The sequence below is a fragment of the Manacus candei genome, unplaced genomic scaffold (genome assembly GCF_025592945.1).
Source record: "Manacus candei isolate 608988 ecotype Guabito, Panama unplaced genomic scaffold, ASM2559294v1 h1tg000018l, whole genome shotgun sequence".
NCBI lineage: Eukaryota > Metazoa > Chordata > Aves > Passeriformes > Pipridae > Manacus > Manacus candei.
The window spans coordinates 10,548,604-10,614,776 of record NW_026138066.1 but is presented as its reverse complement, the minus strand read 5'-3'; the positions used below and the strand labels follow the sequence as shown (position 1 = coordinate 10,614,776).

General features: G+C 41.6%; 1 protein-coding gene across 5 annotated transcripts; it reads left to right on the top strand.

Annotated features, from left to right (window-relative positions):
- The first annotated feature begins 14,863 nt into the window (after window positions 1-14,863).
- Window positions 14,864-41,105, top strand: CUNH12orf75 (chromosome unknown C12orf75 homolog). 5 transcript variants are annotated; one of them, XR_007904042.1, is made up of 7 exons: window positions 14,864-14,994; window positions 21,831-21,855; window positions 27,995-28,030; window positions 29,210-29,289; window positions 30,086-30,121; window positions 31,293-31,695; window positions 32,766-41,105. XR_007904042.1 is itself a non-coding variant. In XM_051784402.1 (6 exons), the coding sequence occupies exons 1-6, from the start codon at window positions 14,952-14,954 to the stop codon at window positions 31,298-31,300; spliced, it is 243 nt and encodes an 80-aa protein (XP_051640362.1). In that variant the 5' UTR covers window positions 14,864-14,951; the 3' UTR covers window positions 31,301-32,752. The 5 variants fall into 5 exon arrangements, 1 of the variants encoding a protein (XP_051640362.1); XR_007904044.1 differs by having other exon boundaries at window positions 30,081-30,121; XR_007904043.1 differs by having other exon boundaries at window positions 29,210-29,299.
- Window positions 41,106-66,173: the final 25,068 nt, after the last annotated feature.

Below are 66,173 nucleotides of genomic sequence, written 5' to 3'. Positions count from 1 at the left end.
CGTTCTTGTCCATGGACAACCGCACGTGAAACTGTGAGACCTCAGGGGGCTCCAGGCAGGCCAATCCCCACTCAGCCATAACCCTACACTTCAGGGAGGTAGAAGGGATGCATCTTAAGTTACTATTTCCTCATGTACTGAGGCATGTTTTTATGACTGTCTCGATGCTGTCTTAATTGTGTTGGATAACTTCAGCATTTGGACAAAAGTAATGTAAGCACAGTCTCGATCTGTATCTAATTATATTCACATGTTTGAAGGGTGACCACTGCTTTTAGATGCCTTAGCTTCTCTAAAAGTCCAGATCTTGTAGGTAAATTGCTCCATTCTTGTCAGCTGTACCTTTTGTTGCTCTAGTGTGCCTTGAGACAAAAATGGAGATAGTCAAAACCAGAGTCTCAGAAAAAAACCCCAAACATTTCTAGGGACTTCAGGAAGAATCCTGCCAATTAAACAGGATATGTAAACAAAAATACTGGCTGGAAGATGTTATTGTCTTTGGAGAAATGTCAGTCTTCAGATAACTCACATTGCCGCCCTCTTTTAAAAGAAGAAAAATAATTTTTAAAAAAGCTGCTTGAGTTGTAAAAGAACTCCAAGCATTAACATTGGCCTGCTTTTTGCGTCTAAATCCCAGTGGATTTTTCCACTTCGTCATTCTTAAACAATAGCAAACATTTTATATGACAAGGTGATTGCTAATAAAGATTTTTTTTTTGCTGATTAAAAGACTACACAAGCAGGTGGCCTTAAGAAAGTTTTGCAGATCAGCTGGATGATTGTTTGCTTTAATTATGTGTCAGAAATGACCATTGAACCCTGTAATTTTGGCTAAGAGATTTCTGTGTGTCTGACATTGATTGATATTGCTTCTGAAGCTTGTGATAGGACCTTTAACCCAATGTGCCAAGCCATAACGGTGTGACTGCTCCACGGGTCCTGAACTGGATTCCCTGTTCCAGGCCTTTGAGTCAGAACACAGTTCTCACGTTCAGTCCCTTTTCCTGCCTGAATAAAGACACTAAACCATAATAAAAATCTCTAGCTAATACCAAAAATACCAAGTATGGCAGTATGGATTTACATAAGGAGAAAACAAAAATAGATATGGCTTTATCATAATAGTGTTTCAGAGAATTTTAGAATGGTGAAAAGAGGTTAGCGAATCTTTTTTTTTTTTTTGAATACAGAATATGAAGTAAGGCACTAGTTAGGCATCAGACGTAAGAATCCATGACTACTTCTGTGCTGATTTGGTCAGTCTCTGTTAAGTCTCATTTTATTTTCTAAAGTGATTTTGAAAACATATTCGAAATTCATGGAGGATGAGAAGACCGTGCTTCTATATCTGTTAAAGTAGCTTCAGGGCATTTTTTAATATTTCCCAAATACTTCTGTTACATCTCTGCCCCTTTCTTTCCCGCTTTAATCTTGAAATAGTTGAGCAACAGCTCTTCCCTATTGGGTTGAAGTATTTCATTCAAGAAAGCATCAGAGTGATTTGTGGTTTTATTTCACATCATCTTCAGTCCCAAGACCTATAACCTTTAAGGTTTTATCTTGTTCCTTTTGATGGCTTTGTTTAGTCTGAGGTTCAAGTGTGGAAGCCTATTGTCATTCCAAACTTGAGGATAGCTATTTCCAGAACAGGTTCTACTAGTTTAATTTACATTAAACAAAAAGCATTTCAGTAACTTACTGAAGGGTGATGCTTTTAGTAGCTGTCACTCTTTGTTGCATCATTCCTCACACAGCTATGAAATTGGTGGATTGCCTATTTTTAGTGATCAAAACATTTTTATTGAACTTTCCCAATACAGTCCAGTTAGTTTTGAATAAAAAAAAAATTGTGCCAATTAGTAATTTACCTTTTCACTGAATTACTGAAAATTGCAATTAATTTCCCAGTCACCTGGCTTTATTAGGTCTCAAGAACTATTCTTCACTTTTGGAAACTCCAAATAATGTTTTAAAAATAATTAAAGTAACCTATAGTACTACCACCAAACATTTCAACAATTTATTTATACAACAGCACCGGTATTTAAAAAACAAAGTTAGGTACCTTGTGCACAGGCAGACCTTTGGGTAGGGGCTGTCTAAGCCTTTGACACAAGAAGATGCTGTTTCTGGGTTTCACAGGTTTCTGTGCATGGTACCAGTGCTGCAGTGCTGGGCTTCCAGGCCTCAGAAGCATGCTGGAAGCAGCCTGGCCAGTCTTACTCCAGGTGACACATGTCCAGGGCACTCTGCACTACCTGTGCTGCAACTGGTACCCAAAGAAGGTTCTTCAGAGCTGTCTCAGTAGCTTTACATTGCCCATCTGGAAGACAAGTGGCATGGCATTTGTTGTGTGGTCCAGGAGCTGCTCACTGCACTGGGCAGTGCAGTGGACTGAGCACTTCAGCTTCTGTGTCCTGTATCCAGGTTTTGAGTGCAATACTCAGATACTAGAAAAAATCTTGCTAGTGAAAAGCACTCCTACAGCCATTCTAGGAACACTGTACATATGGAAAGAGAACAGGGAAACAGCAGACACAGTACCCAGAATCAGTCACCTGAATGTTCAAAAAGCCTGTCACAGCAGTATGAACTGAGCTGGAGAACACTTCCAGTAAGCAGTCCAATTAATTTGTGTGTGTGTATTCTGTAACCTACAGATGACTTGATTATGTTAAGCAAAATGCCTCTTGGGATGTGAAAACTAGTAAGAAATCATAATATCAAGTAAAATCAATAAATAATTGAGCATTGAGTATGAAGTAATTAATTACATGAACTAATTGTACTGTTTCTAAGAAAAGATGATGCTTCCTGCAGGCAAAAGCCTGAATGTGGTCAAATCTCATAGTTGACCGAATGAGCAATTTTAAAGGAAAGAAGAAGAAAGTTTGAATTGATCTGTAAGTTTGAGATTTGTCTGCTAAATAAATCTCTTTGGCAAGGTGATGTAAAATCTTCCACAGAAATTGGTGCATCTTCAAACCTGAATTAGGGGTTTTACATGGGACAGTCTTGTTCCTGTCTGAGGATGGTCAGGAACATCCCTTGGTAATCAGCCAGTCAAGTCTGGTCCTGCCCAGACTGCCTTTGCACATGTGACAGAAGGGACCACAGTGTGAGATGGCAGCTGGGACTGTGCCTTCTGCAGGACAGGAGGGTCTCAGTGCCATGCTTCCAAGTTTGCCCAAGTGCTTTTCCACTTACCTGCCCAGCACCAACTCAGGGCTGGAAGCAGCAATGCCAAGCCTGGATGGTGCTGTACATGAGTTAATAGCCCTGCCAGCTTTAATTGGCCTGTTTGGAAACAAGGCAGCTGTTGTGCATCCTTAGCCTAATTTATTTCCAAATTTGATAATCCACCCAGTATTAATGGAGAGCTGACTATAATTATTTTTTTCTGGTTAGACTAGTTGCAGAGTAAGTCATACTGCATTGTGCTTTCTTTCTCATATGTTCCATTATAACTTTAAAGAACATATTGCATTATACTTCCTTTTTGGCTTCCTACCTTATACTTTACAAGAAATTTCTGAGCAGTGGTGTGCTAAGTCACATGTTTGCTAAGTCAGCTGAGTCTATTTATGTATTTAACACAGTGTCTAATATTCTTCTTCATACTCAGTAAGAAATCTTCGAACTACATATGACTTTTAGAGCTGTAATAATTTACCCTAAGTTGTGCAGCTGTCTTTGTATAAATATAAATATAAATATAGAGGATATGTTACATGATAGTAGCAATAAATTGCTTCAAATGAATACAAGTAAAAGATTTGAAAAAGACTCTTACTACTCTCACTAGCAGAAACATCCCAAATCAAATTTTTTAATAGTGTCTGAATAAATTACTACTTGAATTAATATTAGGGCATCTAATGTACAGGAGAATTCTTGGACAAAAGGAAAAAGAGTATCTTGTGATTTTATGTATGACCCACAAGATAATATTGGGCTGAAATAAAACTCCACTGAAATTATTAATTGCTATGTAACCAAGATATCATTTTGTTTTAATGTAAAACACATGGCTTTGTTTATTTCCATTAAACACATTAGTTATATGCCAAAATGGATATGCACAGATGTACTGGCTAGTGGGATGGATCAAATTATAATCTCATTGAAGGTGAAGGGTATAACTGCCATCTTTAATTTCATGTAATTTAAGGACAATTAAGTTCCCTTATGTAGCTGAGTACAGCAGCAACTTCCATCCAGATCCAGAATGAAAATATGATTTCAAAAGCTGGAGCCTCTGATTACGGTACCAGCTAGAGGTGTTGCCACCATTCCCTCACACTTTTCTCTGCCCCGTGGTACGTGGACTCAGGTAGTTTGGCACGACTTTTTGTTTGGGGGCCTGCCTGATGGAGGGCATCTGATTTAGCAGTTTGGATTTGCTTTGCAAGGAACAGGAAGAATGAGAGAATCTGTGGTTTGTTGGTAGGGAGAATTATTGGAACATTTGAAGCTAAAATTATTACCTTTTGTCCAGTTTTTGCAGTGCTTGTGGAAATGCTAAGGTACAGGCTCCTTTCTCCTTCTAGCTGTACTTTTTGTAATGTATGTAGCTCCCTAACCTAGGAGACACTTCTTCTTCTTCAGGTGGTGGTCCAATGAGTTTAGGGGTATCTGAGAAATGGTGAAAAATCTTTGGGTGAAATACAGTAAGGGGCAGAAAGAATAATACAGGTGCTTCATCAAAGAAATGCACGTGTTGTATGACTGTAGATTAAAATAAGAGACATCTAATGCCTGACATATGATTGTTTTATGAAATGCTAGTAAGTAACCTGCCAGGCATAAAGGTTACCAGAAGTCAGAATATCACATTCTAAATCTGCAGGCTGGATCTGCAGGTAGAACTGTCAATTTAGTGTCAGAGGCAACACTTGCTCAGAGCCCTGCTTTTGTAGTCTTTACACCATCAATACAAATATCAGTGGCAACTGCACTTAATGTTGTCACTGTGTCTAAAGCCAGCACTTAGTCTAATATTTTTATCATGAGGTCTCCAGAACCAGTCAGGCCCTGCACTCTTGTGTTTCCTTCTGAATAACAGAATTTAAAATTCCTACTGTCCTAACTCTGATCACTCCCTTTGATTCACCTTCCCTTTCATCTTTCTATGGCTGCTTGGGCTAAAACCACTGAATGATAAAGTCTAACATTTATATATAGCAGAACATACAATAAGTTCTACTAGAAGTCCACAAAAGTCTGCCAGAGTGATTATATCCTTTTGGACCTTCCTGTTTGCTGTTTGGGCTCTTTTTGTTCTGCATATACAGCACAGCACACAGGGGTCCTGGTCCATAACGAAGGCTACTGCAGACTACAGAGGCCCCAAACAGCTCTCCTGCTTGCTTCCCCCTTGAGCAGAGCCTGCCAACACTGCCCAAGGCAAAGACAGAGCAGGATGTGGTGGTGCAATAGGGCGTCATTTTGTATTTTTAGAAAAACAGCAGAAAACCCAGAGGATGATAAAGCAAGCAATAAGGAAACCAGGCAGCGCCCAAATGGGCACTGACACCACAATCTGTTTGTTTCCTGAAGGGGAGGGACTCCTCCTGGCAGGCTGCCAAGACAACGTGGTGAGCACACCTATAGGAGCAAGCGCTGGCATAGAAGCACTGCTGCCCAGGCAGAAGGTTTGGACACCCCCAGTCTAGCTCGGCAGGAACTATCTCACCAAGCTCTGTGCTCCTCCACAGTGCTCAGATGCTTCCAGTGTCGCAAGATCAGATGTTTCCAATTTTTCTTTCTGTGGTGGCTACTTAGAAGTTCTTCTGCTGACTGGAGAAAGCCAAATACTGGAAACCCTTTCCTGTCATATGACTGGACCTACTGCTGCAAATGAAGGGCTTGCCAGAAAGCTGGAATTCTGCAGCATGTGCAGTGTGACACTCCACCCAGCCTTGCTGCTGGAGGCAGGGTTGTTACCCTGGCATGCAGGTGACATTAGTAGCGACCAGTCAAGGGGAGCAGAGTTGAATCATTATAGGAGAGGTTGCAAGCCATGTATTGCTATTGCCTTTCATAGCATTGTAGCTCTTAGAGTGTCTTTTCAGAGGTGTTCTGGTCTTACAACATGGATGAGAACACAGCCCCTAGGAAGGCTGACACAGGGCTGACAATTATTTTGTTACGAAATAATTCTTCCAGATGGCAAACCTCTCTCAGTGTATTCCCAGGATAAAGACCACTGTGAGCCAAGGTACAAGCAAGGTGAACTATCTCAGCAGGCTGTGGGCAGCTTTCTGGCTATAAACTGCCCACCATATTTGACTGTTCAAGCACCTCAACTTCTGCAGAATTTGCCTTGCAGCAGACAAGCTGCCCTGCCCTTCTGCTTTCCACCATGTGATTTGCCATGCAGGCAGGGGTTTTGTAAGCCCTGTAGCAGTGCCCTATGTTACCTGTATGCTTGACAACCTAGCTCTAGTCCTGCAAACATGGAAACTTGTGTTTAGCCTGTCAAATTCCTGGAGATTAATCAGGCATATAGATGTTGGCTGGATCAGTAAATAGTTTTCCAGTTCTTTCAAATTCACTTATGGTAACACATTGCTTTTCTTTGTTTTTCTTTCACTTTTTAAAAACAGAACATTTAATCCAAGGGTCACATACAGTCATTATCTTTAAACACTCTGTAAACATAAATGCTGACAAGAGCCTAGGTCAGCAAGTATCTCTCAGTGAAAACCCCCAAGCATGCAGACAGCGTGTACTGCAAACAGAGTCAAGAGGACCTAATAATATGCATAAGTCTTTTCTTAGATGGGACCAATCATTCCTAATTAGTTTTTCACCCTGATCTCAAATCAAACTTGTATGAAATAACAAAAAAACCCCAAACAGAAGAGCAGTGTTGTATCTGTGACTGGGAGAACATGAATAATAATACAATTGAAAATGTTCTTGTCAGTGTTTAACTTAACTGCTTTGAAAGAAATCTGTGACAAAAGAAAAGTCACTAGAGCTTTTCATGCCTTGCCTGAACAGAACTGCTTGTGCATACGGAAATTCAGAGGTTTTGTTACATTTGATTTACACTACGTTTTGTAGCATTGCCAAATGGAGCAATGTTCAGTACTTTGAAAATTAAATCAAGAAACAGTGGCTTCATTTCAAATAAGCGCTCTGGTTATGGTTAGGTTTGAGTCCAGATCTCTTTTCATTTACACTGTTAGACATTTGGGTCTGTGAGGCCAGCACCTGTGGTTTCACCATATCACAGCCCTCTAGGGCAGGTTTGCTGTGAGGGGCTCTCAGGGCTGTCAGCTCCCCATCAGCACTTTCTTAAGTGACATGTGCTTCTTATTATGAGATGAGACAGATTTTGGGTTGGTTGGAAAAGAACTAGTCCTTCTCTTTGTGGTGGAAGGAGAGGTGCAAGTCCTCGAAACCTAAATGCTCACTAATCAGACACCAAAAAATTAAATCTCCGCAGCAATTATTTTAATCCAAGTTCATAATTTTTACACGATCCCATGCACAATTTTAGGAGCCCCAAGTCATGACTTTTGGACACATTTACAGATGCAGATACTAATAAACAAAATACCAGTGTTTTGGGAATAATTCCAGGGATACACTGAGGAACATCTGGTCTTGAGTTTTGGTGTGTTGCCTCCATTTTGCTGTTAAACATGGAATGAATGAAACTAGATAAAGTATTTAAGGTAGAAATTCCCAAACTCTCCATTTCAATGTCTCTGTTTAACCTTTGCCTCTATTTGTGGATCCAGAAGCTGACACCGCATTTAACAGGTGTGTTAAAGGGTGAATTGCTTCATTTTTCTTAACATAAATGAGAGAAGTTTGTCACCTCTATGTAGGTGCTAAAAAAATGTCTCCTATGAGGGCATCATGTAACTACTCTAATTGATTGTTTACAGTTTGTTTTATTTCATGGCTACAAATACTCTGCTCTTAAAATTATTTGACTTTATATAAGAGCCTTCTCCTCTAAGTGCTTAAAAATTTTATCTGTCAAAACCCACATTCTGATTAAAATTCTCTGTTAGAAATATATTTTTGCTCTTTATCAGTCAGTGCAAAATAATATAATTGATATGCATGTGTTTCTTTTTTGAATGATCTAACACACTGCTTCCATGTTGCTAACTGTATGAACTTCTGTTTACTGTATGCCTAATGTGACAGAAGTTTTGATTAATCGAAATTCTTAGCATCTTCTTGTATTAAATGCATATTTAGAGAAAGAGATGCTGTTTTGATGGACATAAAGTATTTATCTTTTTTAACCTGGCTGGAACTTGCTGAAATAGAATTCTATTTTTTCAATAAAATGTCACATGCAAGTTATGAAAGTCCCACCCAGTGTGAATTATATATAGGCACTGTAGAAATACTGCCAAATTTTAGCCTCCCTAAGTTTTCAGAAGCTGAAGTGTTAATTAAGCAGAGGTGGATAAATATGCAGATTTGATGAAGATATTTTTGTCATGAGAATGTGTCTCCTGTTTCTAAAATCTGCAGGCACACTGCAAACAAAAACAAGACAGTGACTGTGCTATTTGGTGTTGTTACCAATATAAAGCAAAAGCAATTATTATGTGTGGAAAACTGTAATGGAAATCTATATCAACAACAGAGATAGAAATTACATCTGAAAAAGAGCATAAAAATAATTAAAAAAAAAGCAGGGATGCCATCTTCCCACAATACTGAGCAAATAAGAGCTATGTGTGCAGACGGGCCTCTCTTGAAATAAAAGTGTGGGACTCCATACAAAAGACCAGTATACTGTGCAAGGAACATCTCCTGAGGCACATGCCTTTCTCATATACTTTCCTGAGGCAAAGAGAGTTTTCTCTTGTGAGTCTAGACCCAGTTGTCTTACACTACTCGAGTACTAATTTAGGCTTATCAAGTGGAGCAAGTGCGTGTTAGGTACATATATGCCTGAAGTGATGCTTTGTTTCAAAGGGGTGCAGGGCTGCACCGACATCTTAATGACAATTCACTATAAAAATCCTTTTTCTACATTTTGCCATTTTTTCATCCTTTCATTTTGTGATCTTGTCTTTGTAAAAGCTGATTTAGCTGCCTCTTGCAAATTAGTTTGAAAGTGAGAGATGGGGGAAAGAGATTACTTAGTCTGCATAGTATACTAAAATAAGAGAGTAAGATGCTTTTCTCCTCTGGAATAGGGCTTCAGGAGACTGTTATCAGAGATCGTAAAATGAAGCTTGAGTGATCTCAGAGATAAGAAACACTGTTTCTTATCTCTTGTATTTTTGTAAAACCTCTACTAGAAGGATCTAATACATCATATATATCAACCTTTTGAGCACAGAAAGGATTCCAAACTGTTTCTGAATATCCAGTGTAAGCATTTGGCCATTTGTTATTTTCAAGGGCACCTGAAAATAGCTCTGAAAGAAAAATCTATGTAGGGAGTGGATAACAGCTGAGCTCAGCAGCAAATTCTTCAGGTCTGTGTGCTAAAATCTAGAATTTTTAGGAACAGACATAGCGCTGATGTGAACATACTAGCGTTGAATTATGTCTTATTTCTTCCCAATGAACTTACCTTTGAAAATTTTAGTCTTGAACTCCATTTCTGTCTTGTGAATCAGCTAAGAATCATGTGCTGGACTGTTAGCTTTTAAAAACAAAGGGGATTTCATGACTATGGACAATAATCACATTCAGAAATAATTATTGCAAAATTAATTACTATTTATTTTGACAGACATTGGGGGGGGCGGGAGGGATTTTTTTGTAAAGCTGGCATACCCATAGATAGAATATTCACATTTCTTTGGCGCTTATTGGCCTTCTATATAGTGACATGATTGTATTTCTCCCTGGCTGACCAGTGGGTTCCTTGTTAATTTCTTATCAGGTCTTTTAGGAGATGTCATTGATTTTGTCGCAATTCATGTCTGATTTGGCCCAATAATGAGAGTTTTATTTGTGACTTCCATGAGGAAAGGAACAGATAGATAAACGAAAATCTTCTTGACTTAGGATGAAAAAACCCCTTCGTCTTGGCAAATACTCTTTTTTGCTTTAAACTGAGGTATTTAAATTATATTTTTAAGGCAGCATCACATTCTACTGTTTTTTGGTTTTTGGTTTTTTTTTATTTTTTCATTTAAAAGAAATATTCAAGTCAAATTTTCCACTATCACTGCTAGGAGGAAGACAAATTGCTTTTCCTCTTACGTTCTTGAAGTTGATTCTGTTCCTTGCTGTGTTGCCGTGATTAAATACTGTTATGTGGAACCAGCTCAGAGCTCAGAGGAGTTTGGGGTTTTGTGCTGAGAAGCTCCCACAGTAAGCATGGAGTTCCCAGGCAGCCAGAAAAAGGAAGAGGGGAATGGTATAGAAAGCTCTTTATCACGTTTTCTCATTGCTAACAAGGAGTGCAAGGAGGGACTCTCTGCATGAATTATGATAAGTCTCTAGTAGGAAAAGCATGCAAGGGTCCCTGCAGTGTTTCTTGCATAAACTTGGTATTACTAGCAGAATTTAGCCTGTAGAAAGGGGTTTCTAAATCCTTTTGCAGAAAATCTCTTCCAGAGTATTTTAACTACCTATTGATCAACTACCAGAAAATGACAACTCGCTATCACTGCTGCTAACTAAAGATTAGGATAGGGGACATGGCATATTGGTTCTTTGGTGTTTATTCTACTACGAAGAACAAAAATCATGAATGGTGTGAAGTGGGGAATTGATTCTTCAATGTTTATCCTGATACAAGGAACAAACCATCAACAGCTAGACTGGGCAAGAGCCAGGCTCAAAGCAAACAGAAGCAGGTTCTTCAAATCACATGTGGCTGAGAAGTGGAACACAGGATGCTTTGGGTGCCAGGGGCTTATGTGGGTTCAAAGGTGCATGGGACAGGTTTATAGAAGACAAATGTGTTAAGGATTGCAACCATGTCTGTCTCAGGCAGACTATGATCTGCAAGTGCTGGAAGGTGGGAGAGTTTGGGAGGGGGATTTACCATATGAGTTTCCTATGTTCTTTCAGCTGCTTTCAGAGACAGGATCCTGAACAAGGTGAATCTTTCCTTTGACCTGATACAGCTCTTTTTTTATGTTCTTGTTAGGCACATCCTTTTTTAAAATAGTAATGCTATCTCACTGCTTCCTACTTGGGCTTCTCTATTATCTCACCCATCAGCTATTTCTTGTCTTTCTGACTGCCAGCAAGGAAGAACATTCATTATACGTCCAGATGGTACCTTGCACAGTTGGGGTCAGACTGCTGTGATCAAGTGCTTTCACAATGTAAGTGTCACTAAGAAATACTGTAGAAGTAGGGGGGGTTGTAGGTTTTTTCTTTTTTTTTGGCTTCTGGGTTTTGTTATAATTGTCATTTGGCTTCTGTATCCCAAGTCAAATTTGTTAACCCTTTTTATTAAGAATAAAATGTTCCCAGCAATGTAGAGGTCTTCTCAGTGTTTCCCAGCGCCAAGTAGTGAGCAACTTTGAGAATTGTGAAATCATGATAGCTTTTACTAATAAATTCTTGATTCCCCCCCCAGTATCAATGAAAATAATTTAATATCTTGATATATCGGGCTTTGTTTCCTGATGTGTAAAACCAAACAACCTCCAGCTGACCCAAGAGTGCTTTTTTTTTTGTGTTAGACTGGGGCTTGGACTACTGAATTTTTAAGGCAGAATGATCCTTGCAGGTTTACTGGGAAATTGAGTTGTAACTCTCTGTCCTTAAATGATCACAACTGCTATCTATGCAGCACTATGACATTTGAGCAAGTCAGCGAAAACTACAAGCTGAGGTTGCTAGCTATAAAACAACAGTGCTGTAGCAAGACTGCAACAGTCCAGGGAGAAACATAATACAAGGTAACCTGAAAACACTGAAATTAGAACATGAAAACACTGGAATTGAGAATCTACCATGAACAAGGTGGTTGCATTGTTTAACCCTGACCACAGATTTGTAGTGAAGCTCTTAAAAAGGGCAGGTTTGGTCTACATGGAATTCCTGTAGTAAGTTTAATTAGGAAAAAAAATTATCTCAGGATGCTAACTACTGATGAAGAACTGACCATTTTTTCAGGACATCTGTGGTTTTGAGAACATCCATATGTAAAAGACACTCTTCAAAAGAAGTAATGGTAATTAGAATAATATAGAATCATAGAGTATCCTGAGATGGAAGGGACCCACAAGGATTATCAAAGTCCAGCTTTTATACTTACATGGGCTGAGATCCAAGCCTTTGGAAGCAAATGTTTTGTTAGAAAAAAATGATGAGTGAATAAAATTTCTATATGGATACTTAGATAAAAAAGGATTGGGAAAAGTATATATTATTGCGCAAATAAGGGCTGTTCCCTAATACCAGGAAGTAACTACGGGTTTTAAAAATTCCAGCTTGATGGACAGATTGTTTGGATTTCAAACACTCAGACTAGCAAAAATGTTCAAAACCAGAAAATCCCTGGAATTTCAGATTTGGATAATTCCATTAACCAATCTGTTTTCCAAGCCGGGTAAAGTTTAGGGAGACAATAACAATTCTCACTACACCTTCTGAAATACTTAGATCCATACATCTCCCAGTCTTCCTCAGAGGAGATGAATTACACAGAGTGTGTGATGGCAGACACTGAGAGTTTGCTGGTGCAGGGAACACACTGCTCCTTTCCTTTGATATAAAGTGTTCATTTAATTAACTTGCTTATGTGACTATATTTTGCTACCAGTTATTTTCAGTAATAAAGTGAAATGCTCTGTTTGTGTAAAACACAAGTAAAGTTGAAACTAAAGCATGTCTTCTCATTTGAAGTAGGAGGCACCTACAATAGAGCTGTCAAGAGAGGGGCTGACTCATTACAGTCCCAGACAGTATATAGAGGAATACATCACATTTCCTTTGTCTTAAATCTCCTGGAAGTGCTACTAACTTCAGCTTTGGATGGGTGTGCTGGAAGTGTCTTGCCTTATTGAACTTCATGCAGCCCTTCAAGCACACAGGGTGCTTGGCTTGTGCATGATGCACAAGAGGAGTGAGAGCACTTAGAAGTTACAGTATCTTTCTCTCATCCTTAATACTACTGCAGGTTCCTGAATCAGTCTTATATCTTATCCTTGTGGCCAGGGCAATGGCTTGGGGTCAAGGCATCTCCAGGGGATTTTTGCCTCCTAGCTGCCTCTTCTAATGTGTGAGGACATGGCTCAGTTTCTGTGCTCACCACAACTACTTCCTCCAAGGTTAATTATATATTAAAAACGTGTTTATAGATACTTCAAGATGTGGCAAGTCTATGGTCAGTGTGGGTTGCTGGGATTTTTTGTTTGTTTTTATATTAGAAAACCACATGTGATCTTAAGCAGCAGGTCTTTCAGCCTTGCTTTCAGAGCACCCTTTCTTCCTTCCTAACTCTGCCATTAAAAATTCACTTTGGGCTGATACTTGACACTTGAAAGCTTGTCCTGAGGGGTTTTTTTTCCATGTGCGAATTTCAGAAAACTGGCCATCAAAAAGAGGTCGCTGTGAACCTTTGTGTGCAAAATGCACACAATTGTTCTTGCTGTCTGCTTGGAGGCTGGAGGTGGTGAAGTTGTGTGGCCATGCCTATGTGCCTGTTAGTTCTGTCTTATTAAATTGTAAACTGATTGTTCAGATTCAGGCAATTTGTCAAAAAGGTATAGACAAAGACCCTGAAAATACTGACTTTCTACAAATGACATGAAAATAGGTGGCAAGCCAGAGGAGGGAGACCCTACAAATACCCACCCTATTCCAAGATGGACATCAGGGAGCCATATAGGTGTGCCTCCTCAGGGCAAAAATCCATAGGAGACTGGATGTTATTGACTCTGCTGCTTATGGAATTGCTTGGTTTTAACATGTGCTTTTTGGCAAGTCTGTAAGAGAATTATGATGTCTTTTTTCCCCTTCTCTGAATAGACTGCAAGATCAGGCAGCAACACTTTGTATCTGGTCCTTTTGTAGTGGACAATTATCAGTCATGTGCATCACTAAAACATCTTTGTAAACCGTTGAACAAATTCATTGTAGCAGTAATATCTATCCATCCAGAGTATTTGTAGTTGTATCTGAACGTATCTGTTGGGTTTCAGCTCACTGGTTATTTAAGAGGACAGAGTAAGAGTATGCAAACCATCAAGGCTTTGAAGTATTTTACTTCTATGTCTGAAAGACAAGTTTGGGTTAGCAGACAGTCAAAATCTTTTTGGTAAATTATGCAAATGTTCAATGAAAATGAACTTATATTGCACTTTTCTTGGTGCTGTTGATATTAATTGGGAAAAACAAATCTGCAGCCCCAACCCAGTGGGTCTCCAGTTTCACCATCCTGTTTCTTATAAGAAGAGAAATACTGAAACCAACCAACAAATATTTGCTTAAAATAGTGACTGGGATGTTATTGCTAGCAGAGGTAGGGTTCGCAGCCGGGACCTGTGGTTACACTGGTGTTTCTCGTGGTGAATGAGGGGTGTCTCAAAGCTCCCATGAAACGCGTGAGCCAAGGAGCATCTCCACTGCCCAGGGTGGGCTCTGGGCGGGGATCGTTAGAAGTCCTGCAGGCTTGTGCTGCAATGAGCCACATCTCCCGCTTAACAGCTCCAGGCCGGCCGGACGAGGGGAAAGCCGGGGAGGCGGGGGGTGGTCTTTCTCGGGGACGAACAGGGGGTGTGGTGAGGGGATGCGGTGAGGGGCCGGGGCTGGTGCCGGGCGGCGGCGCCCGGGGCCGGCGGTTTCCCGGGCGATGGGTGGGGAATGGAGGAGGAGGAGGAGGAGGAGGAGGAGGAGGAGGGTCCCCGCGGCTTTATCTCCCACCCGGCTCCGCCCGCCGCCGGCTGCCTCCCGTCGCCGCACCGCACCGGCAGCGCACCGCACCGGCAGCGCTCTGCTCCGCTCCCTGCGCACCGGCGGGCGCAGCGCCGGGCAGGGCAGCGCCCATGGGCTGCGGCAACTCCACAGCCGGCGGCGCGGGCGGGCGAGGTAGGGCGGCGGCGGCGGCGGCGGCGGCGGCGGTGGGAGGCGGGCGGGCGGCACCGGGCCGGGCAGGGCTGGGTGGGTGGGTGGGCAGCGGCGGGAGCCTTGGGCAGCCCTGCGGGTCGGGAGGCTGCGGGTCGGGGGGCCGCGGCGGGCGCACACCCACCCGCCGTGGGGCTGCAGACGCTGTTTTGGGGGATGCCCGTCCGAGCCGCGGGTATCGCTGCCCGCCCTCTTGCAAGAGCATCTTCCTTTCCCGAGCCTGATCCCTTTGCCCAGGGGACAGAGGATGATATGGCCTGCCGGGGGCACCGGCGGTTTTCTGGTGCCCAGTTGTCGCTAGAATCAGCACCTCCGACAGGAGCTGCCCAAGGCACAGAGAGCCCAGGCCGGGAACTGGACGTAAGGATCCCGCTGAGGGTGTAAGCTCCATCCTCTTTGCTTCCCTATAAGGCCACGAATGCCACTTCTGAAATGAATTTGTGCCGCATCTTCTCTTTGCTTGTCGGAGAAGTTGGAGGATATTCCATGATAGAGGTTTCATGCATATTAATATGTACGGCTGGCTGTTTCGTCCAGCCGGCCCCCTTATTTGTTCATTGTTGTTTTCAAAAGAGATAAGATCTGGGAAGATGGTGCTGTTGTGCTCTTCCTCCCCCCAGTCCCGGCAGAAAAGGAAAGTACATGGAAACTGATAAGTGGACCTTTGCCATGTAATTATAATATGAACATTTCTCAATCATTTTTCATCCTAAATGCACTTGACAAACACTGCCACCTGTTCCAGTATTCAAATACACAGCAAAACAGTGACCAGACCAGTTAGAATTACTGTATCTCCATCTCTTACTGCTTTGACTTACTTTATCCAGAGCTTCAGTGGTGCCTTGGGTGGTGCTAGTCTTGACTTGGTCATGCCTGTGAATGATGATACCTTCTCCAAGTTGTACATATGTATACCTGTTAAACTCTGCACTTCATGCTTACAGAAGAATGGCTTTTCTGCCTTTATTGCTTACTTGATTTCTATTAAACAATTGTAAATTAGGTTTTAGGTATCATGTGTATCTATCAGAGGCTTCTCTCATCCATAAAGAATGCACTATATGAATTTGCTTGAACTTTGTGTTCTTATTGGAGCTGTCCTGTTTGCACTCATGAATTATCTCCCATTAGTTGATTCCTGCATTGTGGTGAGTGGAAGTTCTTTCTGTATATGACAAGTCTACCTTCATACCACTGGGGTGATCCTTGTTCACATCCCATTTCTGCTTCCTTGGTGAAAGCACCAGTGCAAGCTTCAGAGAAGTTCAGAGGAAAATTTTGAGTTCATTATTAGTCCCTTTGTGATAGTTTCTAAATTAATGTTGATCTGGCCACCCTGTGGGACTTGTACCAGGATACAAATGGGTAAATGTCAAATAGACTTACTCTGACAGTGGTGTTATTTAGCAAAATATTTTGAACAAAAAGTTTGTTTAAATGTGTCCTGTTGCATTAAAGGCAGATATTTTCAGGTTTTGGCTTGTAGATTAATAAAGTGTTTTCACTGAAAGTACGACCCCTTCAATAGTTAAACTTACACTGTCATTCATAAAATATTTGAACTTGCATTTTTGGCAACCTTTTGCATGCTCTTTAGAAATAGCCCGCAGAACTCCAATGGCTTAGTGCACGTGAAAAAATAATGCCATGTAAAACACATCATTAGTATATTGGAATTATTACTGTTGCACTGGTAGACTTTTCCAAAGCAAATGCAGCTCTGAAAGGTCCAGTTCTCTTCTCACTTTCACCACTGCCAGTCAGAAAGTACTCCATGCAGTCTATGGTCTTAAAACAACAAACAACTGGTAATAAAAATAAGATGTCAGATGTCTACTATTTATTTGCTTTATTTAGCATTCCTTACAAAGTGTGTCTAATAAAAATTATTTTATGTAGGGGAAGGAGAAGATGTACCATTTTTATTTTGAATCCTTGAGCTTTTAATGAAAATGCAACTCAGTATGTTACCAAAAGGTATGAATACTGTGTAAATGCAAATTAATTTTGTGGCATGCACAGCATGACTACATCTTTAGTGCTAAAGTTATGACTATTCTACAGTCAGTAATGTCAAAGCTACAGGTACATAACATGTAATTAACCTGTAACACTCTGTCATATCATAAGACTAAGGATAATATTGTAGTGTACTTCGCAGAATACATTAAATGTGTTACGCCAGTCCCCATTTCTTACTTTGGTAAAATTCCTGTTGTAGCCTAGCTTGATTTTTCTTAAGTAGATGTATATAGTGATAGTTCATCTAATCATATTATCTTCTGTTGCATGGCTAGAATGACATCAGAGAAGCTATCAGCCCTATGGTCTGTAAGATCTAAACTAATAGACATGATCTAGAATAACATTTCTGTCTGTGGTGCAGTACTCCAGAACACCAACATAACTCAGAGTTTACATGTTCTTCCCAGAGCATCAGATAGTGGCGAAAAGCTCCTGAATTGAGAAATGGCAACTTCAGTTATCCAAGTAAACTGATGTATACACATCCTTCTTAAATCACCTGGCTAGTTTATGTGCTAACTATGGATTATGCTTAGGTTTTTTTTTAATTTTCCAACTTACTATTTTCATTATGTTTTGTTACCTCACTTTACATATCCTTCTTTCATGTTATTTCCTGGTGTTTTAGAAGCTCAAAAATAGCTTTCACACGAAGTTTAAACAGATTTATTAACTTCAAGTTTGGTGGAATGCCCAGGAAATTGTTCTGCCATTCTATTGATCAGGTCAAATCTGTGTACAGAACTCCCACCTGATGAGTTGAAGTAATCAATTTGAAGTAAATTGATATAATTCTGTCCTGAGTTAATGTGGGGTATAAATAGAATAAATTTATTGATGTTAGGACTTGATTCTGTATTGCTGACTTTTGGAACATATCAGAAAAGAGCCTACAGTAGAAAATTCATTTGTAATCTTAACAGTTGCATAGATGTACGTGTAATTTTTTTTTTGGGGGGGAGTTATTTGCTTTTTGTAACGATTTGAAAAAATAATGGGAAAATGTTTCATAATCTGCTCTAAAGTCAGATATTGGCATTTTCTTGTATCCATGTTTTTTTTCATATGAGTGGTTGCCTCTTATACTTTTTGTTTCTTCTGAAGCTTTTTTCTTTCACCTCCATTCATGATGCGTTTCTCAGCCCAGAGGAATATCGTCTGTGGCTGTCAATGTCTTTCAACCACCTTTTGCACTTGGCCTGCATTTACTGAAATCCCACAGTGTCACAAACAGCAGCTGCTGTTGTTCTGAAAGTTCAGAACTCTCTCTCACCAAATGGAAGATGCTTTGGAATACGTTCTTGTTCTTCTTGATTTGTGACTGTTTAAATACTGGGGGGTCTTTTGAGGGATCACAGCTCTACTACTCTAGGCAGAGTGTTTTTCTTCTGTAATCACTTGGGCTTAGAGCAATACGTGGCTGAATGGGCCTTGTTTATTCTGCAGGCTGTACTCCTCCTTCTGCAGCTCTAAAATTCCAAAATGCATCCACGGTCCTGCTGTGTAGATGGTGTGAGCAGAGAGGTCATTGAGGACAATTCAGTACTGCCTATTTTTTTGTAGATGCAGCTTCCTGGCTGCTCTTCAATCTGTTGCTGAGGTTAGGCAGGTTTTGGGAAACCAAATGAACAAAAGCCTATCAAGACAAGGTTTGTAGGGTCAAGCACTGCCTTTTTTTAGGCCAAGCTGATACAGTGGGAAAAAATGGACAGGCTTTCAAATATGTGAGGCTTTTCTCAAGTCATATATCTAAAACATGTCTCTGAGAGCACTGAGTCCTGCTGCTGTGGAACAGCTATACAGTGTTTGTGGATTGATAGTAAACAAGATTCTTTGGCTGAACTTCTGGCAGAAGGAACCTGAGTAGCTATAAAATTATGTGTTGCTCACTAAACATGCAAGAGTTAGACAAATATGTCAGTGAAGTAACGGGGTGAGGGCGAACAGATTGAACTTTATAAACAAACATGTCTGTATAAACTGAGATGTTATTGGTTCCTTGTGAAGTAATATCTGTGTATAAGTAGTGTTCAGGCTCCTTAGTGAAGAAAACCTTTAAGTTTTTACACAGATATTTTTTTATGGGCCGCCTCCATAAAATTATGTTCATTTGCAAGCTCAGAACTCTTGCAGGAAGAAAACTCTTTTCTGAACTGGAAATACTTTCAAATGTATAGTCAATCACTTCAGTGGTATTTGAGTGAATTTGAACCAAACACTTGTTTCACTTTTGCTAGTGAAAATGAGAAATAACACCTCTGAAATCAATGGAATCCCGTCAATGAAAGTGAGGATAACCTGTTTTGTTGTGCTTATAAAAAAGTAGAAAACAATGTATTTCTTATTATATGTAAAAGTGATCTCTTAAAAGTGGGTTTGTTTTTATTGTACTTGGTTCTCGGTGTTTTCGTGTGAAGTGCATTTCAAAATGCTGCAGTGATTGTTTTCAGCAGTGGTCCCCTCACTCACGTTCAAAGGAAGCAAATGCTGCCACGTGCGAATGCAAGTGGCACATTTCTGAATGCAGGTTCATAACTGTATAGGTCTATCCAAAGCCCAGCTTGATGGGTCTGAGTGACATCTGCTGTCCCCAGAGTGAGAATGTATGTTACTGTAATGCACTGAAGACAGGTATGGCACTGAACATGGGCATGGCACTGGGCATGGGCAGTGCGTGGTGGCTGACTGGAACTTGAGTATCGCCTCTGGGAAACGTAGCAGTACTGTAGGCACACAGTTCTTCTCACTCACCTTAAGGTTTCAGTTTGTGTATTGAACACTTTTGGTATACTTCCTGCAAGGAAAACATTAGTTTTTCAAGTGGGGATCTAAGTGCTGAGACTTTAGACTCGGAAAAGTCTTGGCAAAGGACTATGAACTTTTTTGGAGAAACTGAGTTTAATGCAGTGAGCTTAGATTAAGAAAATAAGAAAGTCATGGCTCTGGTGCAGAACAGGCACAGCACAGGAATAGCTTCTTCTGGAAAAAATTAAAAATCCTGCTAGCTCCAGCTATGGAGTTAGGCTTCTCAAAACCCATATTGTCTGAAGTGTTGCTGATGCCAAGGCTCTGTCTAGATGTGCAGAGGGGTGCCCTGAAGGTACATAGCTGAGCTGACTCTAGATGAAGTAGCCCTGGTAGCAGAAAATGCCTCCCTGCATCAGCTGAGATTGAGCTTACATGGAGCATTGCAAGGCCAACTTTCCACCTGGACACAATTAATTTGAAAGGTTTCCATGTAGTGCTTTATAGACGTGCCTGTAAAGCCAAAAAGTCTCAGAAGGCTGCCTGGTAGAATAAAGTTTTAAAGCAAGGGCCTGAGCTCATTGTGACTAGAGATACTCTCTCCAAATTAATTAAGAGTTTCTGCTGATACATGTAGCTGTACTGAGATTTTGCTGACTCTAGAAGCAAGACAAAGGGAAGAAATGTGTACAGTCTTATACAAGTCTAGTCTATGTTGTTACTGGGAAAAGAAGGGATAGTCAAGTCATAGGAAATGAGAATGATATTATGTTCAGGAGTTAGCTGTAAAAGGCGATGTTTCCTGCCATTCAAGCAATCGGTTCAGGTAGACAGAGCTGGAAAGCCTTGCAGAACTGCTTCTTCTTCTTTCCTTTTAAAATAAGAATGCAGAAGACATATCCTTACACATCAGAGAGACAAAAGATGTTTGCTATTTATGTATATTTTTCAGCCCAGGAAAAATAAAAGTGTTTCAAGAAATGAAGTACCGTGGCTGAAAAAAACCCCAACTTACTTCCAAAACTCATAAAATCTTTTGTATTGACAACTGGAGTTTCTTCAGGGTGAGCTCAGATCACCTATTGCTCAGTAGGAAAGGAGAAGTGAAAGGGTTTTCTGATGTCTGCCCTAGCTTGTGTAATTAATAGAAGGGATAATTTGCTGGTTACTCAGATGAATTATATACCAGAAAGGGCAACATGGCATTAATGACTTGGGAGGAACAGGAAAGAGTTTGTGCTTCAGTGAATGTTTCTCTCCCAGCAAGAAGCATCTGAGCTACCAAAAAAAAAAAAGATCACTTACTGAGACCAGGCAGCCATGTGGTAGCTTTTCTTTTTTTTTTTGGTTTGTTTGGGGTTTTTTTGTTGTTGTTGTTGTTTTGGGTTTGGGTTTTTTTGTTTTGTTTTGTGGGGGTTTTTTTGTTGGTTTTTTTGGGTTTTGTTTTTTTGTTTTTTTGTTAAATAGCAAGATGGATTAAGGGATGGTTGATCTCTTTAGATATCTGGGGCTTTGGATGGATTGTGTCCCAACATTTATAGTAGTTCTGCCTGGTTGTTTTATAAAACTCTGTTTATCTGGCAGGAAGAACAAAGCATCATTTTACACGTGTAGTGCCAACTCTACAAATGGCAGAATAAGAGGCATTTGGGAGTAACCACTTGGTTAATTGTGTCAACTTTGTAGCAGACCAAACCACCAGAAGACTGAGCAAAGCAAAGCATATAAAATTCAGAAAGATTAGTTTTGTCTTATGTTGCTCTCATCTTGAGTGACTGTACCTGAGCACTGGTCCACTGCAGGATAATTTTCACACACTGAGATCTAAGCATGATAGACTTAAGGGATAGTATGGATAAACATTAAGGATAAACTGAACAATCATGAGAAATGTACTCTTTGACACTAGCAAAGTTCTGTTGCTCTTTCTGCATTGTTTAAGACAAAAAGAAATGCTTACTGTGCTGTTGCTTGCTTTAGAGGATTATGCCATTATCTGGTAAACATGTACTTTTTTTTTTTCCTAGGTGCTACAGGGACTACTAAAGATGTGTAAGTACTTACTCTACTCTTCTCTTTCAAGTATGTTACCCTGGATTTATTTTCAGTCCTACTAGCCTTATACTTTAGTCATACATGATTCATCTGGCTCCTAACATATAATCAACACAACCAGATGTTTACTGTCTTTAGTGACAGCTTCCATCTCTGCAAAACAACTCCTTGTCTTGTTTACTTTTCCACTGATTTCTTCCCTTGTTATTTCTCTAAAAAAAGTGTCTTTTGTCTGCTTCTGTTGAGATAGTTGTTTAGCAAGGTGGTTGCTTCAGACTGCTTTTCCCCATCATGTGCCAGTACACCTTTTTCCCAAGGCCTTGTAATCGTGTGAAGCAACCACAGGAATTTCCACCAGACCCAGTGAGAGATTTAAAGGGCTACTGAGACAAATTTCCCCTTTCTGCATGAGACCCAGTAACCCATCCAATTTCCTTTTCAAAGTACCCACCTTCTCTAGATGTTCTCTGTATTAAAGATAGTATCTATCCTCTTGACACTGGGTAGCAGAGGGAGCCCTACCCATCCTGTTTTTCTCTAAATGTGCAAGGTCTGATCTTTATTGTCCTATTGCCTCGTGCCAACTTCAGGTTTTCAGAAAGGCAGCAGTGAAAAATCAACTTTTCTCAGCCCATTTTTCATTTGCTGATGCAGAACCATACAGGAACAGCTTTATTCAGCCATAAATTTATTTTTCTATCAAAGGAAACATTAAAGAACTCCTCCCGAGGTCTTGCGTTCTCTTTCATATAATTAGTATTTTCCACTAGAGTTTGCAACTGAGGGACCTGGGAAAGATTATGCAATAGGAACATTCTTCTGTTTTATTTACTTCGCTTAGAATAAGTACTCTAATTAGACAGAGGAATCCTGGTGTAGAAATGAGGGCTGTTGAGTCAGATAAACAAGTGGAGAGAAGAGCTTAACAACAGGCTTATCCTTGCTATTAGAGAGCATGGCAGAGAACTAACAATGGGTGTCACTTGGCTGGTGAACACTGTTGTCAGAGATCCTCTTGAGATCTGTGTTACCTATGCAGTCTGTTTTCTGGGTTTGCAGCACCAGACAATAAATAAATTACAGAAGGCAGTCTTGTGAGGAGCATCTTCTTGGTGCAGCCTGCACCATCTATGCCCTCAGCACTTCTAAATATATAAATCTACTAATTTAATTTATATTAGGGCCTTTTTTATTGTTCAAGTTGGATGATTTAAGGACTGACTTAGAACTGCATCTCTCTCTTTGCTATCTATAGTTTTAAATTCCAAAATCACAAGCACTGTTAAATTATGAATTTAGTAGGCATGTTTCTGTGTTTTTAAGGTATAGGGATATAGAGAACTGTATTTTTATGTGTGTAAGCGTTTATAGGGCCAGGCTTCAGGGGTTAAAATGAGAGCATCCTACTTATTAGTGTGAGATTGTCTGTCATGCTTCAAATTAATATTGAGATAACTTAGAAAAAAAAAATTACTAGTGCAGTTTTCAACAAAGTGAAAGGGTCAATCCTGGAGCCATTACTCTCAGAACTCAGAAATTTCACAGAGTATTCTGAGTTGGAAGGGACCCATGTGGATTATCAAAGCCCAACTCAAGTAGCTGGCCCATACAGGAGTTGAACCCACAACCTTGGTTATCAGCAACGTGCTCTAAGCAACTGAGCTAATCTCAGGGTTATCATTCAGATTAAGATTAGTAGAGCCAGCCAAACAACCCATGTGAGTAATAGTGTGGTTGAACCTTCTTGTCAGACATTAGAAACACAGATTTGCTAATCAGGAATGGTAGTGATGACCCAAAAGCCTTAAATTAGTCATTCTAATATTTAACAGCAGATTTTTGTGAGGGAAGAAAAATACCAGAAAAATTATTTTGGTTTCATAGTAATGACCAAGCAGATGTATATTAACTAACATTATAGATCCACAAAAGGTTTTATTTTACATCTTTTTACTGTCATCAGCTAAAAATGAAAAGTTTCTCTTTAAAAAAACTTATTGTTTTTTGCCATCGAATTTCAGTCATATCGATTCTGATTCAGAAAGGCATTTAGGTGTGTCCTTACTTAGAGCATGCTTTTTGATACAGAATCTAGTTAAGAGATTTCTCATTTCATGACTGTGACTCATTGCCAAGGCACCAGCGTCTCTTGGAGTGAGCAGCCAGGTGGAAGGCGGGAGGGCTGGATCCTGCTCTGAGCCGTCCTGAGTGACTGTGGGGAAGCTGCTTTGCCCTCTGGGCCTTGAGTTTCTCCGCCAATAGGATGGGGATGATGATATGATCTTCATATGGAAAGTTCTGCGAGGCTGAGGGCTGTGTGGCGACAAGAAGGACATAGAGTCTGAGAATGTGTTTCCACTGCGTGCTCCAACCCAGAATCTGTCATCCAGCTTCAGCCTGTGCTCCTGCCCCACTAATAAGGAAAAGTACATTGCTGCTAACTGGAAGAGCTCAGATATAGCCAGGGTAAAGTATACGCCAGAAAGTATTGCAATGCCTGTGGTATTCAGAGTGTGGGTAAGTCTAAGGGAAGATTAGTAACAGTAGGAAGAAAAGGACACAGAAGTTCAAGCTTGTTTCAAAATATTTGGAGGAAATCTATCAAATACAAATGACAGGCCCTTTTTCCCAAGAAACAATGAGAATCTTAGGAGTAGTTGTCTGTCACTTGTGCAAAGTTTAGTGAATCATTGCTGGTGGGACTACTGAGCATAGCTAGAAAGAGTCTGTATAATGCTCAGCACAAACAGAGCCATAAAACTGAGGTAAGAAGAATATGGATGGAATGAATTAACATGAATACCTGTCATTTGATATTTAAAATATTGGGTGAGAAATGGCAGCTTCTTTTACCATCAAGTGGACATAGGATTGATGAATGTAAAAGCTGACAGTTGAACCAAGCGTGGTTTTCAGACTTTGGGTGACAGGAAGCCTCTTGGGGTAGACAAAACCCTACCAAAAGAAATACTTATTCAGCCAAAAATACAATGCCGTTGTGTGGATTTGCTGTTAAATCTGGCTACAGGACTCTGCCCACACTACCTGCTGAAAACTGTGCTCTTGGTTCCTCTGCAGAACAAGTCAACAACATCTGAGGGAAGAGGCAGCAATACAGTAGCAGATCAGCATGAAGCACATTGGACTATTAAGTTCCTTTTGCTGTCTGTTCCTGGTGTGGAAAAGCTTATCCTAGCTTGCTCTCCCTGGAGAACGGTTAGAATTCCATATCCTATACGCTCTCTGTGAGTCCAGTAGATGTGGCAATGGGAACACAGCCAAAACTAAGGGAGCTTCTTCCCATTCTCTTTTCCATGTGGTCGAGTGTTGCCATTGTAGCTCTGTTCCCCGGAGCCACCTGTGTTCACCCAGCCTGGTCACAGAAGCAGTGGCTCAGCAGACATTTGAACATGTGAAATTAGTTGGCTCCTTTCAAGACAGGCCCTTGAGCCACAGTGTGTGAAGATAAGAGGTGTGTGAATATGTGTCATAAATAAACTGGAGCAGCACTCCTTCTCATGCTGCTTGGAAAGGAGTCCCCAGAAAGGTGTGGAAAATGATTTCTTCCTTAAGTGCCATCAAGAGATTTTTTCTTTCTTTTCCTTTTCACACTTCCACATTCCTTCTGTCTCTGCTCACCTCCTCTTTCCTGGCAGGACTACAACAGTTTGCACCTGATCATTACCCAGCCCAAGAGCTATGGTCTGTACAAACCCACATAATTTTTGCTGTTGCACATTTGAAGGAAAAGGTATTGCAAAAATAGACTTTGATTTATAGCTATTAAGAGGAAAGGAAGAAAGCAAACTGTTTAAAAAACTCTGTCTTTTAAATCACAGACCTGGATAATTTGTTTTGGTGAGAGATTGACAATCATGGTCAGTGATACCCCATTACAAAACATTTCTAGAACAGAAGAAAATAGCCCTGTTGCCTTGTAGAATTTTTTTTAAAACATTAATTTCCTGTTGGACAATATTGATTATTATTCTTACAACTCTATTTTAGAGGAATTGTGTATGAAGTTGTCAGTGCTTTTAAAGGATTCTTTTCCCTGGACAGTAGTTAATCTGGATTATAGAAAATGTTCCCAGCTGTATGAGAAAATCAATCCTGTGACACATTCAGTTGGTTCAACAGAAATAATTGTGATCTTTTGGCACTCAAAATCCCTTCCTTGAAGTAGTATTTGCTTGTTTATTTGTTTTTTTTTTTTTAACCTAAAAATACATCCTCATTTCTACCCATTAATATACACATGCTTTCCATTTTCTTCAGGAGAAACTGGACCACAGTAGGACAGAGCAGTTTCACAGCCTTCAAGGAAAGTTGTCTCTGCATTCTTCTGGCTGTGTGTGTGAGGACTCTATGGTGACTTAGGCTACCTCGTGGGGTCACAGGAGATGTGAGATGCCTTCTGAAATGGCACTAGCTCTTCCAGGGAAGAATGACAGGAGGGCCAGAGAATGATGAGTTTATTACTCGGTCTCTCTTGAGTGGTGAGATGTAGACAAAGACAGCAGATGAGGATGCCCAGTGCTATGCCTTGCACGAATATCATTTAGCAAAATGGCAGCATAATTAGATTTACCTGAAACCTCTACTATTAAAAAGACCTGTGTACCCTTACTCACTGTGCTGATGCAAAAAAGATAGTCGTTAATGTTCTGCCACTTAGAAAGAAAGTAGATGTAAGAAGATTTCCACCTTGTAGCAGTATTTTTAAGGTGTTTGCTACTCTCACAGAAGAGTGCTGAATGAGTTTTAAGGGTGTTTTCTTGCATTTAAGACTTCATCTTGCTATGAGCTCCCTGCACTTCAGACCAAAATCCCTTCGACCTCATGGGTCCATAGGGGCATACAGCCCCAACGATTAAACAGTAGGCACGTGAACCTTTTAGGATAAATTAATTACAGTAAGAAAATTGTATATTATTGTTCAAGATCATAGTTCAGAAATGCCTACAGTATGGATTTAGCCCTAATGCTGGGTAAAGGCCAGCTCTCAGTTTTATTGCCTGGGAGCAGAGCACTTCCACAGCAGAGCCCTCCTTGGGTTGTGGTGCACCTTCACTCTTTGCAGCCTTCCCCGAGGCACCACTGTGGCCATATTTCTTGGCTCCCTGAGCTCCTGCAGTGCATGATTCCTTCTTGGGCAGTTGTCATAGTTGCCCCCAGCTGTAGGGAAGGAGTGAAGGATGTCTATGGACTGAAAGGCACTCAAGTTATCTTGCCTCTATTTTTATTGCTAGGTTGGTAGGTTACAGACCAAACTGAAGTGCAGCTGCTGCCCCAACCATACCAGCCATGCAAGCAGAGCTCAAAATCCAAAAATTTAATAAAAGGTGGGTGAGTGATTTTGGTAAAGACTGAGGTTGAGGCACAGACTGAGACTGCAGCACAGGCACTATAACCTGAGGGAGTAAGAACAATGTTTTTATATTTTCCATACTACATTTGCCTTCACATCAGTGCTGATTACTTTACCCTCTGCTCTGGTTCAGCTACACTGGACAGTATTTCAGTGGGGAGCATCAAACCTCAGTGACTCCCTGTCTATCTACAGACTGACCCATGATTTTATTCTGAAGATAAAAGAGAAGTAATTGCCCATTTATGAGGGATTGATACCAGTGATTTGGTTTGCAAACAATGGACTTCAGGAATTGCAGTACTTCATTTTATAGAGAGGCCCTGTAGCAGCTCTTGGCACAGCTGCTGTGAAAGTTTCTCTCTCTTCATCCTCACTCCCGTTGCTGCAGGGATACCCAGGGCCTTCCAGTCCTCTTTTGGGGAAATAGGATGCCAGGCTTGCTCCTGCTAAGTGTGGAGCAGTGTGAGGACTCATTGAGGAAAAGTGTTGATTTACCTGTTTCAGCTCCCAAATCTACTTTCAGGCATCACTGGTAGGGGTCATGAAAAGTAAGCTGCATCTATTCTCAATCCCTTCTTTCTTCTGTACATTCGATTGGAAAATTGTCACTCTTTTTATATCTGTGTGAGTACTTTATTGAATGGTGGATGACCTGAATTAAACTGGGGTCAGTAATGACCCCCTTCTTCCTTACTCCAGATGACCATAGAGCACCTGAAAGAAACAATCTGCTAATGTACTTTGTATCTTTTGATGTTGCAGAGCAGAAGAATCTGTATCAGATGATGACAAAAGGAGGTAGGTACTCGACTGGGGCTGGCTTTATTTGCAACAGGCTACACTGAGTTTTGCCACCAGATATAGATCCTTCCTTCCTTCCTTCCTGATTCCCACCAACACCGACTAAGCAGAGAAAAAGAAGACAAGAGGAGGAAATATCACACAGAGCCTGGTATTGATAAGTCTGCCCACCCTGTTATTGAGTTGGGGAGATGGGAACTTTGTGGCAGAAAGAGCAGGTTATCTCACAGCAGTAGGTGATGGATAAGTGCTGGATAAGGGCCAGAGGCCTCTGCCTTCACACCAACCCTGCCACGGAAGATGCCATTTGCACTTGTGGGAGGTCTCTGCAGGGCTGGAAGTTGAAGGAAGTATGAACCTATCATCAAACAAATTAGAAATCAACTCAGACCCCCAGGAGCTGAAGCAGATGTGATTAACTTGGCATCTAATGGGGCAGAGCAGTGTAGTGGGAGCCTCTGCAAGTAACTCCAGGCACAGCGGAGGCTCTTGAGACTCAAGAGTTTTATCTCCCTGCATCAGTTAGTCCCTGCTTTTCATACAGGCCTCAGAGCCAGACAGTATGCTCTGTGAGGCTTTGAAGGGGAGAGGGCTATGAAACTGCTTAACACCCTTGTGGTTCTTCCTGCTAACAGTTTTCTGCAAGTGTGACCCTAAGCAGGGGGAAGCAGATCCTATTTATTAATGAGGTCAAAATGCTGTTTAATTGGTGTGCGTTTTTTGAAGTGAGATGCTTTGGTGGTCCCAAATGTCAAACATCACTATGAGATAAGCTCTGTCCTCAGCTGGATATATTCAGTGTCTAGAAGAAGTTGGGCATGTGGGGTTTATTGTCACAAGACAGCTGGAATATAATGATAAATAAATAAATTTTCACTCAATTTTTTTGAGTGAAAAAAATAACTCCTTTCACATGTTTGGATCCCAACTAAGAATAAGAGCTGGCCTCAAGGATTTTTGGGGTTTTTGCTTGGCACCATATTAGCAAGGATGTGGCACTTAATATGCACTTCTCCCACGTCTGTGGAAAAGAAGGGCTCCTCTGTGGGTGCTCATGCAGAGTGCTCATTTCTTTGACCATCCATGGTCTTTGTGATGCTGCTGCGTGATGTTGACATTATAGGGAGAAGTGTGATGATTAAGCTCTGATGTCTCTTTAATTGTTTCTTAAACCAGGAACTATGGAGGTGTCTATGTTGGCCTGCCATCGGAAGCAGCTGCCATGGTTCCCAGTCAGACGAAAGCTGCACCGAAAGGTATTGCAAGGTTGTGTATTGCATTTCTCCTGCTTTCTATGGTTAATTTTATCTAGTATGTCCTTTAAAAATCAATTATTATTTCAGACAGACTGGCTAGCCTTGGAACCTCTTAAGGCAGCAGACCTATTTGTAATTGTCACAGTGATTGTTCCCATTTATTTTAATTTTAACACGCTTTTGCAGAAGGATCCTAGAGGGGATGCTGACAGTGTGGTACATTGTCTTCTGAACAGCTTCTCCACACTCTGAGTGCTCTGTGAATTGAATGAAAACAAAACCCTGTAAGGACTAGGAAGCTGTGATAGATGCACTTGCAGGGCCTCAGCACTATTTTTAGTTTTGAAGGTATTTACTTGCATTGTGGTGAATTCCAGTAATAACAGTTAGTAAGTGCTTGCTTTCAGGTTTATTTCTGTTCTTACATGAAAGCCAGCAGAAACTGTTTCTTTTCCATGTTATATTTTTGAACAGTGGGAAGAAGCATTACGTTTATGGGTACTTAATAGAAAAGTCATAAACATGTGATTATGAAATAATGTAATATTCTTTTGATTTAATACAGCAAAATGCTGCTGTCACATGCATACAGCACAGTGTTTAGTCACTGACTTCTAAAATTTGCTACAAAACAAGAAAATGAAAAACAGTAGCATTATTAACCAAAATAATAGTAGCTGGTTTTGGAACAGTACTATCTTTGTTGAAAGGTTTTTTTTTTTAAATGGTATTCTAAATTAGTGATGCGTTACAATGTTTTAACCATCTTTGTCTTTTGTTTTCTAATTAAGATTAGAAGGAAATAAAGACATCAAGATGCAAACAGCTGGAGGTACAGTATGTCTTAATTAACATTATGTGCTTGGCATGTATTTGTTGAACAGAAACAAGGTAGCAATGCTCTCTACACTGCTCTCTGGTGAAGTACATCAGCAGTGCTTAGACCAGTATCTGCACAGACAAAGCTTTTTCCAGGAATGAGTAATTTGCAGCTAGAAAACATCTCCTCTCTTTTGGGGAGGACTTTGAGGACCAAAGTGTGTCACCCACTACGTCACGTACTGGAGCTTTCCTCTTGCTATGGGAGAATCTGTGGGGGCTTCATTTTCCACCAGCTAAAATAGGGCATTGAAGATTTATAGGCTCTGCTCCTGATTTAAGAGTTTTGAATAAATAACAAAAAAAGTCCTTTATAAGTTCATGTCTGCAGAAAAATAAAACAATCTAAGTTTCCGTTCAGAATTTGAACTAAGTAAACATTGACGATTTTTGATAGGGAACTGTTTTGATGTCTGGCCAGTGAGGAGCAGGAAATTATAAAGCTGCCAGCAATTTCCATAAGAAGCAGAAGCCTTTTCTAATTTAGGTGAAGAGCCAGTTTTGGCTGGTGTCAGTGCTGGACGCAGGCCTAGTAGAGTGGAACACACATATAGTGTTATCTTTAATCATATGAATGGTTAAAGCTCCATGGGCTCTTCTAGCAGCAGTCTTAAACAGGAAGACCTTCAGTTGGTCTTCACAGCTAATTTCAGTAACCTGGCTGAGATGTCTAAGCTATTAACACCATCACTCTTGACCAGGTCAAGGCTGAAGCACCTTCTTCAGGTTGCAGCTTTCCATCTGTGGCTTATGAACAGAGTCTGGATTAGGTCTTTGTCTAGGTGCTTTAGTTAAATACCTGAGGTCAGGTAGAATCAATCACTTGATGTTTTTTGCTATTTAGAATAGTTGAAAATGCACTTTGCCTTTATTCATGCAATACCAGGGCTTGCCTGCTGACTCAAGTCTTACACAGATGATCAGCTTTAAATCTAAAAAGGGTTCTCTGAGCTCCACAAGTTTATGTGCATGTGTGTCTGCAGGTCATAGACTACAAATCTCTCAGCTTTTAGTGACAACTTAGTTCTCTGGTTTATGCATAGTGTTCCTGTATTGCTTTACCAATATTGCTTTACCAGTCTACCTAAATCTGTTCCTTTCTTTTTTTTTTTTTTTTTTAACAGTCTGCTAAGACCAGATGCCAGTGCTTTAGAGAGAGCTGTCTTTGTGCTGAAGAATTTTATATTTACGTAGCCTTCTGGAGAGCAAGAGAGATTAGAGCACCAAAAAATCTAAACTGTTGCAAGTTCCAACTACGGGTAAAGCTTAAAGTACAGCGTTGCATCAGTTTCCTAGGATGGTTGTATTATGGAAACCTCCTCCTGTTCTCCAGTGAAAAAGGAAATTGGTGAACTCATGGTGGATGTTTCTGCACAAGAGCTAACTTTGATGATCTGCAACTTATTTCTCTGTGGCCATATTGCAGATTTCATCAGCTATCAGCTACGCTTCATATATTTTCTCCAACAATTTTTGATAGATTTTATATAGAAAACCATCACTACTGTCCACTCAATAGTTCCTATGGTAGGTTCCTGTAAATTAATTGTTAATTTAATTCAGAGTAATATATTTCACATGTTTGCATCTTTTTGGTAATATTGCAAATTTTAATACTTACGCTGTGAAAACTTAAGAATAGGATGAAATAAGCATAAGATCATCAGGTTCTTTATAATTACTGCTGTCACTTTTTTACAGTGAGACAATATTAGTGTTTAGTTTTCACCATTTAAAAAGATATTGCTCAAGGAAATTTATTTCAATAAGAACAATGTACTTCATCATAATATTTACATGTCTGTTTATGTTTTTCTTCAGCTATATCTCTTTTATAAAACACTGCATGTAAAAAAATTACTAATGAACTGAATTATTATGTTATGTGTTCTATTTCATGTAGTATTATAAGACAAGTCCTTGCATAAGGATGAAGTGATAATATTTTCAGAGGTGGCAGGACTAAACTCCAGTGCTGTATCCTCCTGAATTTCAGAGGATTTTTGCTCACTATTAGATTTTTGTATCCCTGACTCATCCATAAGCATCTCCAGTATGGCAAATTGAAACAGAATGAGTGTTATTATTACTTTAGCAAATTTTTGAGGTTTTAAAGTTCATTAAGTTAATAGCAACTGTAAGTTTTCCAGTTAACATAAAACAGATTGTACATTTCCATATGGCTGAACAAGTATTTAAATTATTAAAGCCTTTTGCATAGTTCTTTAGTAAAATTTTTTAATGAGACATGATATGCCATACACTTTAAACAAACAAATAAACAAAAAAGCCCAACTCATACCACATTAATGTATTACTGTAGATCAATGACCACTTTTAAAATTAAAAGAAAAAGAGCCAACCGGAAAATTTGGACGTGAAGAAGTAAACCACTGTGAACCATGAAATTCCTGCCCATTTAACTGATACCTGTCATGACCAATGAACAAGGTTTGACTATAATATCCAGTAACTTGCAGCTTTGACTTTTAAATAGAGGTAGTTTGATGTGAGGCTTGCAAAAAGAGATATTTAAAAATATTCCTTGCTTTTCCATTTTTTAAGTATTTATGACATTATTTATTGCTATTCTCTAGAAATCTGCTACTTGGGTTATCAACGATTTCAGGCTTCCAGCTCCTGAAGACAAATATGCATCTCATTCTTGACCCCTTCGACCTCAAATCAAGATGAAATAAGCTTGAAGATTAAGATGTGGTGTTAAAATATCTCAGTGTGAATGAATGTCTGTTGATTTTTATCTGCTGAGTCTTGTTCTTGCAAGCCAAGCTGATGAGAACTCAAGTAGCACTGAGTAATAAACATGCAGGCTTGCTTCTCACCTGCTTACCGTAGTATAAGGGTATAGTTTCCATTTCACGTGTTCCACAAATGGTCTAAATGGTTTGCACAGCACAAGTTTATTTAGTACAAAGCAATTAGGCCCACGCCTGACCTGATCACGATTGCCTTTCCCAAAGCAGAAAAAACACCAGTCGTCCCAGGATACATCATCGTTCAGCTAGTGCTCGAAAAGCCAACAACAGATGCCAGTAATCAACCCAGTTGTTGGTCCACTTCTATCCTTCAGTTGCTGGGAAGAATCATCAAAAAGGTGGACAGGGCTGAACTCAAACATCACTTGTTCTGCTACTGACATCCGAACCCCCATGTGTGGGCAGAGGAAAGAAAGAGGTGATTGCTAATGAATAGCTCCCACCAGTTGGTGGTGGGACAGTTGCAAAGGGTATTTTACTTGGTTTACGTCATTGCTTGTTTTTCCTGTGCAGAGCTAAAGAGAAGCTTGGAGCACTTTGCAGAATTGGTCTTTTAATGTTTCATCCTCTGAATGTGTGGGAGGTACGGTGGTTTCTTAATGTTTTTGTTCCTGTGCATCATTTACTCTCAAAAGCTTACTGATAAACTGACAAATGTTCAGCATCATGGACTGGAGTCTCTAAAATAGATACACATTTATTTATGCTACGCGGGCCTGTACCCATCAAACTAAATAGCCAGGGCCATGCCCTTGTCTCTGATTTGCAGACTCTTGTTTTCCCAAGGACAAGATCTAGAAACTGCTTGACAGGACACTGTATTCTGTCTTGGTTGAATCCCACTTAGGGAACTGATTTTCTGCTCGTCAAAACTCCTCTCTGGTGAGCAGCCTTTGTTAATAAAAGCACATGATCTTTCATGGAGAAATGGGTGTATCTGCTTTTTAAAACTTACAACCTATAGATATTTCTGTTATGAGGAGAAACCCTATATGCCAGCTTCTAGCTGTGCATTTGATGGCATCTTTGGAGAATATTTAGGCACTCAAACGATGGTTCAGTGTGAGAATTAAAAACAGAACACAAGCCATTGAATGACAGAGCTATTATTAAGGAATATAGTATTTATGAAGAAGAGACATTTAAATGTTGGGGCTGTATTACCATTTCCTTTGCTGTTGTCACTCTGTCTCCAGCCAGAGCTGGGGAGCCAGTGAAAATAGTTCAGCAAAGAGTGGATTAGGGCTTTATGATCTCAGAATATCTGATCTGAGACTCTTTGACAGCCCAGAAATATGCAGGAATTCACATAACTCTGAGAAGTGACTCTTGAAAAATTCTGGAGTATGAAAGCATAGGATTGAAACTACAGTTTGTGATTAGCTGAAAAACAATCAAAATATCTTGGATTGCAAATTTTGGTCTAGTACAAACTATTTCACCTCAAAGACAGCTGCTCTTTTGAATTATGCTGATAAGACAGTGCATTTATTTTGCTTTCTTCTTAATGCAGGACCTGGAGCTTTGTTGTAAGGGCCCAACTTCTCAGTGTCTGGTTAGTCCAGACAGAGGCACTGCCCATCTTGTGTGTGCCATCCACATCCTAGTGTAGTTCAGAGGATGTGACATAGATCTAAACCTCTGTGTTGCTCAAGGGTTAAATCTGTCGCTAAGAGGGTTGCAGAAGACCTGGTAAATGCTGTTGTAAGCTCAGTTAGGACTTCATTCACTAGAAATGAAATCCTTTCATAGCAAAGAGTCCAAACAAGGCTGATGCTGCAGAAATTCGTAAAGGTGAAATTTGTCTCTAATGAACACAAGGTACTAATTTACTTGATTTCATGCTGCCTGTCTAGCAGAGGAGTCTGTGCTATATTGGACTATGGCTGAAATGGCATCACTATTCCCTGTCACCCACGCAAGTCTAGCAATTCTCAATAATCGTGCTTCCCAAGCTGATCTGTTTCCTGCAAAGTAGACCTCTGTTCCGTTCCCATGGTGATCAGAAGTGACAATTATTACGGGCTGCTACTACAGTTTCTCAGTTGTGTGTGCCCACTAAAAGAAGCTCTTACCTGGTTACAGTCCCTTGGTGTTTTGCAGTACATCGTTATTGCTTCCTGTTGACAGCAATTTAAACACTTCAGGTGAATTGGCTTTATGGAGAACATGCTGAAGGAAGGGGATTTGTGGAGTATTTTTGTTTTGCAATGTATTTAGAACAAGACCAAGAAAGTAATGGCTCTGTAAACTTTCCATAGAACAATGGTGTGCCAGTACTGCAGGAAACCTTTTGAGGCTGGGCAGAATGATCCAACCCTTGTTTTAAGAACAAACATGCACAGAACTTAGATTTATCATAATAGGAGCCATTTAATTTTACACAATCTGACAATTTTTGCTGTAACTCTAGGTTTTGCAAACAAGAGTATTTCCCAGGCAGCAGAAACCTGTCACCCATCTGTGGGACTTTCTGTATACTGGTCACTATCTGGTCACTATTAAAATACCTACAGCTGAAGGTAGGACTCTGCTTGTGAAATGGATCATTCTGTGAAATGTGGTGAAACTCTCATTAGAATAACTGTACTGAGAAAAGAATTAGAAAGATACCATTGAATGAAGCCTGGATAAAAGGGGACTTCCTGTGCCAGAAAGGAGGAAACACATAGAGAAGGAGAATTATGATATTATGCAGTGAAGACAGATGTAGAAAGAGGTTAGGAACATAAAATGACATAAAAAAGGAAATACTTTAATTAAGTATCTGCTCCATTTCTCTGTGATTCTAATCTCTGGAAAACAGAGAAAGAAGTAGACCGCTGCCAAATTGTTTTAAGACTGAAGAGAAAGGGGGATTGGCTTATCAGTTCATTCCAACAACCCTCATAAGCCTGAGACTGCAAACCTGTGGGGAAATAACTTGTCTCACTTTTATTTGCTTCATGCCTAGTGTAATGAGCCCATGAACCTTATAGGTCCTTTTGGGTGTTACCAGTATATATAAATATCCTACCGTCTCTTTCAAAATTTCTGTTGATGTTCCCTTAGTTTGCCTCTCTGTTGCAGACTGAGAAAATACACAATATGTAAAAATAATTACCAGGGTTAATACAAGAAAAGATTACAGAACATGTGAAAAGGAAGCAAGAGCTTAATCTGAAAAACAGGATCGAGTTAGAACCTAAGCTTTGGTTTAGTTATGCCATGTATTTTAGATTTTTTGTATAATTAATGAATCACTGTGCAAGTGGTTAGTTTTGTCACAGCACCCTTTTTGGTACTCTGGGAATTATCAGTCCGCTCACAGAAATTTTTTTTCTAGTCTTTGATTCCTATGTTATAGGAGATGGCACTAATGTGAAATACTAAATTCTGCACTTTGCCTTTGTTGCCCACTTTTTATGTTGGCCAAATCTCTGTGTTGTCTGTAGGATGGATTCAGCTCCATAAAAACTGAGCTCATTGGATTCTTACCGTGAGGCTGTAATTCAGAACAACATGTTAATTAGAGGCAGGTCATATTTGCTAACTGTTTTGTGGGGGACTGTTGGAAAATGTAAGACTTTGTTGCAGTTAGGGAGGTAGTCAAACTTTGGAGAGAATCCACACTATCACTACCAAACTTTACTTGACAGTATGCAAACATAACACTACACACATAAATAAACAAAATCAGGGAGGTAACACACACCTTTGGGCTTACATCTAATATCATATTTATGGTTATATAGCACTGGACACTGACTGTAACTTTGAGCTGTGAATATTTACCTACAGCTAGGTTTGCATCCCCCAAATGATATTGCTGTAAGGAAGCCTTGGAAGGGCTTCCTAGTACCTGGTTTGTTTGTAGGACCCTCACATGCTTTTGAGAAATCAACAAATAGATTTTCTCTAAAATTAAAATATTTAATCAGATCTTAATGGATAAATAGTATCAACTTGATCAAACTCCAAATATCTGCTTATTATAACAATGTACTTTGTCTTTGAAGTCTCACATGAAACCAGTTGCCTCCTTCTTTTTCCTCTTACAAGTTGTGGATTACTTTAATAAATTCTTTTAGTTTTACAAAGTAACTGCTTCGAATCATCAGATAAAACCAAAACAGTTTTGGCAGGGAACTAATTTGTAATAAGGAGACTGTGCCAGCCTGGGGAAACAGAAGTTCTATAAATTTCAAATTATTTGTAATAGCATGAATAATGGTTGGAGAACTTTCACAGCACTCTTAAAGAGTCTTTGTTTAAGACATCATAACTTGTATAAGGATTGCTTCTTGAGAAACCCAAGATTTCCAGTGAAAAGAGCCCTGAAAATCACTACTTGGGAAATAAGTTTTGATTTATGATAATATTTTTTTCAAGAGCAGCGTTATATTTTTCTCTTTGAGTTTCGAGAGGAAGCCAAATTCTCTTTTGAGCCAGTAAGGTAAACAATCTATCTCTCCTTGCCTGCAAACAATTGCAGACAATTCTCATTCAGAGGTACAAGAAAAAAGATAAATGGTATTGGCTAGCTCTATCATGGGGACATATATGTTTATACACTTGAAATTAATTCAAATCTTTAACAAGTTAAGATAGATTAGACTAGATTTCATGCTTTATCCTTTGAAGTATTTTCATTAAATCATGGTATTATTTTTTTCCTGTTGGTTGAAGTAATCCCTGGCGAAACTATTTCTTCTGTATTTTTTGGAAGAATGCGTAATTCATTATAGTTTTCAGCACTTCTTGCACTATTTCCCATTTTTATCTTGAGTTCACCTTCTGGCATAAAACTCTGCCACAGCCTGGGTTTTACTTTTGCTCAGGTGAGCACTCCAAGTGGATGCCACTGGAGAACATTTTACCCTGAACACTGTTTTTTTCAGCTTTATTTGAAACATGGGCAGTGCTGCCTGATCATTCTCTAGGAGGAGTGTTTACTGCACGCGTGACTGTATCATCTGGAGACTTGGACTGAGATGGTTTTAGGAATCTTCATTACCCATGAGGGTGTTGAAAGCTCATCTTGCCTCCTGCATGACACCTCCTTGTCATGGTTTAACCCCAACCAGCAGCTGAACCCCACGCAGCTGCTCACTCAGTCCTCCCCAGTGGAATGGAGAGTTGGAAGAGAAAAAGAGAAAAAATTCATGTGTTGAGGTAAAGAAAAATCCACACACATAAGCAAAGGAAAACAAGGAATTCATTCACCACTTCCCATGGACAGACAGGTGTTCAGCCATCCCCAGGAAAGCAGGGCTCTGTCACCAGTAACAGCCACTTGGGAAGACAAATGCCATCACTCTGAAAGTGTCTCTCTTTTGTTCATCTTCCCCCAGCTTTATATTCTGAGCTTTATACGCTGATATGGAACACCCCTTGAGTGGGTGGGGGTCAGCTGTCCTGGCTGTGTCCCTTCCCAACTTCCTGTGAATCCTCAGTCCACTTGCTGGCAGGGTGGGGTGAGAGGCAGAAAAGGCCTTAACTCTGTGTAAGCACCGCTCAGCAGTAATGAAAACATCCCTGCATTACTGGCACTGTGTCCAGCACAAATCCAAAACACAGCCCTATTCTAGCTACTCTGAAGAAAATAAGCTCTTATCCCCGCCAAACCCAGCACACTCCTTCAAATACACCTGTGGACAAGCAGCATTGTGTTACAAAGTTGGAAGGCACAAGATGGTGGGAAAGTGCCTCCATCACAGTTCAGTTTGTGCAGTGATGTGCAAAACAAGAGTAAACCTTATTGATACATTAGTTGGATAGTTGACTTTGCCACATTTCAGAGTCTCTTTAGAGTGACTTTCAGTGATGACAAAAGGAGCAAGAACATAAGGAATCGGGTCCTGTCATACAATATCATAAATGCCTGTATTAGACATTACAAATGATTAGCAGCATCCTGTGTACTGTCATTGCATTTGACACAAAGTAGTTGCAGTCTTGTAATAATTTCACCTGCACACCTCTGTAGATAGTAAGGGAAATTACTCCCAGTAGACAGTGGCTGATCATTTGACCCGTAGATTTTCTTGCCTAGGTCATGGAGTCCGGCTGATATTCACAGAGTGTATCTCTTCATGATCTGGACACCCCCACTTTGCAACCTGCTGGTTTTGCAGTGCACCTCTGTGGTATCTGCCAGCGTAAATAGCCAAAGTGGTTTGAAGAAACAGCTGGTTGATTGGTGGGGCAGAAGGACACCTCCATAACATAGTCCCTCTGTTCATCCCACTGTCCTTTTGTTGCTCTCGGGGAGGTGTGGCAGCTTCACACCCCCCAGGGGAGCAGCCATGTGCTAGTGACCCTCCCCAGGCCAGCTGTACCACTCCATACCCACCCTGGACAATGGGCCAGTACAGACAGCACTGCTGAGCTGGAGAGGCTGCTTTGGGCTTTGGCTGGCTGAAGTCTGAAGTAGTGCTGGGAGTTGTTTTTCTGCTTCCCTTGCTCTCTTAGCAGCAGACCCCAAGTAACTGCACTGGGTTTCCTTTTATGTGCCTCCTGAACAAGCCTTATGTTCAGAGCTGTGCTGTTGACAATCAAATTAATCATCATCCCGTCAGCAGCTGCACTTTGTTGGGCTCTCCCAGCAGTCTTAGAATCTCATCCCAGGCTGTAGGCTGAATAAATCCTTGTCCAAAGTTGGTCAGCAAACCGTGCCTGGCCTCAAGAAACAGCTTTGATTAGGGGCAGCAAATTTTTTGCTATTATTCATGATTGTTTTCTTCAAATGTGTTTTTCTGGGAAAGAGTCCTACAGACCTGGATGGCAATGCTGGCTTCTTGAAGCCTGAAACTTTGGCATACTTTACAGAAAAGATGTTCTGATGAGAGAGAATCCCAAAGCAGGGGATTTAGGATTTAAAAAACAAAACCCCTCCAAAATGTGTAAGGAATCCTATGTAATAAACCTTGATATGCCTCTGCTGCTCTCATTTCTGTAACACTGAATTGATTGCTCCTTAAAAGCTGCAATTGTCTGAAGTTTTGATTTCGAAGTATCTATACATGTAATTTTAGGAGTTAAAAATTTACCTTTTTTCAAAACACTTATTTCAACTTTTGAAAAAAAGTTGCCCTATTATCCCGATATCCAGGAAATATCCCAAATCAATTAATCAATCACTGCAAAGCTCATGATTATTTATTTTTCACTTTCGGGTTTCATTTTAATAGATAGACTCAAATGCTGGTATTAAAATGAGGGGTTATTTCATCTAACAAAATATTTAGCAATGACAGTGCTAGCAGTACTACTTGTCACTTTGGCATTGCCTGTGACAAAATTATAGTTTATGGACATAACTTAAAAATCAAATTATTTTAAATAACTTTGCTTCTAAAGGAACTTTTAGGTCAAGTCTGAAAGATCATATAGAGTATATAAAAACATTGTCTCTGAGCTACTTCAGATTGTCCTCTAAGCCATAAAAATATGTCTCTGAGGTTTTTTTCTATAATGAAAGTCATGCTGTTGTCCAGTTGATTCATTAGAGCTCTGGTCTAGCCTCTTTACAGATGCTGCTATTATTCTGCAATGAAAAAAGGCAAACAGCCATTTCTGGGTGCTCTGTAAAGTCTGAAAAGCAAGATAGCTTAAAATAAATGTTTGTACCCTGCTGTGTTCTTATGATCTCCAATGCACTTTGGGCACTACTAAACTATAAATAAGATCAAAATATTCATTCTCTCATGCTCAAAAAAATGTGAAGAATGACAAAATGAAGCTTCTTGATATATTTGTATTATGACATATTTTGACAATGTGATCGATATTGGGGTTTTTTCCGTGGGATACATGCTACAATAGACTAACCTAATTAGATATCTATGAAAAAGTATATTTTCTCTTGAAATTTTGCAAATACTTTTTTATTCATTTTATCATTGCTTTGTCATTGCTTTGGGCCAATTTGTTTCCCAGGAATGTGCTTTCCTTGCCTGTACAAGTTTGACAATAAAAATGCGGTTTTTCTGTCCTTCTCTTATTTTTGAACTACTGACAGCTGGTTCTTTGTTATCCAAAGATGGTGTTATTACCAAGGGCAACATCTGCTAAAGATTTTCAGTTGCCATCTAAAATTCAGAATGAAAATGTCAAGTCTCCAGCTTGATGTATTTCAAATTTTCTGTTTTGCCTTTACTGTAATTTACTGAGAACTCGAATGTTTTCATCATGATACTGAATGGGTTAAAATAAACATAAAAACAACAAGAGGGGTGGTACCCTTACTGCTTCACAAAAACTAGTGTAGGTACATCAAGGTATGAAAGACATTTGAAAAGAAAGCCCAGCACTTGCCTTTGGGTGGACAGTCACTCTTTGGGAGTGTGATGTGAAAATGTAAAGTTTTCCTAACCACCCAGATGACAAGCCTGTAAAAACAATTAATCACTCATTTATTCTCTCTGTGTCTTTAATTTTATTTTTGTTGTTGTTGCTGTCATTACTTAAAGGTAGGAAAAAACTCAAAGTACACAACAGCCATTTTTCAGCAGGTTCTTTGTTGGTTGTCTGGTTGGTTTTGATTTTTACTGTTTATCTTATTTCAGAGCTAAAAATAGCCATGAGGGGCTGGGAATCAGAAACTCCAGCCTTCCTTGTGCCACAGGCTTGTTAGTCTTGGCTGAATCACGTAGGTGGAATCCTTCAAAAACAGTTTTTAGACTTGATTGGTCAAGCAAGGGGCTTTTGTTTGAATGACATCTTGATACTCCTTCTCTGGGGAAAGCTGAGCAGAGTTTGTAGCACTGTGCACATTTCTGAGGCTCTTGGGGCCACCTTTGAGGCTGGGTGACACGGTGAGGAGACCACACTTGACCGGCAGGTAGCCTAGCAAAGGGCTGGATCTTCCTCTCAGCCCTCTCCCTCCTTTCTGCTGCTTCGAAGAAGTTTCTCTGCCTGAGAAACACAGCCCCAATGTATTTTACATCAGCTGGAGAATAAAATTTAGCACCTCTTATGAGTGCGAAAAAGGAAGGTGAGGGTGAGGGGTTTGGCGGTGAGCAAAAAAGCAGGAGTGTGTTAATGATGTTGATGAATTACTGTTTGTTGAAATGCTACTCCCTGCATTTCTTCAGTGGAAATTACTCTTTCCTAGATGGAGAAGCAATCAGTAGCTTGACTTCATTACAAATGCCAAAAAACATTACTCACGTTAGCAAAACAGCTTTTTGTTCTGTCCTTTTATCTCTTTAAAAACCTCAGAACCTGTTACTGTTTCAGTAACAGCTTGGAAATGAGTTGGTTTTTTTGTTTTCCATTTTGGGTTTTGTGTTTTTTTGCTAACTAGGAAAAGCAAATAATCCCTGATTTCATTCCCTGTTAAAATACATCAGTATAGATCCTTCTGTGAATTGTCAATCACATTTGCAGCTCTGTTGAGGTCAGAGCAGCAGGCACAGCAAACCCTGTGAGCTGACCAGCAGCTCTGCACATGGAGGGGTGCTGAGGTGGTGGGTAGATGCATTTTTGGCTTGGGGGGATGTCTGTGTCTGTGTTTCTTTTCATTTGACATCATTAATTCCATCAGCACCCACTTTCAGGGTTGAACAGCTGCCAGTGCACCTGTACAGAAAGCCCTGGCAGCAGCTTGCATGTTTTTTCTATGGATTTTAGCAAAAATCCAAACATGGCAAGGACTTCAAGTGAGCTTTTCACACACTGAGATCTGACTGAGTAAACAGCTGTTTTATGTCTCACTTGAGACTGTCACTTTTTTCCATATTAGATGTACTTCCCGGTGATACCTGTGTCTGAGCACAGGAGTCTCTTCTGACTCTAAGGGCAAGTATTAAACTCGTTGCTGCTCCCAAACTGTTTGGACAGACCCAACAGGTCTGCAGAGGTCCAAACCTGAGAAAAAAAATCCAGTGTCAAAAAAATCCAGACTTAACCTTGTTTCGCCCAAGAAAATGTGTGAATTTTGTGACCAAATTTGTTCAGAAGAAGAGATTGCATTTGGACAAAAGGCGTTTACTCTTGACTATGACCAGGGAAAGGACACATGGCAGAGGTATTTCAGTGTTTCCCTTATGTCCAGCCTGCAATCACTTTGGTCCTCAATGTAGCATTAGAGGTTTTCTGTCCATTGCTCATACACTCTACTGGATAAAATTGCAAGGGAGTCACCAGCTCTTGCTTCTCTCAAGGGACCTGAAGACACGTGGCCAAGAGGTGGGGCTGGACTGTCCCTGGGCACAGGGAGCAGAGCTGTGTCCAAGGCTCCAACTCCTCTAGTGGAGCAGGTGCAGCCACAGAGGTGGCAAAGACAGGAGAGATCCTAGCCTGGTCCCACACTATGTTATGGAACATTGTCAGACTCCAACAGGGAACCATGTCTTGCTGAACACCAGCTGAGCTGTAGGAACCAAGACATTTTCATGAAGTCAACTGTGGTGAACAGCCCTGTCAATGCCATTACTGCCTGGAAAGATTTCTTTTCCAGAGGTACTTTAAGGGGGAGGACCTTGGGGTATTCCCCACGGCCTAAGGAGTTTGTCAGCGGGTGTCACAGTGTGAAGATCAGGGAGAACAAAGCCTGCTTCGTCCTCTCCTAAGCTGTCCAATAAGAAAGGTGGTGAAAAACACCACTTGAGGAGATAGAGAGCACATGGAGGAAGAAAGGTGACAAACAAACACCAGAGAACATCAACAGGCTCCAAGGTATGTGGCTGAGTTCACGTCTGTGAGGGGAAATGGGAACATCAGGGGCATGATGTGGCCAGCTGAGTCTGTAGAAGGGAACCAGAGATCTGCAGCAGGGTGCTGGGTGCAGATACCAGGGAGAAAGTATGGGGCAGATATTGTGTTACAAACAAGTTAAGCAGCAGGTGCCTCAGGATATTTGCAGGCTCTGCAACTTCTTCCCTTGACATTGACCATTGCCAGAAAAATCTTTGGACTCTCTTTCTACAGAAAACACATTTCAGGTGCATGGAGCAGGGGATTTAAGGAATGACACCTTGACTGACAATATAGTGGCAGAGTGTCTTTCTGGCCAGGGAAAGGGAATCAGACACAGGGAAGTGCGGGCTTGGTGCTGTAAACCCCCTTGTAGCACAGGGACTGGCTGCAGGCAGGTTTTCTGTGCAGCAAAAGCAGAGGTAAGAGCAAGAGTCACAAGATATGGAAATTTTATATTCTCCTGGACTTGGCCCATGTGATGCCACATCCTGGGAACGACTGGGAAAAATGTGAAACAATGAAATCTCCAGGGATGTCTCGTGAAACCAGAAATCAGGGGAAAGCTCAATAGTTTTGCTAAGAACTGCAGAGATCAGGAAGGCCTGAGATGTCTGTTGAAAGGACAACAACATCTAATTCAGTGAGCAGGCCCAGCTGTAACCACCTCCCTGACAGCAGTTAATGGTGGGCACCTGGGAGACTGATCCCCCTGAAAGCCCTGCTGATCCTCAGGGCTGAGAAGCAGCAGAGTGAGAAAGGTCTAGGGGGTCCCTGCTTTGTCTTAGGACACTACTGAAGTGCTAAAACATTGAAACCCAATAGGTAGTGGGGGCAGTTGGGGGAGGTGACCCAAAGGGAGCAGAAATCCAGGTGGAAGGAAGTTGGGGACTTGGTCCTCCTTGTGGTGAGAGCCAAGAGTGGAAGAAGACACTTAGAACAAGGAAATAAAGCCCTTTGGGCAAGAAAGGAGGGTTGGACCATTTGTCTCCTGTGTGTGGGAGGCAAACCAGCAGCACACTGGAGCTGCTGTGTTAAAGGGTGAATATTTCTCCATGATGAAATCTGCTTTTGATGTCTCCTCCTGAGCATGCAGTGGCTGGAAGGGGATTGGACACGTGTGTGTGTTTGTATGAATGCTTTGTGTTCCGTTGCCTCTTAAGCACAAACATCACTTTACTTAAACATAACAAGGGGTCATGCCAGCCTCAGTACGCCGTGCTGACCCCAAAAAGCCGAACAGCCGCAGCTGCGCGGGCCCCACATGCCCGAGCCGCGCTTCCCCAGCAGAGAGCAGCGTTGCTCCAGCAGAGAGCGGTGCCTGCGCCTTCCCGGCTGCTGGAAGCGGCTCCTGCGGCTCTGCAGAGCTGCTCTGACCAAGGGACAGCTGAGGGGGAACTGACCACATGGAGCATCGATTTTCTCAAGGCAGCCGAGGAATGACCAGGATCAAAAACTTTATTGTATCGAGACTATTTAATGAAAGAAAAAACAATCTATAGCTTGAATGAAAAGGTTTTGATCTCTGTGCCAGGGAGGTGAAAGGTAAAGCCACTTAGTCATGAAGGTCAGAGCTTTTTATCGTGGTTTTTTTTTTTTTTATTCTAGGGTCACCCTTAGCATGAGAAAAACTAGAGTTCATTATATCATATGCTTTCCATCGGAAGATTTAAAACTTCTGGTCCAGCAAGCAGTGAGATGTGCCAATGTCAGTGCCTTGGGCCTGACCATCAGAGGTGAAGGTCACCTGCAAATGTAACTGATCCCAGCTGGGGTCTGGGCCACTGACACTGGCAGCATTTGCTCTCTCCTTTTTTGTGGCTTTGCAGCCTTTGGAAGCATTTGAGACCATGTGGTTAGTCAAGAGCAAGTCTGAGGTGGACCTGGTGGAAGCCAGCTGCTGATCCCACACGCTGTGAGCTGGCAAAGTTACTTTTCTCAAGGGCCCAGTGAGAAATGCTTGGTGTACAGTCAATGTTTCCTTTACAGTCCCTGAGTCCCTCTCCTCTACAGGCTGAAAGTCCAGGGGGGTGGAGTCGGATTTTTTTACTGGGGAGAGCAAAGCAAGAGCTGTGTCCTAGGGCAGGGCTGGTCCCTTTGGAGCAGCCCAGCACCATCAGAGGGGGCTCAGCCTGAAGGGCTGTGTGTGCAGCTGCTGTCCTGGAGAACAGCAGAGCCGGTGGTGGGACATGTGGCACAGCCCTGTGAATCACTTTCATATGTGGGGACAGCAAAAGAATCACTTAAGAGCCCTGCATCCCCTACTCAGCCCATTGGGGCTGCACCCCTCAGTGAGGACCAGCCTGCACAGGGTCACCCTTGGTGTCCAGCTCATCCCCACTCACTTCTGAGACTCCCTGGCAGGCTGCTGTTCCTGGTCTGCCTGTGTCCCACTGATGTCTGTGAGGTGCATCTTCCTGCAGGCTTGTTGGGGTTTCTCTGCTGATGTTTCCCTGTTTGTTTGTTTTTTCAGTCTCTGAAATCCCTGGGCTACTTGGTGAAATAGGATCCGTCTGCCAGTGGGGAAGGGATAAAAATAATGTTGTTGTTTTCCTCTTCGTGTCCATGGACTTGAGTGTTTCTTAGGAATCAGTCGTGTTCCAAAGTGGCACTTTGATTTCTTGGCTCTGCAGTGCTGGGTCAGGCTGCAGTGTTTGCATGGGAGTTAACACTTTCATTGCTCTGTCTTACCTTGTAGTAGCACTTCCTTAGGAAAAGTCCTGGCATGCCAGAACTGGTGGGTTCATTAGTCAGGCCAGCAGTGAGTCAGCAGAGCACCAAGAAAAACCCATGTGCTTGTGAGCGCGTTGGATTTGTGTCAGACCTCTTTGTGCCTGCTGGGATATAGAGAGGTTGATATTTGGGTGATATTTTCAGAGGAATAAAAAAAGAATTCTGGGAAAGGATTCTTTCTGCATCAGCACAGACTAAGTGCAGAGTATGTCACTGGTCTTGATCTACTTTACAGCTATTGAGGGGAATGGATGACCAGGCTTACAGAGCTTCACTGCATGTGTTTCAGTGCAGGGAGAGCTGTGTCACAGCAAAGCCTTCCCAAGCACTTCAGATACGTTTCTGGATCCTGTGCTGCCAGTCACAAGTTTTATTCCAGTTGCTCTTTGAAGTGATTTATGTATAGTGAGTGCTACACATCCCGGGGCACTTTGAAGACCTGCCATTACTCACTCCCATCACTCCATCTGTCCTAATGCTGTGCAGGGCTTGACTTAAAGGGCTTTTCCAATGCACCAAGAAACCCAGAAGTGCAACATAAACAACCTGCTGGAGTAAAATGCCATGGACTCAGTTCTCCTGCAGGGCCGAGACAAAGAGAGAAGAACAGGTGTTAGCTGTGCTGCCCAGTGATGTGGTGGGGCATGTTTAGATACCTTTGGTTATGTGTAGCTGTGCAGGATGGATAAAATCAGGCAGATGGCTAAACAAACCCTTTTTCTGAAGGAGAGTGAATGAAATGTGGTAACCCATCTTAAAGGCCAAGACTGGGAGAAAAATGAAATTTTCTCCCAAAGTACATTTTTGTTCAAATGTACTTGCTGTGGAACTTGTTTCACATTGCTGCAGTCCTACTGGGATGGCTGGGAATACAGTGAGAGGTGAACTGGTCCTGCATTTCTCTGGGGAGTAGAGTAGTGCAGGGGGCTGCCTAGTCTCCTTTGAGTTTGTGCTTCTGTGGTTCTTTGCTTTCTAACAAGATGCAAAACCTGCTTGGAGGATTTCCTCTGTCTGGGACATTAGTAATGGCTGTATTCCATGTAGAAGTTTGCTTTCTAAAGAAGGAAGGGCTTCTGCTACAGCTTCAGAGGGACAAAAGGGAAGGAGGATTAAGAAGGTCTTTCCCATCTCCTAATCTATGATCTGATCCCCACAGACTCTTGGTCATAAAAGGCATTTTTGTATGAAATTATGAAATATGAAGATTAAATGTGCTTTTTTATACAGGAGTCTTGAGGGAAATAACAAAGGTATTGTGCCTAGTGACTGAGCCTGTACCATGTAAGCTTCTCCACTCTTTGAAATCTCATTGAGATAATAGTTCTAGTGTCATGACAGTGGTAATTTCTCTGCTGACAGGCTGTACACTCCAGCAGTAGCTCAGTTTTAACTACTGGAATGAGGAATTCCTGCTGAGATCCAGTGGCCATGCCCCAGGCTACGTCCCTACATCTTCCTGCCATTTGGCTGATGTGCTGTCCTCCTTCTGCCAATGCTCTGATTGTATGAAGGGAGTACTTTTAGTCTTGAAATAGTTGAGACCTGTTGCAAAGCCCAGTAAATTTGTTGCAGCTATTTTTATGGATTTCAATAGTCTTGACTCTACATGAGACTTGGAAAGAACCTTGGGTAAACAGGCCAGGCTAATATTCTACAGGCTAATCATAAATGCTTGAAGGACAAGATAAGGTGTGAAACAGCAAGTGTGTAAAAAATCCACAATTGTTATTTTTAAAAGATTTATCTGAAATTGTCACAGCTATCTTGTGTATGTGGGCTTTATACTAAAACTCAGAAACAAGTGCCAACTTTCATCTCTGAGAGACCTTTGGCTCATATGCCAAGATCTGTGCTACAGATGGCATACTTCTGTTTACTCATGTTTCTGTAGCACTCTTTCTATCAAAAGCAACTGCTAGATTTCTGAAAAAGACAACCTGAACCATTAGAGTGGGTGAACCTTGTGAATAAATCGCCCCTAGAAACCATATTCATGGCACCCAGGAAATGCATATAAGTAGGTACTAATTAATGGGCCTAATTTGTTGCCACAAAGGGAACATCACAGCTCTTTGTGCTCTGACACAAGTTAAATGTTAATGAGTCCCCAGAGGTGTTGGAATTTGAGTTTCAATTACTGTAAACACATGCATGGCTCAGCCACTGTGCATAAACTCAAGTAGACCTCACTCAAAAGTGACACTTTTATTGGGGCAGTAGGTCTTATTCCTATAGACAGATATAATCTTGAGATAGATCCACCAATCCATTAAACCTATAGGCACATCAGCAGTTTGAGGACACAGAGTTGGTGGGTGGGTTTATCAGCTATTAGGCACTCAACTTCTGAGTATTAGTATATTGGCTGTAACACTTCAAAGACAGTCTAGGATATAGAAACATGGCACTGAAATTTTTAAAGTCACTGGGGGATATCGGCAACTGGATTGTTTTCAATTGCTTTTGGACACTCTTGGAAACCTATAAAAAGATGCAATTTTGGCTTGGATTTCAAGGCACTAAACGTGTTTAGAAAAGTTGCTTTACTTAGAGATTGACATCCTCTAAAAGAAAAGGCATGGCTGGCTAATTGGTGAAATCACAGTGGTGCCAGCCTGGAGGATTAAGGAAATACTCTCCTGTTTTAGTAGATGGCAGCACACAGAGAGCTATTGGGTCTTCTTTTAGCCTGGGGAGAGAGGTTAGAATTGCTTTGTCTTGTTGGAATGTGCTGTGCATCCTCAGGGATAAGATAGGATAAAATAGAAGCAAAGAGAGAAAAGGGAACTGCACTGAATAAATACTAGTGTGGCATGCTGTACGGTGCACATCCATAATCAAAGGTTTCTATGTGGGGTACAAACTTCGGGCTCTTAAAAGGGGATGTTGCAGTGGTCTGCTGGCTCGACTCACAGGGATGGCATGTTTATCTTTAATGTGTTTCAATGATTCTGTAATTTTAATGCTATTAGACCATTCCTGTGGTTTGCTTTGTTCTATGGAACCTGAACAGTGTTTTCAAAGTCACTTTGGCATCTCTTGCACTCGGATGAGAGGAGCTATTCTAGTTGGATGAGAGAATTGATGGAGGGCTGAAAACCAAAACATACCAGAAAAAACTGCCAGGCAGAGAACACAATGGGGATCACGTTAAAGCCAATATGCTCCAGCTTCAGGGTTAATACTATTACCAGGGGTAAGGAATCCTCAAGGCTGTTCATTCTGAATGCCTGTCTTCTCTGTGCAACACAGGACTTGGAACAAAGCTGTAACATGTAGGCATAAAAGAGAAGGAGCTTGAAGCAGAATCTCTTGAACTGACCCATTCATGTGTGTGTAGGAGAACGAGATGATATAGATATACTTGGTGCAACTATTTGCATACTTGCATGCAGGGCTTTATTTTGTGTTTCCAGGAGAGACCTGGTTGAGGCTGATTTTAAGAGCTGGCAAGGGATGGAGCACTTTGGCTCCAGTTCAGGAAAGCATAATGTTCAGCACTCAGGAGGATTTATTTGCATCCTTAAAGTCAAGCACATTTGAGTACCCTCTTGGCCCACAGCCCACTTGTGTAGCACCTTGCAGAACCAAGTTTAGAACGGTGGAGGGGGCAGAGAAGTCTTAGCTAATGGCATTGCGTCCAGTGCCTGAAAATAGATGTGGTGCATTGGCCTTAAGTCCTCTCCTCCTGTTGCTGTTGTTGTTCTTCTTCTTCTTCTGGAAACTTTCCAAACTGATTGGGAAAAGTCCTTGCAGGACTGAACCCTGTATCTCGTAGGCTTGTGCAAAGCTCTTGCTGACTTCATTGGGCAGGGTTTGGTGGTTGGCCTTTAGAGTCTAATCAGAAAGGCATGTCTATCCTGTGACAAGAGAAAGGTTTTGGTGGCTGTAACTCTCCATTGCCAGCTCAGCAAATGTATCTTCACTGAAGTCGTAGATGGTCAGCTGCTTTGTGGGCTCTTCCACTGCTGATTCTCGCAGGGTCAGGGAGCAGCTGGCACAGCGCTCTGCCCACACATCTGCATCCAGGTGCTGCGGCAAGGCAGAGCCCTGGGCTGTCTTCCTCATCTCTCCTTGCCTTCCCCATACAGTGCCACACCACCCATCCACAGGCAGATGTGGCAGGGCTTGGACTCGGGTGTGCTGTGGCAGCACTTTTGCTGGTAAGCTGAAAACATTCCAACCTCTGCCAGTGACAGGCAGTTACGTCCTTGGTCCTGCAATCTTATGAATCGGAAGCCAAAATGTCACCGTTCCTCTTATGGCTGAGCAGGCATGAGGTGCAGTGGGATTTTTGTTCTCATTCTTTTAGTGTAGCAGGCGTTTGCTTTCTTTGGTACAACACAACTGCTGTCTTCTCTGTGGCATGTTATGCCTGGCAAGAGTGGGAATGGTGGAACTGAGGCTTGGAGCACCTTCTCGCTTCACAGTGGGAAGGCTGAGTTACTGCTAAAAGGAGAGCCTTTGTTCTTATATTAGTGTATTTTTGTCAGCTGTAGCCAACCACAGCCTGTTTTCTTAGACACTTTACATGTGGAAAAACTCTGCATTCTGGATATGCTTTCACATAACTTTTATGTAGCCCTGTGCAAGAGTTGATAACCCAACGAGGAAATGGCTCCTACTTGCGGTTGGTGTTTTTAGAAGGCCGTTTGCTGGTGCCTGTTTTAATGTAATTTTCCCATTTTCCAAGGGTGTGAAATAGAAAACTAATGTGATCTAGAACTGAAAAGCTCAAGCTTTGATGTTTTCGATCATCAGGCAGAGAGTATGGCTTTGAGAGATGAACTCTGTTTCAGCCAATTTCTCCTCTGACTTGAGTGAGCTCCCTGCCTTCTCAGTCTCTGTGTGTTTGCTTTCAGATAGTTAGTTGGTGAAGTGTTTGATCCCAAAGCATTTCAGAACAATTCTTAACTTCACGTTGGTCTACCTCAGAAAGAAAACTGTACTCTTGCTGTGGAAACTTTAAATAATCTGCTTTCCATGCAAATTTTTGCAGACTGTATTTTGAAAGCAACAGAAAAACTAACTCTATTCTGCAAGTCACTAACCCCAGCATGCCCTTTAAATAGCTACAAATTCTTTTCTCCTAAGAATTAACCACTACACAGTAATGTACCCCTATCTCCTTTCCCTCTCCTATAACTTCTTGTGTTCAGACACTATTTAATTCAAAGTCATCTCTTGTATCTCAGCATTTCCTTCACATATATCTTTCTGATTATTTATTTTCTGAACTGGGAAATATTTGGAATCTACAATAAATTAAACACCTTTTATTGACTCTTTTCCAGTATATTCCCAGGAGAGAAAAGGACAGAATGTATTCAAAAAGTCCCTTGCTTGTCCAGCTTAGCAAGAAAAGTGGCTATTAAACTGTTCCCTGATGATGATGGCAGCTAGCAGGCATTTCTGACAGCTTTTTTACTACTGTTCAATGTAAAGATCGGGGGGGATCTCAAAGTATTTTGAGCTCACACCACTGAAATCATGTCAGTCAGAATAAGAGGCTCATTACCAGGACCATCAAATAACCCCACACATTCACTTGATGCAGGACCTGAACTTCTAAGAATATTTCTATTCAAACTCATCCATCACAGATGCTTTCCCATCCCAGGACAAGTAGCAGGACTATCTTTACTTCCAGAAGACTGAACTCCAGGACTAGGAGAAGTACCATAAACTCGATTTCACAGAAGTTCTTCACAAGTGAAACCACATCTGTGAGTAGATTGAATGCACTGGAAGGACACAAAGCTCAAACAAACAGCATTTCACTGGTGGTAAAGGGGGTGGCTACTCTGCTGGAAACTTATCTCTCAGCAACAGGAGAGTTTTCAAAGGATCACTGATTTATCTGCTGTTTTTCAGGTACACAGCACTGGATGAGAGCAGAGTTGGAGAGGAAAACACCTTTTGTACAATGAGAAGCTGCCCATTGGTTTCTTATCTTTCATGATCCAATTGATATGGCATCAACTTTTCTGAATATCTGGAGGTAAAGGTAAACCAGTTATTTTCACCCAGACAGAAGAGAGCTTTCCAAAACCCATAGGGATGACCTTATGCAGCTTTAGCTTAGTGTGCACTGGGTAAAGCAAGGACACTGTTTACACCAGGCACACTGTCTATAGCCAGGAGACTGCTGGGGGGTCAGAGAAGCATCCCCTCAACTGCAGGTGCCCCAGGCTACTCTGGGCAGTTCTAAAGTGCATTGCAGCAGCCTCTCCTGGCCCTGGAAATGGAGATGCTCATCCTAAACTCGACAGCCATGCTGACTTTATCTTCCCTTCATGCAGCACGGAGAATTACATAAACTTGGTGAAGAGCAGAAAGCTTTGGAGAATGAGTGAGGTAGAAAAATAAAACCTCACAGCTGTGCTTCCTCCTCACCAGTCTGATTTTACCTCAAACCCTTTGCAATGAATCCCAAGCTGTTCTTGTCCCCTCACAAAGCTCTGGGTGCTGGCAAGAGGACAGAGTGACAGCCGTGATATAATGGCAAGAGTGAATTCCATTTCTGGAAAAGGAATAGGGCATAATGCTTGAATTTGAAAACACATGATCTTTTCTACATACTAGTACATGTCCATGCAATAACTTCCCTCATTTCTGCTGTAAGCTTATGTTGTTTGAGCCACTCCTGATTTCCTGTTCCAAAGTGGCAAGATAAAGGAGAATTTTCTCTACAGATCTGGTAGATCAACCTTTCTAGGTTCCTCCTTATTATGGTTATATAAACTGCTGAAAAATATAAATTAATCTCTTTTCAGCAACTCACAGCCACTCAGCTTTTGACAGAAATAGGAAATCACAGCTAGAAAATCTAAATCCTGCCTTTGTTTCCTAGACTTGAAACTACAGATTAATTTGACAGATGTCTGAGCCTCATTAATATTGCTATTGTCTGACTCTGAATAATGAGCCTGATGATCACTCTGCTCTTCTGAGACATGCATACTTTAATAGTACACTCATTACTCTAAAAAAACCGAAAATGTGTTTTTTTCACACGGTCATGAAAAATGCATTTGCAAGGGAAATTTGTAATGTTTCCAATGTTGTTAAAATACTGGAGAAAAAAAGCTGGAAAATACTTCAAATCTGTTGCTAAGGAATTGACATGGCTGGGAATGCTTTCATCTTCTTTTGCAGGCTCTCTGCAAGACAAAGCTGGTTTGACTTCCCAGTGGAACTGCACCTACGCCAGGCTGGCTGGACCAGGAGAAATTCCTGGGGGAACAGGGTCACAGCCAGTGCACTTCCATGTTGTGGTGGTGATCTGGCTCCTACAATGGTTTTGCAAAACCAGAAGCTTTTAGGCACAATCTCAAGAATCCCTAAGACTTCTCTCCAAAGCTCTGAGAGGCTTGCTGGCCTGTGGCACTGTTTTCATGGAAGAGCCATCATTTTGCCCCTAAAGTTCACGGGTAGCTTATTCAGACCCGGAGGCACAGCATTTAGATTTTCAAAACCAGCTGAGCAAATGGTCTCTTTGCACAATGGATTTGCACAGCCCGTGGGGCAGCCCTGCAGCTTGAGGTGCTGATGCTTCTTTGTGTTTTGAATCCACTGGATCCAAAACTAGAGCGGGAGGAGGCGAAACTGGTGACCACTTGAAGGCCTTCAAAGAGGCCTTTTAGGAGGAAAAATGAACTGTAGCCTTTTAGCAGGAATCACTGCTTCAATCTAACATCTGCACATATTCCAGCAGCTCTCTGGACACTGTACTTGCATCCCAGGCTGGGATGGGCTTTCCCCTTTCCACAACTAGCCCTTTGTTCAGAATGGAACCTATCAGCCTGATTTGGGAATGCAGACCCACCTCATTGGCCTTTTCACATCTTCCTGCACGCAATCCTTTTCTTTCCACCCATTCCAGGCAGACACAACCTGAAGCAGGTCTGGGTCCAGCAGCTCTTTAGTCTCCTCTGTTCTGCTGACCCCAAACCACTTCTACTTTAAAACCTCACAACTGGGGGAACTCCAAAAACAATTGCAAAATGGAGTTCTGTCTTCAAGATCAGCTCAGGACTTTACCGAGGGAAAGGAGGCACAAGTGGAAGAGAAATAGGAGAATTACTGCATCTGAATACACACAAGATCTGATCAGGGAGCCCGTTTTGGTTTGGGAATAAGGCCAGTTCAATAAGTCTACTTGAAGTTCCCAAAAGATCTCAGGAGGACAAATAAAAGATGATTGATAGAAGGTTTTCTGGGTTTTCTGTGCATCAAGATCCCAAGGCACAACTCCTGCTCTCCTGGTGCTCCCTTCTCCTCCACTTTTGGTTAAGATGACAAGAATCATTTGAAGAACTGAAAGTCAGGGGAAAAAAATCATCTCTCAGGTCCAGTTAAATAGTTTTGTCTTGTTTTTCATTCCAATCAGATCCCATGGGAATTTCCAGGCTAAGATTGCCACTTCTGCCACCCAGGCTACTGACTGATGTTTCTTTTTCCAGATTTGCCAAAATTCCCACTCTGACGCAGTTTTCCCCATTTTGTCCTGAAGAGGATTCCATTAATATCTCCCCTCCTTTTGTTGGCAGTCTGTTCCAAAACGCAAAATCCTTATTTCCTCAGCAGGGGTATAATATCTTCTCTTATTAAAAACACCGAAACACAAGCTTACCCAGAGGTGTGTTTTATTTGACATGAGGAGATGCAGTAAAATGCTTCCCTGGGACAGCTAGTGTTTCAGCCATCCTGCAAGGATTTGGCAAATGTTTCCAAGGTTCTGCTGGACTCTGTTTGGGATTTTCTTAACCCCTTTCAAAAATGGCATTTTCTACTATTTCCAAGTGCAGATGGATGGAAATTTCCAAGTCTTTTTTCTGGAGTTATAGCAGAGGCAAAGAGAAAGCCTGAATCTCTTTTGGTTAATCAGAGGGGAATGGAGTGAAGAAGGATGATTAAAAGCCTTGTTTCTAAAACTGACTCCAGCAGTGTTTTACGAACAGGCAGGGAATTTGGCCTTCTGAGACAGTGACCACCAAAGTGTTGCTTCCCATCACCATTCATGGAAAGGACACAGACCTGTTGGAGCAGTTTCAGAAGAGAGCCACCCAGATGATCTGAGAGGTGGAGCACCTGTCCAATTAGGAAGGGCTGAAGGATTTGGGGTTGTTTAGCTGTAGAAGAGAAAGCTTTAGGGGGACCTTATTGTGGCATTTCAGAACTTGAAGAGAGCCTGTAAGAAAGATGGAGACAGAATTTTTAGCAGGGCCTGTTGTGGTCGACCAAGGAAGAATGAGGGTAGATTTAGATTAGACACAAGGAAGAAGTTTTTTATCATGAGGGTAGTAAACACTGGAACAGGTTGCCCAGAGAAGTGATAGATGCCCCATCTGGGGAAACATTCAAGATCAGACTGGATGGAGATCTGAGCAATGTGATCTTGTGGCAGGTGTCCCTGCTCATTGCAGGGGGGTTCGACTAAATGGCTTTTACAAGTCCCTTCAAACCCAAACTATTCTCTAGTTCTCTGATTCTATGATTGATTGCTAAATTAACTGAAATTTGGAAATGAAATGTAAAAGAACCAAAAACAAAGGGAAAGAAAAGGTTTTCATTGACCCACAGGAAGTTTATTTAATCTGCTTTTTGTTTCAAAAAATGAAATAGCGTTCACCCCGGAACTCCACTCAAGCCTCCTTATCTGGCTGGGATGCTTTGCAGATTTCCATTCTGCACAGTGGGAGAAGGAATCACTGAGCGTTATGAGTTTTTGCAGCCTGAATGGTTGCTTAAGTCCCCACCAGGAAATACATGTGTGTCCCTTAAAGAAGAAAGGCCACCCTCAGGAGATGCTCCAAACTTTTCCTATTTCATTCTCATCGTTACACAGAACAGAAACTGAAGACCCACACAGTCCTCTATCAAATAAAGCACAAAGTATTCCCTGACTGCATACATGGAAAGGTTGTGAATAAGTGAGGAAAATACTCACTGAAGCAATGGTGGCACACAATGCTTCACTGCAGGACTTCTAGCTGAGCATATAAAGAAATGCCATCACATGCCCACAATCACAGAAGTAACCAGACAGAGCTAAAGCTGAAACCGTTCCCAGCCAAGAACTTGTTGGTATTCTGATACACATTGCTCAAGCTATTCTCACAGGACCACTGACTTGCAAGCAGAGCATATTTTTTGACTGATTCCTTTCTTTACCAGACCTTACTAATCATAGGCAAAAGCTTTCCTTCTCAAACTTGGGTTGAGGAAAAACAAATGCAAAAGGGGGTATTAAAACTAGAAGTATCTTGTAACGTGAACTTAACAGCTTGTAGCACCAAACAGACTTGCAAATGAACATCAGTAGTAGCGACTTTGTGGTTGTCTGACATAACAGGTGGCCAAGTGCAGACCAGCAGGTGGAGGTAATGGAATGTCTTCACAGGAGGAGGGGTACAATGATCATAGGACATATCCATCAGTGGTCTCTTTGCTGCTCACATCTTGAGCACTTGAGTCTGCTGTGCAGACCTTAAACCACACCCGTGTTTACATGCAGCCTTCAGGGCACATCGCTGGACTTCCAGTCAGCATACTTATTAATCAGATAACATGATGAAAGACAGGTTACTTAAAGCTTCCACAGCAAGAGTACAGTTTTCTTTCTGACGTAGACCAACGTGAAGTTAAAAATTGTTCTGAAGTGCTGTGGGATCAAACACTTCACCAACTAACTATCTGAAAGCAAACACACAGAGACTGAGAAGGCAGGGAGCTCACTCAAGTCAGAGGAGAAATTGGCTGAAACAGAGTTCATCTCTCAAAGCCATACTCTCTGCCTGATGATCGAAAACATCAAAGTTTGAGCTTTTCAGTTCTAGATCACATTAGTTTTCTATTTCACACCCTTGGAAAATGGGAAAATTACATTAAAACAGGCACCAGCAAACGGCCTTCTAAAAACACCAACCGCAAGTAGGAGCCATTTCCTCGTTGGGTTATCAACTCTTGCACAGGGCTACATAAAAGTTATGTGAAAGCATATCCAGAATGCAGAGTTTTTCCACATGTAAAGTGTCTAAGAAAACAGGCTGTGGTTGGCTACAGCTGACAAAAATACACTAATATAAGAACAAAGGCTCTCCTTTTAGCAGTAACTCAGCCTTCCCACTGTGAAGCGAGAAGGTGCTCCAAGCCTCAGTTCCACCATTCCCACTCTTGCCAGGCATAACATGCCACAGAGAAGACAGTAGTTGTGTTGTACCAAAGAAAGCAAACGCCTGCTACACTAAAAGAATGAGAACAAAAATCCCACTGCACCTCATGCCTGCTCAGCCATAAGAGGAACGGTGACATTTTGGCTTCCGATTCATAAGATTGCAGGACCAAGGACGTAACTGCCTGTCACTGGCAGAGGTTGGAATGTTTTCAGCTTACCAGTAAAAGAGCTGCCACAGCACACCCGAGTCCAAGCCCTTCCACAACTGCCTGTGGATGGGTGGTGTGGCACTGTATGGGGAAGGCAAGGAGAGATGAGGAAGACAGCCCAGGGCTCTGCCTTGCCGCAGCACCTGGATGCAGATGTGTGGGCAGCGCCCTGTGCCAGCTGCTCCCTGACCCTGCGAGAATCAGCAGTGGAAGAGCCCACAAAGCAGCTGACCATCTACGACTTCAGTGAAGATACATTTGCTGAGCTGGCAATGGAGAGTTACAGCCACCAAAGCCTTTCTCTTGTCACAGGATAGACATGCCTTTCTGATTAGACTCTAAAGGCCAACCACCAAACCCTACCCAATGAAGTCAGCAAGAGCTTTGCACAAGCCTACGAGATACGGGGTTCAGTCCTGCAAGGACTTTTCCCAATCAGTTTGGAAAGTTTCCAGAAGAAGAAGAAGAACAACAACAGCAACAGGAGGAGAGGACTTAAGGCCAATGCACCACATCTATTTTCAGGCACTGGACGCAATGCCATTAGCTAAGACTTCTCTGCCCCCTCCACCATTCTAAACTTGGTTCTGCAAGGTGCTACACAAGTGGGCTGTGGGCCAAGAGGGCACTCAAATGTGCTTGACTTTAAGGATGCAAATAAATCCTCCTGAGTGCTGAACATTATGCTTTCCTGAACTGGAGCCAAAGTGCTCCATCCCTTGCCAGCTCTTAAAATCAGCCTCAACAAGTCTCTCCTGGAAATACAAAATAAAGCCCTGCATGCAAGTATGCAAATAGTTGCACCAAGTATATCTATATCATCTCGTTCTCCTACACACACATGAATGGGTCAGTTCAAGAGATTCTGCTTCAAGCTCCTTCTCTTTTATGCCTACATGTTACAGCTTTGTTCCAAGTCCTGTGTTGCACAGAGAAGACAGGCATTCAAAATGAACAGCCTTGAGGATTCCTTACCCCTGGTAATAGTATTAACCCTGAAGCTGGAGCATATTGGCTTTAACGTGATCCCCATTGTGTTCTCTGCCTGGCAGTTTTTTCTGGTATGTTTTGGTTTTCAGCCCTCCATCAATCCTCTCATCCAACTAGAATAGCTCCTCTCATCCGAGTGCAAGAGATGCCAAAGTGACTTTAAAAACACTGTTCAGGTTCCATAGAACAAAGCAAACCACAGGAATGGTCTAATAGCATTAAAATTACAGAATCATTGAAACACATTAAAGATAAACATGCCATCCCTGTGAGTCGAGCCAGCAGACCACTGCAACATCCCCTTTTAAGAGCCCGAAGTTTGTACCCCACATAGAAACCTTTGATTATGGATGTGCACCATACAGCATGCCACACTAGTATTTATTCAGTGCAGTTCCCTTTTCTCTCTTTGCTTCTATTTTATCCTATCTTATCCCTGAGGATGCACAGCACATTCCAACAAGACAAAGCAATTCTAACCTCTCTCCCCAGGCTAAAAGAAGACCCAATAGCTCTCTGTGTGCTGCCATCTACTAAAACAGGAGAGTATTTCCTTAATCCTCCAGGCTGGCACCACTGTGATTTCACCAATTAGCCAGCCATGCCTTTTCTTTTAGAGGATGTCAATCTCTAAGTAAAGCAACTTTTCTAAACACGTTTAGTGCCTTGAAATCCAAGCCAAAATTGCATCTTTTTATAGGTTTCCAAGAGTGTCCAAAAGCAATTGAAAACAATCCAGTTGCCGATATCCCCCAGTGACTTTAAAAATTTCAGTGCCAGTTTCCTGTGCCTAACAGCTGATGAACCCACCCACTCCTTCTGTATCCTCAAACCTGTTGTGCCTACAAGTCTAAAACTGGTTTGAGGGGTCTATCTCAAGGTTATTTCTGTCCACTGGATCAAGATCTTTATGCCCTAATACATATTTCCTGTCTGCACATCAGACATCTAACAGCATTACTGAGGGGCTCGGTGAAGAAACTGTGAAAAGGTCGATGTACTGGCTTGGAAGTTAAAAAGAATCATGAGGCACCAGATTCTGTGAGGAAAGGGATGTTATAGTTCCATAAAACTATGCTTTTTAGGTAATTCCAGAGAAATTATCTGAGAAGTAGTTTGTACTTATCATGTGACTACAAGGCAAGATCTACTGACATCAGTAACAACTTTTCCATCTGTTACAGTGCAGTTTTGAATCACATCCATGATGAAAGGGGAAGCCATGGAAGAAGGAGAGGAATTCTTTGGAGAAGGATTTTTTTTTTTTTTTTGCTATCAGAAGAGGTATTCCTAGGTTTTGGTGTATTCTCTTATGTTCCTCAGATCACATCATTCAATGCTGCTGCCAGTTAGAGAAGTATTTCCACTTGCTACACCAGATTGAGAGTGGCTTAACAGTATGTATCACTTTTCACATACGAGCAGCTGCAGTTTCAGCAAGGAAGTTCCAAATATGTGGTGTTTCACTACATGTTTTGCAATGTGTTGCATATTCAATACATTTGAAGATTTAGACAGCAGGGCATCATTATAAAAAGGTCAGCTTTGCCCAGAAGAAAATGTGACCCTGGTTATTGAAGCCTCTACAAAGCTTACTTAAACCTGTCTCTGTTCCCTCATATCAGCTAAGGCTCACTTTTTAGGACACGTTTTGGCCTATATTTTGTCTGTTAAGGCTGCACTACCAAGGCTGTTTTAGAGTTTTGCCATAAAAAGACTGCCATCCTTCAAGAGCCTACTTGTTCCTGCTTGGTCTGGACCCCTTGAAGAAACTGTTTTCTTGTCACAAATATTTTTATATGGGCAACACTATATATACTATACAGATGTAACAAGAGAGATGCTTGAGGAATTAAGGTATTTTCTTTCTTCTTTCTGCAGTGGATACCTTTTCAAAACAAACAGAGGCATTCACCAAATAAGTTGCATCACATCTTACTATTCCTTTAAAGTACCTTAATGATATTTGAATAGTTTTAAAATATAATAACAAGTTATTTTCAGAGATATGGTGGGACTCTCACTCCTCTGCTGCATGGGTCTCTAACAGTAAAATGCCATCAGTGACATTTTAGAGCACCAACATCTTGTCACAACAGGCAAGTAAAGGCAGCAAGATTTACAAGCCTTGAGCATTGCCTGGGTATATGCACAGTGATTGAGCTATGCATGTGGTTACAGGAATTGGAACCCAAATTCCAACACCTCTGTGGACTCATTAACATTTAACTTGTGTCAGAGCACAAAGAGCTGTGATGTTCTCTTTGTGGCAACAAATTAGGTCCATTAATTGGTCCCTACCAATACACATTCCCCGGGTGCCATGACCACTGCTTCTACTGGCAATTTATGCCCAGCAAAGGTTCACCCATTCTAATTGCTCAGGTTGTCTTTTCCAGAAATTTAACAGTTGCTTTTGATAGAAACAGTACTACAGAAACATAAGTAAATAATAGAAAAAAAATATACCAGCTAAAGCACAGATCCTGGAGTATGAGCGAAAGGTCATGGAAGTCAGCGACACCCCTACAGTTTTCTTCCATGAGTTTTAGATCATGTTCCTTAAGAACAAATTTTTGTTCCAATTTCATCCTTTTAGAGAGTTTGCTCAGCTATTTCATGTACACTAATTCAATGTTCATAATGATTCTCTAGCCCTTGCTTGCATGGAACAGCTCAGTCCCATGAATCGAAATGGTTTTCTTGAGCAAGTGCTCTTTCATACACAGGCTACACACCGATATCTACACAAATCCAGGAGAAGGGAAGAAGCCATTTCTAATACACTTCCCCCTAAAACTACATCCAATTAGACCACATTGGTGCCAGTATTTCAGATCTTGTTATAGTCCATATCTCCCTCCATCTCCCACTGCTTTTAAAACTGCTTCCCTGTTTTCAATTTCTTGCAGGTGCTTGTAAGCTCAAGGGGAGGAACTGTGAGCTGATTTTTCCTTATGTTTCAGAATGTTTTACCCTTCAAAGGTTGACAGAGCTCTGTCTACTGTGGCAGATCTACTACTGATATACTACTACAGAGCTAGTACACGTGCAGAGGAGAAGGAATGTTTCTCAGATGTTCCTCTGCCCCAGTAGCACAGCAGCCTCAAAAACAATTAGCTCTATGGACAGAGAAGTGAAGTCAGACCCAGTACAACTTTGCTGCCTTATGCAAAGTAGTAGTTCATTTGATGAGGAGTGGGTCTGGTCCGCAGGTTGTACAATGCTGCAGTAGTGTAATTTAAAAAAGCCTGGTGGAGGCCAGTTCAACCTGGAAAATAGGCTGCAAATGCAATAAGTATGACTGAACCTCCACAAACACATAAGAATTATTCTGTCTCCAACCCTCAATAAAACTCCCAAAACTAAATTAGATCATACTGATTCACAAAATTGTTGGGCCTATTAATCAAGCCTTAATTTAATATCAGCAAAATGACATCACTCACTGGCATGCTAATGAATAAATTTCCCAAGGTTTTATGCTACACACTCTTTCCTGACCCTGAATCTCTTACATTCAGCATACTGCAGGTTTTTAAAGACCTCTTCATACAAAATATAATATATACATAATGAGTGAAAGATAATGGGAGCACTTTCTTCACTGAAAGAACCCCACAACATTAGACAGAAGCTAAGAAGCTTTTAGAAAGCCAAGATTTTATTCCAAGTTGCTATTGAAATGCAGGGTGGCCCTCCTTTACCAAGGTTCTGGCATTTTAGCTCCAATGAAGTGTGCTCACACAATACAGGACTGGCCATGCAAAGCCACGCTGTTGGTTCAGCCTCCCATCGCTGAAGGAGACAAGGACCAGCTGCTTCCAGGAAATGTCATACGGCTTGTAATGACTTTTTAATTTTATGGACATTCAGGACAAGTTTCAAGCTAATTTAGGAGCCTACTTGTCAGTGACCCCTGAGAAGAGCACACCAAGGCATACCCTCTCAAGCCACTGTGGCTCAGCTTGGAGACTGTCCACTTCCACGTGCAGCAGCTCTGGACCTCTCAGAAGCAGAGACAACAGCAGAATCCATCACCTCAAGGATGGGGCCAGGAGTTTTGTATGTAGCAGCAGGGAACACTGCCAGGGGAAAAGAAAGAGTGTGATGGAAAGTCAAAGGGACTGGAAGAAGCAAGGGCAAGATCTGCTGCTCTGAAACATCCTTTGCATCCTGGCCAAGCAGTGCTGCACCACAGTCACTTCCATCTTTGCCTTAGCGTCAGGCTCAGCTCTCCAGGAATGTTTGGAATTAGCAAAGGAGGCCATAGAGCAGCTTCTACTCTTGGCAGCTACCTTGCCTATGCATCAGGCTGAGACGCCACAAGTTGAAATCTGAAATTTGGTTCTTGTTCCCCAGTTTCAGTGGAAAACCCACATATCTATTTCACCAAAGTTAAACCAAGGCTGAGGTAGCTAGAATAATTTTTGACAATGCTTTTAAAAATAATAGTTGTTAGTTTGTTACATACTTGCTATTTCACACCTAATCTTGTTCTTCAGGCAGCTATGATAAGCCTGTAGAATATTAGCTTGGCTTCTTTACCCATAGTTACTTCCAGTTTCATGTCGAGGAAGAGCAGTGTTGCTGAGGGCTTGAGCCAAACCTATTGGAATCCATGAAAAAAAAGCTGCATCAACTTTAATGGGATGTGCAACAGGTCTCAACTATTTCAAGACTAAATGTGCTCCATTCCTACAATCAGAACATTGGCAGAAGGAGGACAGCACATCAGCCAAATGGCAGGAAGATGTAGGGATGTAGCCTGGGGCATGGCTGCTGGATCTCAGCAGGAATTCCTCATTCCAGTAGTTAAAACTGAGCTACTGCTGGAGTGTACAGCCTGTCAGCAGAGAAATTACCACTGTCATGACACTAGAACTATTATCTCAATGAGATTTTAAAGAGAGGAGTAGCTTACATGGTACAGGCTCAGTCACTAGGCACAATCATGGCTAGGCTTCGCGAGCGAAGATTTGGGAAGGCTCTATCCACATTTGTTACAGGTACGCGGGTGGCTTATGAGGCCAATCACTAGGCACAAAGCCTTTGTTATTTCCCTTAAGACTGCTGTAGAACAAACAAATTAAATTGCCAGGAAAAACCTAAAAGTGCCTTTTAAGACCAAGAGTCTTTGGGGATCATATCACACATATGTCATCAAAGGGGGAAAGACCTTCTTAATCCTCCTTCCCTTTTGTCCCTCTGAAGCTGTAGTAGAAGCCCTTCCTTCTTTAGAAAGCAAACTTCTACATGGGATACAGCCATTACTAATGTCCCAGACAGGGAAAATCCTCCAAGCAGGTTTTGCATCTTGTTAGAAAGCAAAGAACCACAGAAGCACAAACTCAAAGGAGACTAGGCAGCCCCCTGCACTACTCTACTCCCCAGAGAAATGCAGGACCAGTTCACCTCTCACTGTATTCCCAGCCATCCCAGTAGGACTGCAGCAATGTGAAACAAGTTCCACAGCAAGTACATTTGAACAAAAATGTACTTTGGGAGAAAATTTCATTTTTCTCCCAGTCTTGGCCTTTAAGATGGGTTATCACATTTCACTCACTCTCCTTCAGAAAAAGGGTTCGTTTAGCCATCTGCCTGATTTTATCCATCCTGCACAGCTACACATAACCAAAGGTATCTAAACATGCCCCACAACATCACTGGGCAGCACAGCTGACACCTGTTCTTCTCTCTTTGTCTCAGCCCTGCAGGAGAACTGAGTCCATGGCATTTTCCTCCAGCAGGTTGTTTGTGTTGCACTTCTGGGTTTCTTGGTGCATTGGAAAAGCCCTTTAAGTCAAGCCCTGCACAGCATTAGGACAGATGGAGTGATGGGAGTGAGTAATGGCAGGTCTTCAAAGTGCCCCGGGATGTGTAGCACTCACTATACATAAATCACTTCAAAGAGCAACTGGAATAAAACTTGTGACTGGCAGCACAGGATCCAGAAACGTATCTGAAGTGCTTGGGAAGGCTTTGCTGTGACACAGCTCTCCCTGCACTGAAACACATGCAGTGAAGCTCTGTAAGCCTGGTCATCCATTCCCCTCAATAGCTGTAAAGTAGATCAAGACCAGTGACATACTCTGCACTTAGTCTGTGCTGATGCAGAAAGAATCCTTCCCCAGAATTCTTTTTTTTATTCCTCTGAAAGTATCACCTTGAATATTTATGTTCCTTCTTTTTCTGTTTTGGAGAGTGGAATCCTCCTGGTGGCATAAATATTTTCCCTAATACCACTAAATATATAAGAAAACTAAGTGAAATAACACAGCTTCTTTAAGAGATTAGATGTCAGAAGGGATGGAAAGTGTCAGAAGGAGAAACACACGTTGGCCTACCAAGGAGAGCTCAGTGGAGCAGAGAGACAAGGCTGTCTCAAGATGCCATTACAAACCAAGTCCAAATGAAGAATGAGCCTTAAGTGACTGTTCATGAGAAATGAACTGGCAATGCAAGGTGGCTAATAGTGTGGGGGTGTCTACAGCACTGAGTATAAAACAATTTATATTGATTTGTAACCTCTCTATGTCCCAGCAGGCGCAAGGAGGTCTGACACAAATCCAACGCGCTCACAAGCACATGGGTTTTTCTTGGTGCTCTGCTGACTCACTGCTGGCCTGACTAATGAACCCACCAGTTCTGGCATGTCAGGACTTTTCCTAAGGAAGTACTACTACAAGGTAAGACAGAGCAATGAAAGTGTTAACTCCCATGCAAACACTGCAGCCTGACCCAGCACTGGGTTGTACCAAGGACTGCAGAGCCAAGAAATCAAAGTGCCACTTTGGAACACGACTGATTCCTAAGAAACACTCAAGTCCATGGACACGAAGAGGAAAACAACAACATTATTTTTATCCCTTCCCCACTGGCAGACGGATCCTATTTCACCAAGTAGAATTAGCCCAGGGATTTCAGAGACTGAAAAAAACAAACAAACAGGGAAACATCAGCAGAGAAACCCCAACAAGCCTGCAGGAAGATGCACCTCACAAATATCAGTGGGACACAGGTAGACCAGGAACAGCAGCCTGCCAGGGAGTCCCAGAAGTGAGTGGGGATGAGCTGGACACCAAGGGTGACCCTGTGCAGGCTGGTCCTCACTGAGGGGTGCAGCCCCAATGGGCTGAGTAGGGGATGCAGGGCTCTTAAATGGTTCTTTTGCTGTCCCCACATATGAAAGTGATTCACAGGGCTGTGCCACATGTCCCACCACCGGCTCTGCTGTTCTCCAGGACAGCAGCTGCACACACAGCCCTTCAGGCTGAGCCCCCTCTGATGGTGCTGGGCTGCTCCAAAGGGACCAGCCCTGCCCTAGGACACAGCTCTTGCTTTGCTCTCCCCAGTAAAAAAACCCGACTCCACCCCCCTGGACTTTCAGCCTGTAGAGGAGAGGGACTCAGGGACTGTAAAGGAAACATTGACTGT

What these genes read in the sequence shown, in the direction of transcription:
- CUNH12orf75 (XM_051784402.1), top strand. Translation starts at nt 14,952, where the DNA reads ATGGGCTGCGGCAACTCCACAGCCGGCGGCGCGGGCGGGCGAG. An exon ending in CGGCGGCGCGGGCGGGCGAG is followed by an intron (nt 14,995 to 21,830) that starts GTAGGGCGGCGG and finishes TTTTTTTCCTAG; the next exon opens with GTGCTACAGGGACTACTAAA. An exon ending in ACAGGGACTACTAAAGATGT is followed by an intron (nt 21,856 to 27,994) that starts GTAAGTACTTAC and finishes TTGATGTTGCAG; the next exon opens with AGCAGAAGAATCTGTATCAG.